This window comes from Clytia hemisphaerica, unplaced genomic scaffold (genome assembly GCF_902728285.1).
Source record: "Clytia hemisphaerica strain Z4C2 unplaced genomic scaffold, Clytia hemisphaerica genome assembly, whole genome shotgun sequence".
In the NCBI taxonomy this organism is placed as follows: Eukaryota; Metazoa; Cnidaria; class Hydrozoa; order Leptothecata; family Clytiidae; genus Clytia; species Clytia hemisphaerica.
Window position 1 is genome coordinate 262643 of NW_027104048.1, and position 72089 is coordinate 334731.

General features: G+C 35.9%; 4 protein-coding genes across 4 annotated transcripts in view; 2 read left to right on the forward strand and 2 right to left on the reverse strand.

Annotated features, from left to right (window-relative positions):
• Positions 1–25207: 25207 nt before the first annotated feature.
• LOC136811891 (uncharacterized) lies at positions 25208–43475 on the reverse strand. Its single transcript, XM_067068514.1, has 4 exons — positions 43409–43475; positions 37274–37609; positions 26018–26388; positions 25208–25811 (listed from the first exon to the last, which is right to left on the reverse strand). Exons 1-4 carry the CDS (start codon positions 43473–43475, stop codon positions 25389–25391), a joined length of 1197 nt encoding a protein of 398 aa, XP_066924615.1. The 3' UTR covers positions 25208–25388.
• A 5019-nt stretch (positions 43476–48494) lies between these two features.
• Positions 48495–50368, forward strand: LOC136811892 (probable ATP-dependent DNA helicase RecS). Its single transcript, XM_067068515.1, has 3 exons — positions 48495–48736; positions 49069–49694; positions 50241–50368. Exons 1-3 carry the CDS (start codon positions 48495–48497, stop codon positions 50366–50368), a joined length of 996 nt encoding a protein of 331 aa, XP_066924616.1.
• Positions 50369–51317: 949 nt separating this feature from the next.
• On the reverse strand, positions 51318–54344 carry LOC136811893 (uncharacterized). Its single transcript, XM_067068516.1, has 6 exons — positions 54267–54344; positions 52978–53189; positions 52642–52816; positions 52395–52481; positions 51877–51990; positions 51318–51617 (listed from the first exon to the last, which is right to left on the reverse strand). Exons 1-6 carry the CDS (start codon positions 54342–54344, stop codon positions 51318–51320), a joined length of 966 nt encoding a protein of 321 aa, XP_066924617.1.
• Positions 54345–70923: 16579 nt separating this feature from the next.
• LOC136811916 (uncharacterized) overlaps positions 70924–72089 on the forward strand; it is a 4630-nt gene continuing 3464 nt past the window's right edge. The window contains 2 exon segments of the mRNA XM_067068532.1: positions 70924–71742; positions 71745–72089. The exon segment at positions 71745–72089 is cut by the window's right edge and continues 3464 nt beyond it. Of these exon segments, the coding sequence (XP_066924633.1) occupies positions 70948–71742; positions 71745–72089 (1140 nt within the window). The 5' untranslated portion in view covers positions 70924–70947.

Genomic DNA, 72089 nt, shown 5'->3' on the forward strand with positions numbered 1-72089 from the left:
GTGGCTTTTCTCCTTCTGATAATATAGCAAATTCCAAAAACTCTACTCTGTCCTTGCTAAATTCACATTTGTCAGCATTTAAAGTAACTCTGTTGTCCTTCATTCGTCCTAAAAGTTTTTTCAATCTACTATCATTTTCATGATTTCTTTCACTTGCCTTAGACCCCCAAAATCTCTTTATAATATTTTACAAAGTCATTCTCACTGTTTATAATTTTATTTTTGTTCTACTTTTGGTCTTCCACCAAGTTGATTCCTGATATGATTGTAACAAGCTCCATAGCTTCAATTCCTGGTTGTCCCAGTAGTGGAGTGGGTACTTGGTCACAGACAATATCACTTCAAACATTGACTTTTTCCCAATTCAGGCTCGTAACGAAACACCCGTGTCATTTAAATCTATGCTTATCAGGTCCAACTAACTTTCGATCAAGTTTACTCAAATTTTTCAGCTGGATTCCAAATAAAGAAAAATTTTTTTTTTCCCAATAACTGAAACTCTGCGGCAGTGTCGATCTTCATTTTGATTTTGATCAAAGTAACTCTATTTACTTTGATTTTAGAATTTGTCTTCTCTATCTTCATTGCAACTTGATATCTGTTCTGATTGCTGTTCGTTGATCTTGTCACTTCCCCCAAGAAAGAAGCTCCTATCTCGCTTTCGTCCCCTTGAATATAAAGTCTGTATTATTACTATCCCTATTCCAGGTTTTATTTGATGGTCCTTTACACAGAACTTTTAGAGAAATGATTAGAACCTTCACATCGAAAACATTTCTTTTCCCTCGCCAGGCGATGCACTCAGTGGAAGGGTGTGGTTCTAAGGCGTTTTGGGTGCGAGGCGTATCAGTGGAAGGGTGTGGTTCTGAGGTGTTTTGGGTGCAAAGCGTATCAGTGAAGGGTCTAGGCTCTAACACGTTTTGGGTGCGAAGTGTATCAGTGGAAGGGTGAGGTTCTAAGATGTTTTGGGTGCGAAGCGTATCAGTGGAAGGGTGTGGTTCTAAGGTGTTTTGGGTGCGAAGCGTATCAGTGGAAGGGTGTGGTTCTGAGGTGTTTTGGGTGCAAAGCGTATAAGTGAAGGGTCTAGGTTCTAACGCGTTTTGGGTGCGAAGCGTATCAGTGGAAGGGTGTGGTTCTAAGATGTTTTGGGTGCGAAGCGTATCAGTGGAGGGTCTAGGTTCTAACGCGTTTTGGGTGCGAAGCGTATCAGTGGAAGGGTGTGGTTCTAAGATGTTTTGGGTGTGAATCGTATCAGTGGAAGGGTGTGGTTCTAAGGTGTTTTGGGTGCGAAGCGTATCAATGAAGGGTCTAGGTTCTAACGCGTTTTGGGTGCGAAGCGTATCAGTGGAAGGGTTTTGCTTAAGGTGTTTTGGTTGCGAAGCGTATCAGTGAAGGGTCTAGGTTCTAACGCGTTTTGGGTGCGAAGCGTATCAGTGGAAGGGTGTGGTTCTAAGATGTTTTGGGTGCGAAGCGTATCAGTGAAGGGTCTAGGTTCTAACGCGTTTTGGGTGCGAAGCGTATCAGTGGAAGGGTGTGGTTCTAAGGTGTTTTGAGTGCGAAGCGTATCAGTGAAGGGTCTAGGTTCTAACGCGTTTTGGGTGCGAAGCGTATCAGTGGAAGGGTGTGGTTCTAAGGTGTTTTGGGTGCGAAGCGTATCAGTGAAGGGTCTAGGTTCTAACGCGTTTTGGGTGCGAAGCGTATCAGTGGAAGGGTGTGGTTCTAAGGTGTTTTGGGTGCGAAGCGTATCAGTGAAGGGTCTAGGTTCTAACGCGTTTTGGGTGCGAAGCGTATTAGTGAAACTGGGTGGAGAATTAGGCGGGGTCTACTTTGGGTCAGTAAATTTACCTTTGGGCGCCAAGCGTATCAGTCACTCTCACTGATAGGCTTGGTGCCCATGGGCCCTGTAATGTCAACCTGATCCGAAAATGAAGACTTTTGCGAGGAAGAGTATTTCAACTTTGAAGAGCTTAGTTTCGGCGTTTTGAAACATTTTGAAAAAATTTTCGCAGTAGATGGTGTATCTTTTACCGAACAGTAAAAATTTTTGCGGAAAATTTTTGTAAATGCTTCTTTGTCTCGAAATCTTCAAAATAGTGGTTTTTCATCAATTTTTCATCTGGATTTTCCTTAAAAAAACAGTCATAACTTTTGACACATCTTTTTAGAAAAATTTTCCGCAAAAATTAAAATAGTTCAATTCTTTGAGCAAAGTTTGAAAAAAGTTCGAAACAAAAAGGTTAATTACCTATTAAAACTTAGCACTTTTTATAAAAGAAGGTGATGCAACATATTATTAACGTGTTTTTAAAGTTCATAACGTCATTTTTGCAATTAAGTTCTTAATTACTCTTGTGGGGTTTGATTAAAAAGCATTTTATAAAGGCAATTCTTTGTTAAAATTGTTAAAGAATCTAAAACATTACTTTTGCGTTCAGATACTAAAATCAATTTTCTGACTATGGTCAGAGCCCTTAATTTAGTATAATCCTAGACTGTCAAACATATGAAATACGGCTATAAGGCAAAAATACAAACAGAATATCAGTACAAATCTATAAGTAAATGAAATACTGAAAACATAGAAGATGAGAAATATTATAGTTCAAAGGCACAAGAATAGAAAACTATGCGAAATGGTACAAGAATAAATACTAATTTAGTAAAGAAATACAATGAAAAACAAATATCAAACTTACTAAAAACACTGTCCACAAACACCACATGAACACACTACAGCTTACATAACAACGCACTGACAAACATATTACATACTGAACTTTTTAATCATAACATAAAACTATCACGGGAATAACAATAATAAATAGACTAACAATACTAAAATACTTTACAATTCCCCCGGGGGGGGGCACTCCAGGTAAGGGACCTACCGGACGCGCGGCCGTTGAGGGTAGGTTTTTTGGACTTTGGAAAGTGCACTGTAAGGGTTTATTTGTGAGCAAGTGGGAAAAAGTGCACTGTAAGGGTGTAAAATTTGAGAAAATACCAAATTTTGAGGTAAAATTTGAGAAATTTCAAAAAATTTCGAAAAATTGTACTATGAGGGTTGATTTTCAGCCAAATTTTTGCTGCACTGTAAGGGTCCGACCTGATTTTTGGCCGAACGTACGGTCGTTTTCAAAATCGAGTGCCTGCCCCCCCCCCCCGGGACAGTTCCCAATACAATTGACATAAACTAATACACACGAGACATTAAGTAATAATAATTAAGTGACAGTTATAAACATTTTACATAAAAATACCTTTCAAAATGGATTTACAAACAAACGCTACAGAACAAAAGATAAATCAAGTAAACGTAAAATTAAGAGCCTGACTGGCAGTAACAACCTACGTAAAAGACTAATACCCTTCTTATCTATTCGGGGAAAGCTTAGCACACAACGGAGATAATTACGAATTCCTTGTTCTCCTACTTTGCTTTGGGGAAAACTTCTATCATGTACATCGTGTTTTCAAATTCGCTTTAAGGTTCAAGTTCAAATCAAGTGAAGTAAACAAATTTAGCTTGCTTTATGATGTATATAAATATTTCCAATTTTGCTTTCAAAAGCAAAACTGAATGAATTCGAGATGAAGTTGATTGACAGCCGGAAATATTGATTGACAGGTATAGATAGAAGACTTCCTTACTTTGTGGACCTACCTGGAGGTCCTTTAATTTGACCGTTGCCCGTTCGTCTGCTGCAAGCTTTTCTTCGGATTGGCACATTAGTTTATTTTTATTTTTTGCACAGTGATGCAAAGTGGTGATTCCCAAAAAGTGACGGAGCCCGATTTTCGAAAAATTTGGGCCAAAAAGTGTCTTAAAATGGGGTTTTTTAGACTTTGTGTAAAATTGCTTCATTACTTTTTTCTGACTTTATGCATAAAGATGTAGAGCAAGGTTCTCTAAAAAGTGGCCGAAACAGTTTTTTTCGGAAATTTTTTTTTGGCCGTAAAAATCGGATTTTCTTATTTGGGGAAAATGAGCATTTCTCGAGATTGGCTTGGTATTTTTTTCTTATTTTTTGCATAGTGATATAAAATAGTAATATTTAAAATCTTTTTTTGGACTTTGTGGACTACTTTGAGCTGTGATACTCACGGTAATCTATTCAAGTTGCTCATTACATTTTCTTACTCTCTTGCTATTTGTCTTATTTTGATCTGATTTTGATCACCAGGTAGGTCTGTTCAGCATGTTGCTTGTAGTGGAATTAACACTGTGCGTGTGTGTGTCTCTCTGTCACCTTTAGTGCGGTAAGCACGTTCGACAGTATTTCAAAACGAAAAAAGAACAACACCTACCTACCTAAAAAACTTGAAAAATGGAAAGAAAATTGTTACATATGATTATCTTGTATTTTTGAATGAAATGGTTGTTGGATATCCTGTATTTTTGAAGGAAAATGACTGTTGCATGTCTTGTATTTTTCATACATTTCGTTTATTTCGTAAATCCCTCGCATTTACACGGTTTCGTCACTTAGTTAACTAAATAGGAACCCGTTGAAAACTGCGTTAGTTTTCCATTTTTCCTTTTAATGAGAGCTTAGAAAATTTCTTTCTTCAGCTAAAATTCTTTCAACCTAAGGTAAAATGAAGTTCCATGGGGGTTTTGTCAAGTTAAAGAAATTTCCAGGGCATTAAGTAACAGCTCAATTTTCCTGGGGGTTCACGAAAATTGCTGATTTTCCAGGGGCTAAATTATTTATTTGGTTCGTCCACCCTTTTACAGTAATCTATCAAATAATTCCAAAGGGGAAAGAAAAGTTTTCCAAGGACTTTTGGAGATTGGGTTGAGCTCTATTTTAGAGAAAAAATTTGAAACAACCCATTTCACAGCCCGATATTGATCAGGGAAAACTATCATTGGTGACTTTTATCTAAAATACAACCTAAAAAAACCATCAAGAAAATTGCGGGCCTGCATAAGTGGCATTCATAAGCATGGACAATATTTTTCTCTCGTTAATAGTACGGCGAAATAATCATCAATTACTGAAGATATTGCAAGTTTTGGTATGACGTTTGGAATACGTATTTCCAGTACATGTATTTTGTTCATTTGCACAAACACAAAGGCATCACGTTCAAAAATATCGTGATAAATATGGGTTTATTCACATCATTTAAATCATTAAAATGTTTTGTTGTAGAACGAGAAAAGTCTAGAAAAGAAAATAATTTTTAGCCAAGAAAAAGAATTTCCCCTATTCTACCTTAAAAGAAGTAATTTACACGAAAAAAATTGGTATTGTTACGCCAATTTTAAATTAGGTGAGAACGTTGCAATTAAAAATAAAATTTGGTATATTTACATCGATACATATGTAAAATCTGTCTACTTGATATGCGATTACAACCCGCTTGACGAGATAAACATTTCGCACAACTGTTCGGTCTTCATCCCTGAAAAGAAATTTTTAACAAGACTGTTTGATTTTTTCGATGCTTCCGCACGTACATACTTATGACCATCACCATTGCAAACTTTTACGAGAATGAATTCAACCAATTGTCCGATTGCACCATCTGTAAAATGAACGTATTATCCTTTCTTCAGATGGCTATTTGAGCCTGGTAGGTAGCAAGACCGATATTGGGTGTATAGGTCGGCATTCAGACCGTCGGCCGCTATTGCGATTGAGATCTTTTCGTCAAGCTCATGCATGTTACTGCCACCACCAGCACCAATAAAAACCCTCATCGTATCTAGATCATCATTGAAACCTTGAACACTCATCCATGCATAAAGTTTAGCTCCCTCGAGACTCGAAACAACCTAAAAAGAAATCATGGTGCTGATTAAGCAATTGAAAAACCCGTATGCTAATTTCAAAGCTGCCAGCTTTATTATTTTCTTTTGACAAATCTTTGATACTTTATGATTTATTCATGGTATGTAGAAGATCAAAATTTGAGAGGTCAAGCCCGGTGTGACCACCCGTTCTCAAAGAAATTGGCTTCTTAGATGACTTTGACAACCAAAATGAAAAATCGCAAAATAGAGAAATTTTTGTTAGTTTTTGTTGTTCCATTCATAGGAGTATGAAAAACCTTTGACAAGATAATCTGAAAATTAACATGTCTTATAATAATAATGGCCATATTCAATTTATTGACCAAACTCGTACCCAGCGCCTGATTCTCACTGTTTTATACTTTTGATGGTCGTGAGAAATATTTCTTTTGCAAGGTTTTTTAGCACCATTCTGGATATCTTTTGGCTAAAAACCGCTTTAATCTCGAAATACCTTTGTTTACGGTAGTTTTTAATCCTGGTGATATACAACAACTTACAGCATATTTATTGTCCTGTTTGTGTGTCCAACCAGGCGTTTCTTTTCTGTCCAGCATTCTGGATTCTCGAGCAATCTCAGCCTTTGCATACGTTAGTTCGATATTTTTGAAATTCGTTGGAACAGCTTTGAATCTGAAAAAAACCCTTGTCTTTGTTATGACAGAATTCGAAAGATATCAACCATTTCAAACAAAGTAATTTAAGGGAAGAAATTCCTTTCCCGTTCTCCGCCAAATTAAATTCCCGCCAAATTTAAATTGCTGTATTTATTCCCCCAAATGTGTAATATGTGTACTATGAACAGGTTTTTTCTTATTTAATAGCGTTTCTTGAACAAAAATGTCCTTCATCCACCAAGTTGAATTCTCGCTAAAATTTCTTCCCTTAAGGTACTGCACTGGACCCTAGTTACATTATTGGTTACAATTTTCTCACCTCCCTGGTCCCTAGCAAGACTAGCAGAAGCAAGGTTTAATTTTGATCTTACATATGCATATTGAGGGGATAAAGGAATTACCGTTTGATGGATCATTCATTTTCCCAAACCCAAAAGTTGTCACAATGAGAAAACCGAAAAATATCTTCTGAAATGTGAACGCTATTGTGGCAGGTAATCACACATTGCTTTGGGCCAACTTGCTCCTCCAAGATAATTAACCGACGCCAGCAGATTTTCTCCAAATCTTTCACTTCTTCTTCAGTAAGACCGGAGCGTCTGTGAAACAGCAGCTCAACTATGCGAGCAGTTAGTCAGACAAGGTGATATTCATGCATTCAAGAAGAGCCTCAGCCATTGGGTAAGCAAATTATTCAGCCATTCTTCAGCAGTCCAAGAATTGCATTTTTCGACATGCTTTGGACAGTGACCATCTTGTAATTCAAATAATTAAACAACATAAAAATGTAAAAAATATATTAGCGTTGATAAAAAAACACAACATTGTCTTCACAAAATTTTAGAGAATGTATACTGATAATGTAAAGCTACGGGGACACGGAAACAATTTTTATGCGATTGCAACAAAAACATTTTTTTGTTGCAATCGCATAAATGTGTTTCACTGTGTCCCCACGTTAAATCTCTTTGATTGGCAACTTTTTTCGCTCAAAGTTTTTGTTGCTGAAACAAAAATAAAATTCAAATCGATTTGAATTTTATTTTTGTTTCTGCAACAAAATTTTCATGTTGCAAATGAGAATCATACAAAAACCCTCGTGCCCCCTCTCCTTGAGAAGATTCCTTGAAACATTTTTTTTCATTTAGCCAATCAAATTCTTTTATACAACTCAAAACAAATTATGACATAATCTTCTCATTTTTAACACGCAAGACATGAGTTCAAAATGGTGGAGTTGCTTTGATTTCATTTTTATGATTTTGTTTCGTGTGCTAGCCCTATACGACACGGTGTAAAATTTCATTGCGATTGCGACAATTTGTTTTTGTTGCAATTGCACAAAAATTGTTTCCGTGTCCCCTTAGCTTAAGTCTGTTTGATCCTCCCTTCTTTTAAACCCTATTGGCCCCAAGCTTTTTTGACTTTGGTATCCCCAGGGGGGGGGGTAGAATCTACCACCCTCGATTATTTTTTATTTAGAAGAGCTATGGTCATGAAATTTGGTACAGATGTTCTCCATCATGAAACAAATTTCCAGGAAGAAAAAAAAATTGATGACGTCATTCAAAAACCGATGACGTCATCACAAAATTTCCACCTGTCGGAAAAAAGCCCCAATATATGGTTTACTAAACTGTCTATTACAATCGAACCAATAAAGATATTTAGATTCTGTTTAAAGATTCAGAAAGATGAAAGGTTGTTCTTTAACATAATTGCCGGTTTTTAAATTTCTATAAAGACTTTTTCTTAAAATCTATGCTGAAGATGAGTAAAATTTTCAAAATGTGATGACGTCATAAATGATGACGTCATCATTTTCAATTTTTTTTTTCAATTTTTCAAATTTATATTTTCAATGCCTATCACGTGTGAAAATTTGAAAATGATTGAATAAATAGTTCAGAAGTTATCAGCACTTTAAAATTTTGAGTTTTAAGCGGTTTTAGCTGGGTTTTATGTCATGTTTCAGAATAAAGTCATAAAACCTGATCTGGACAACCTATGACCCTAAAATTTTGCACAAGTACTCTTAATAAGATTTTGTTAAAAGTCAGAAAGTTTCAAGTCGTTTGAAAAATTTTCCTCAGAGATATTTACAAAAGAACTCCAGCGTGGTAGATTCTACCCCCCTGGGGCTAATAGGGTTAATCCAAAAGTGGAAAGGTTAAAAAAAGTAAAATGCACACTTCAAAAATGTCACATATATAAGAGCAGTAACAAAATAAATGAAAAAGATCTCACCTGGTGTAAATGGAAAATTTTGCATTTTTTCATTGAACTGGTCTTGAATTTCTGGAATTATGTATGTTTGTATTGAAGATGCGTTTGAATAACTTTTTACAAAGATTTAGTTCGACAAGATGCATCACATCGCGGGTCGTGTCGGTCAGATAATTAAAGCCATAAAGTTTAAACGGCACATACAAAAGGGATAATCCGGTATACCCAGTTTTGGATACAGCTGCCAGCTTCCCATGAATAGAGATTTTCATTTCTATATCATAAATTTCCTTATACTCAGTTTCCAAGTCTCTCTTCTTCCAACGGTTCTCAAGGTCAAACTTTTCTCGATTGCCTGTGTAATATTTGGTACTTGATTGATCAACAGATACACCTTTAAGATCAAAGTCGAATATAAATATTATTGGGTATTAAAAAACATCTAACCAGAGGTAGCGTGTAAGAAAAGCACTAAGGCCAGTAGTCTTTCTTAGTCAACTGGAAACGGGTGCAGGGGGTCAACAAGTGACTCTAAATTGTCTTTAATCGCACCATGGGTTATTTTTTCTCATTTGGCACGCTTTCAAAGAAGAGCAGGGTAATTCCATGTCAAATCATCCAGAGGCTTGACACCACTACCTCTCAGATTTCCTTCAAATTTTGACCAGTGATAGTAATCCTTGAAAAATGACAATCCTGATAATTTCAGCTCCTAACTCAAAGCGGAACAGTTTTTATGCCCTTTTAAAATTTGGGCGGTTTAGGGGCGTGGGCGCGCCCGCGCCCGGTCGACATTTAGAATACCCCTTTTTATCATAATTCCTGTTCTAAACAAGCTATGGACTTTAAAATTTGCACAGGTAAGTATTTTGACCCAAGGAATCCAAAAAAAGCAGTGTTTTTAAGTTACAGTCAAAATTTAGAAATTTGGGCTGGGCGGTCTATTTGGTCCAAAAAATCCATGTGGCAAAATTGTTTAGGAAAAGTTTTTTTTTCAATGTGTTCTATATATAATAAACTCGAACTGGTCAAAAAATCAGCCAAAGTTCTATCTTAGTTTAGTCAGAATCATAAGTTGAAGTTTGCCTATTTTTTGCCTATTATTTGGGCTACCAGGGAGTATTAGGCCAGCAACAATTATTCTGAGCCATTATTGGTCATGAATGAAGTAAGTTTTCTAAGTTTAGAAGTTTTGAAATACTTTAAAGTTATTACATAGGCTGTAAATATGCTAATGATCTAAGAAATAACGTGAAAAGTGAGCTAGTTACATGTAATCAACAAATGCTAGAAAACTTCGATACCGTTTTTTCGTAATCACTTTTTGCTATCATATATGTCCGACCAGTTGCAATTGTAGGTGGTTCTATTTGAAGAATGATGTTTTTTAATGGTACAAAACAAGTATCAACATGTTCTGGCCATTTAAAGGTTTTTCTAGGTCCATGTGGATGCATAAAATCAACTTGCACATCACCTTCTTTTTGGTCGATCTTTTTTATGAGACCTACCCACCAAAAGGAGTTATATTTACAAGTTACGTAGGTTAAGGGAGTCAAGTCGGATGTCTTAAAAATGGTAGGCATGTTGAAGTCATGGACATCAACATACAACTCATCCTCACTTGTCAATTTATGACCAACTCTTGCTGAAGACAATGGAACAAAGTGATGACTTGCCCTTGTCCCAGGGACAGTATCTCCTTTTATATACCTCCGCTCAAGAGCTTCTCTGAAATCGACCATACTTTCTTTACTAATTTCAAAAAAAGTTATTGATGTCATTTCTTTCTTGTGTACAAAGTTCGAGCATTGTTTTATAATTAAGAATTTGCTCTTTTAATGGCCGTTGAAGACTTCGCTTTGCAGCATGTCTTTTAACAGCACCCCCTATACAATCACATGGTGACTTCCCATGACTTGTCGCAAAAAATACCCACTCAGCCTGAATATCAAAGTCATGTTAATGCATGCACAAATTCATGAAATTTTTGCAACCATCAGAAAAATAATATAATTTCTTGATATTAGGGTGGTTCACCTTTACATTATCAATGAAAATTGATTGAAGTTTGTAAACAAAACTAGTGTTGTGGGTATTATCATCAGAAATACAACAAAAAGAGTCATGCTGTAGGCTACCATCTGCAGCTTTGTAATATAGTACCAATGGATGCAAGGTACAATATTCTTTGCTCCAGTGGTATCTCTGAATTTCATCCTGGATTAAAAATTGGTAGTTTTCTGCAAAGTCGCCCAAAACTATCCCTTCATTAGGTAATAATTCCTCCTTTTTTATTTTAAGGAACTTTGCCTGGCATTTTGCAAGATAGGAGTGTTTAGTCAACTCATCAATAACATTGATTAGGGTCTCCTTATATTCCTCATAAGTGGTAGTAAAAGTTGACAAAGTTGCTCGATCAGTTGTATCCCATTGGGACTAATGGAATTCCTCTTCTTTTTCTTTATCCAAAAATTCATCATCCAAAAATTTCAACAGAGCATCTGTTCCTGGGCATGACTCACATCGATGCATCATGCATTCTTTCTCCTCGACACTACATACGATTTTACTCATCAAATCTTTGTAAGTCAGGTTCCAATCGATTGCTTCAACCAGAAGCGCAGCATTTTGGTATGCACTACACACACAAACCGAGTGTGTTCCCTTAGCACCAGCTAAGACACACCATTTTGGTCTCAAGCTACAGAACTTTGAAAACCCAATTCCTATGTTCGGATTTTTTCTTTGAACACGGCATGAAGTTCCTTCAAATTGCATAAAATCAATCTCTTTTGTTTATACTCTCCTTTACCAACACTCACACAGTCCTTTTTGCCTGGCATTTGTCGGCTGTACTCGTCATCTTCATAAAAACACCTTACTAAGTTTAAAGTTTCATTGGATAATGTCTTGCCAAGTTTTTTATCAGGCTTACTCAATATACCTCTGTTTTTCTTTAGCTCTCTTGCTTTTCTAATTAGGTAGTATTCTGAAACACCAAAATACTCTGCACAATGTTTTCTGGACCATTTATCAGGAACCAAAGTCAATATTTGAACTTTTTCTGGGTCTTTCATGAGGTAATGAAGTCTGTCCAACTCATCAGCTTTAACTTTAACTTCATCCTTTTCATCCTTGTTCTGTTCATTAGGATTTGTGATTTGGTCAATCTCTATAGAATATGCACCACATAAGTTACTTCTCAAGTTGTCAACTACTCTGTCCAACTTATTTTTTTGCTTGATTTACTCTGCTATGTTGAGCAACTGCATGTAAAGGGTCAGTAGGCGAAACTCCCATAGACTCAAGACTACTATTAAGTTTTTTCTTTGGTGTTTCACATTCATCAGACTCTTGATCAGTAGTGGCTTGTTGACTATTGTCACTATCTTTGTTTTCCTTCTCATAATATTTCTTCTTACATTGACGACACAACTTAGTTCCTGGTATCACATCAAAGTTTTTTGATTTCAAATACTTTGCCATTTCTAAAGTTATTATTTGTTAACCTTTAATTGTTTTCTTTGTATGATTGGTTAGAGCTTGACAACTATATTTCTCTCTTCTTTCAAATGCATTTCCAAAAAACTGTTCATGATGTTTACATATAGTGAACACATCATTTCTCTTGTCTAACAGTCCAGCTCTCCATAAATAAATCTCAATTTGGTCTTCTTCTAATAATTGATCTAACTGTTGTAAACCACTCGTTCTTGAAAAATGGTCCAAGTTGCATTTCTGATTCAAAATTCTTCCAAAATCACATTTCTCATTCATTTTGATTATTCAACTTTACTCAACGCATGTGTGGAAGAAACTGAAGTCTTATATGTAAAAGACAATTTTTTGGTGAACTTGTACATAATGTGAGTAGCCATGTGGAAATAGGAACACATTTAAGTAGCAAAAGGTCAAAGTTTATTCAATTCCTCAAGTGGGTGAAATTGTGCTCAAAATGATGTTTTAAAGATATGTTTCCATCATAGATTCACATTCTCACCATGTGACATGCAGAAGAAGTGAGAAATGAGAGTGAAAGATTATTCACATAATCAAAAGCACATGTTTTTGGTCTTCTCTGTCCTGATAGATTGATGTTTTGTTAAAAAAATGGGCAAACTTTAACTTATGATTCTGACTAAACTAAGATAGAACTTTGGCTGATTTTTTGACCAGTTCAAGTTTATTAAATGTAGAACACATTGAAAAATAATTTTTTTCCCAAAAAATTTTGCCACATGGATTATTTGGACCAAATAGACCGCCCAGCCTAAATTCCCAATTTTGACTGTAACTTAAAAACACTGCCTTTGTGTGTGTTTCTGATGCTTTTTTTGGATTCCTTGGGTCAAAATACTTACCTGTGCAAATTTTCAAGTCCATAGCTTGTTTAGAACAGGAATTATGATAAAAAAGGGTTATTCTAAATGTCGGCTGGGCGCACCCACGCCCCTAAACCGCCCACATTTTAAAAGGGCATAAAAACTGTTCCGCTTTGAGTTAGGAGCTGAAATTTTCAGGATTGTCATTTTTCAAGGATTACTATCACTGGTCAAAATTTGAAGGAAATCTGAGAGGTAGTGGTGTCAAGATTTTTTTAATTTTGGATGATTTGATATGGAATTACCCAGCAATTAATCGTTAAATGCATTCTGTGGAGGGCAATTAATGGTTAATCACACTCTTCAATACAGAGCCAAATTTTACAAAGTAGAGTTAAATGTTTTTTTCGTTTTTTCATCAAACATTTCAATTTCATTTGAAATTGTGTGGTTTGTTAAGGTTGGTGCCATCAAGATTGATGCCCCTTAGTCGGGATTCATATCAAGGAACCTAATAAAATTCAAATCACAATTATCCAAATCACAATTCTCCAAACGACAGCCAAAAGTTCCTCTAGTGGAAAACTTTCCCATCTGGCACTGTCCGGGATAGTCTCCTGTCCAACAAAGCAGCATGCATCTAACAGTGAACTTTCCTTCCTCAAGCTCTTCAACTACATCAGCTGGATAATCGACTTCTAAACATAAAATTATTTTTTCTTACTTAGATGTCCAGCTTACATGGCCCCTTGCTTCTCATATCCTGTAGTTTTATTAGGGGGTACCCTCCATTTGCCTAAGTACCCCCCCCCCCGGGTTGCAGGTTCACCGGTACTCATTGAAAAGTTTTGGTATCTTTGGGATCTCTCTTTTTTTTCCATGTTGGCAATTGTTACCTCAATAGAGCCTGAATAAACCAATGGATAAAATTTTTCAGTTAAATGCAATCATCTTTTTTAGGGAAATCAACTATTATTTTTATAAATCTAAAAAGAAATCTGTAAAAAAGCTTTATTTTCTAACGAGTCCCTGGAGATGGGGTCCACGGGCACACAAATTAAACATGATAAAAAAATTAAAATTCATGGTTAAAGGGTAGATGTAGCGCTTTCATAGTCTATTTTTTAATTTGCCTAAACCCCAAGGAGAAAGAGAAAACTTTGAAGGACAAGAGGCAAATACTAAAAATTCCTCAATTCTCAAAAATTAATACACTTAGGGTAGCCATAACTTATTGAAAAGTTAAAACAGAACCCAACTTTGAGTGGGACTACATAATCTAAAACGGTTTAGCGTTTATTGAAATATAAACTAAGGTTCTTACCAGATCCCTTCGAATAACCACGGCCAAAACCAGGTTGCCAACCGTCCCGGTGTCCAATCAACGCAATATTTCTTGGGTCACCTTTGACTCACAGTGATCACAAGCAACAGATATCCTCTGACCAGGGTTAGGGTCTAGTTTTTGCATATTAATGATACTATCACACTTATAACATTGATGTGGAAGCGCCCATGATGAAGCAGGGTCCCAGAACCACTGGACTTCTTTAAACCTTGAGCCGTCCCATATTTCATTCAATGGGAAGGTAAAACCAGTTTTGTTAAGCCACCTGTCTTTCTTTTTCAAATGCCCAAGCATGAGAGCACACATCCTCTCTGAGGAAAACCAACAAAGTAATTTTCCTTTCAGAGAAAGGTATAACCTGTGAACGTTTGGATTTGTTAGACAATCTGGGCATGGCTCACCAACATCTAGCTCATACCAGTGCAGGGGGTGTTCTTCTTTATTAAAACAAATTGACTTTGCTTCTGGAACAGAATACAGCTGCCCTGATTTTAATATAGACTGTGCTCTTGCATAGCTTTTAGGCCAGTGATCATTTATATCAGCCCATGAAATTTCCAAAAGTTCTCCTGTGTACCGTAGCAATTTTTCAGTCAACTTGTGAGAGGCATTCATTTCAGCGGCAACATCCATTGTCTTTCCAACGTGATGGGCAACACGTAGCCTGGATATCCAGCCTGTAAACTTTTTTTTGATTTTGATATTTCTTATGTTTACGGTCTGGTTTACCTAGATCGTCTGCATTCTGATCTGAGGATGATTATGCAGATATTCTTATTGGTTGGGTCTGACCGAATCAGAGATCTGAATGGTGGAGCGCGTATAAGTATTTGAATGGATCGCGCGGGCGATCAGCAAGGCGCGTACGCGAATTTCCCTCGAAGCAGATAATAATAGAATCACTAATTATCTCCCTTGGGTGTTTGACCACACATCCAAATAAAAATAACAGTAATGATAGGGAAGAAGTGGGAAGATCAAAACATAGGAATTTTTAGATGTTCTTTCTTTTCATACTTGCTTTAGGATATCTTGTTTTAATTTTCTTAATGACATGGTTGCACCGTGTAAAGAACTAAAGGTATATCTTCATTTTGCTTCAATTCTTCTTTTTGTTTGCCAATTTTGTAGTGCTTGGAAGTTTTGTTTTGATAATTCTTTTCTTCAAAATTCACTTTGTACTTTCTGTCTATACAGACTTTCCACCACACTGTCTATATTTTATGGTCAAAGCTGCTATTTTAAATTGATTTATCACTGCTGGGGTACCATCTTGAAATTATGCATGTCATTATATGCATATATTTATTTGCAGCCATGGGATTCATGCAGGAAAATCTGTCAACAGGGGTTCACCTGATTTCTAGGTGAACCAAGCTCTATAATTTTAGAACTTTGTCTGGCTGAGGTAAAACTTATTTTTTCTAAAATTTTGAGCTTGGATATCCAGGCTAGGCAACTAGCTGCTCACTGAAAAGAAGGTTTCAATGTATACCATAACTTCCGCTAATGCCGACATACATTGTCTTATTCTGTTGTAGCAACTATCTGGTCTTTTAAATGTTTATAAATAAAACCCTCTGTTTCACCCATCCCTTCAACAATCACGATCTGATCTCAGATTAGGATATAGATACTGATCCGTCCCTAAAAACCCGCGCTTCACAGGCCTCACACGCTAAAAAGCACTTCAAACAATACCAGGCAATTTCGATGAGGAGAGATAGATCATCATTTCACTTCCGGCGCAGCGTGCGCAAAGCTTTCATCTCATGTGGATCATTTTCTTTTGGTTCTTCACGTGGGTCTGTCACAAACAAGACTAGCCTGGATATCCAGGCTGTAAACTATTTCACAGTCTAGTTTTTGATATTTTATGTTCTGGTTTACAGCCTGGTCTCCCTAGAGCGATTTGCATTCTCTTTAAGAGAATGCAGTCCGCTTGCTTGCGCTCACTTCGCTAAAACCGTAAGGGCTAATCTACACGGCGTTGCGCAATTCTAAAGCATAAATAGGATAGTCCTCCAGTTGCTAGTGAAGATAGGGCTTTCTGTTACATGAAAACATGAAAAAGAAGAAAACAGAGGCAAGTTCATTTTCCAAGAAAACATGGTTGGTCATGATTATGCATGCAAACTTTTTTATGGACTTTGGTGTAATCTTTGGATGTTTTAAATAGTAGATCTTGTTAGACTGTTTTTTATTAATTTCTGTTTTGCTGCCCTGGGTTGGCTAGGAAACATGGATTTTCACTTTCATTCTCTAGGGAGACCAAGCTCTATAATTTTAGAACTTTGTATGTTCAGGTAAATTTTGTTTTTTCTAAAATTTTGAGCTTGGATATCCAGGCTAAAACAAGACAAGAGATGGAGTCGACTATGACATTTGAAAATATGTCGAAAAATGAACTGTTTGAAAATTTAAATAATAAATACAACTCTACATTGGCAAAAAAGATTAAAGGTAACATTTTTTATATTACTTTTTCAGAGGTCTTTGCCCATAGGATTTTAATTTCTTGTATTTATAGTTTACAAAGTGTCAGTGGCTTACTTGTAGCTGCTATTTGCATTGCCCAAAATGGTATTAGAAAGCCAGTTCCTGGACAATTTTTCAATGGAAATATCTAATTTTGCTTAAGATTTAGATTTTGAAGGTGAATTTCACATCAAACCTTTTAACAGATGCTGATTTAAATGGTCAGCATTTCAAGGCGCTTGTCAAAAGTACACAAAATGTGTTCTATTTTGAAAGGTTGGAGCTCACGCTCCAGGAAATGCTGAACCTAGAACATGATTTCCGACTGAATTGTACATTTCAAGATGCTGCATCTGCCATCATGACACCTTCAAAAGAACTCGAATCCGAAACCCGTAAAATGCGGTAATAATGTTTCTGGGGAGAGGAACCTGCTTGAAGACTTTAATTCTAAACTTTATTTCAGATGTCCTACTCTACAACAACTTTTGATCTATATTTTGATGTATGTATTTCATAATACAGCTTTTTTCATAGATTTTATCTGAAATTGATAAGTAAAGAAACTTATTGTATACATAGATTTTTCAACCTTTTCTACCGCTATTCAGATTTTGCCTGGAAAAAATATCAAAATTGTTTTTTTTAAGGTTAAAAACAGTCAGAAAAGCTGTTGGTGAAAAGTGGCCAGAGATTTCCGACTTACCTACATTTGGAAAGGACAAACCTGAAAATAACAAGGAGTTAATTGCAGTAGTTGGTCAATTAAAATCCAAGAAATCGAATGGCTGAAAGAAGAAGAGGATCAAGGAAGAGAAAGATTGATTTTGGCATGTTTGGTTTGAAAGTGATTTGTTAGTTACATTTCTATCCTTGACTGGTTTCAAGACGGGGTTAATTACGGGGAATATTTACTTTATAAGGATTACTTTTTGCAAGTAGCCATTTGACAGAATGTAACGATCTTTTGAACAACTTACTACTCAGGCATAAATTTTGTTAATGATAACATTTTTATTCCAAAATTTTGCAAGGACTTAATTTTGCAACAATTAACCCACTTAAAGTACATTAGATATATCTCTTTCATTACAGAAAAAACCAGAAGTTCAAAACCAAGGTTTGGAGGAAAAGTAAAAAAAATCCATCAAGACCATCAGCAAGGTAAATACTAATTATGCTAGCATAGTATTGATGTTTAAGTCTCATATCTGGCTGATTGTTGTGACTCCCCTTGCCTTTCGACTCACAAGACTACTACTTCTGCAGAAGCAGTGCAGGGTTTCTTACAACAAAAATAATCTGATTTCAACCATTGAAAATTGTAGGCTCCACCAATGCAGTCTACACCAAATACAAACGATACACTGCCTAATATGTCACCACTGCCACAAGTAAGATTTGAAGTTCTGTATCAAGTCATTGGTTTACTTTACTGTGTGATTATCTTGTCCTGTTCCATTATGCAAGGATAAATTTTGAAGGGGTAAAAGGTTTCTATTACAATAGGCTTACTTCGGAAACACAGAAAAAATTTCTCATTTCACCTCAATTGCCTAGATTTGCCCAACAAACAACTTTTCTGGCAAAAATGCCAAAATTTTGGAATAAAAACAATTATGTAGTGAATTTTTAGTGAATTTTAACTGGGACAAAATTTTGGTTCTTGTCAAAACAAGTTTCAGTTATTAGCAAAAGATTCATTCAAATCTTTCTTTATCCTATTTTTTATCAGAGCGCTGATTCAACATTGGTAAATAAAAGTCCTGGTAGATCACAAGATGATAGTGAATAGTTTCACTTTGAGTCACCTAAACCATGCAAGGTATTGCATTTTGTTGTTTACAAGCAAAAATAACTCAGTATCTACTTCGGGAGTTTTGCCCTTTGAACAACCACCGGAGCTTTGCGCCCCCAGACCTCGGCTTCATCAATGCATGGTTTTTCGGGCATATTGGGATTCAGGAAACTAAAACAGCCCCAGCTCAAAGTGTTAAGAAACTCCCTGCTTTATTCTATATACAAATGTACCATGTTTTGCTTAATTTTGTATAAGTGATTTGGAAAGACATTTTCATTACAACGGTGGTAGCCTGCTACCACTCAATTATTTGAGCAAGGAAAAATTTTGTAATTAATGATTTTCAAACCTTATTATTTAGAAAAAAACGACCGTTCAAACAGACAATCTCAGTCAAGAAGACAGTGCTTCCGATAGTAAGTTTATTGTTATCAGATTGTTACATCTAGCCCTCTGATTCAAGGAATTTATTATAAATTTCCCTCCTGCGCATGTTCAAATTATTTTGGTATTAATTATGGTGTAATGTCAATGCGTTTGTTGATGATGAAATGCATGTTTTTAGACAAGAAAAGGGAGAGCTGATGCATATCTCCTAATTTTTTCTAACGGATCTGTTTTTCGATTTTAGTTCAACACGCTTAATTTGACAATTTGGACAGGTGTGCTGAAGTTGATCTATCCGGTGAGTAATCAAAATGTTTATTCCAGTTTTACTATAAGAAGGATATTTCAAGTCAAGCTCTCACTTTTGTGGTATTGGTGTTGTTGTTGTTGTTTTTTTTTTGTTTTTTTTCAACATATGCTATATATAATGAGTATTCTTTTCTTTTCCTAGAACTATCCCCGAATGACTACCAACAAATTACACGTATTTTCACAGACAAAAAACAATAGATAGAAGAGCAATCTTTAGGGAGTTCGGGGGTTTTCAACAGCTCTCCATTGATCCAAGGCGTTCATTAACCGTTGAACAAATGGCAAAACATGTTGGTCACCAACTGGTTGAGAATAAGATGGTGGTCGTGACCAAAATACCAATTGAACACAATGATGAAGTTATTGTAATAGCTAAATAACTCCATTTTTTATATTTTATTGCGTCTTTTTCATGCTATATAAGATCAAATTCTCAAGATGAAAGTCTCCACGTATTAACAAGATAACTTAGTGAAGAGCCGCCTAATGTTTGTAGAAATTTAATTAAAGATCGATCTCTTTGGTTTTCATATCACATTTTAGGTGAAATTTTAATAGAAATATTATTATTTTCATATTTAAAAGGTTTAAACTTCATTGTAAAAGTATTTTTATCTTATTTTATTATTTGACATTTTAAGATTTTTAAAGAGAAAAACGAGGCATATTTTGTTGGCATATTCTATTTGAAATGAAACTTCATGTGATGTATATTATTTTCATTTTTACCATGTTTAAATTTCATTGTAAAAGTATTTTTATCTTATTTTATTATTTGACATTTTAAAATTTTTAAAGAGAAAAACCGAGGCATATTTTTACTTTTTACACCCCAAAATTTGGAAAATCCAGGCCTCGGAAATCGCCATTTTACAACCCGAAATTCGGAAAACCCAGGCCTGGAAAATGGCCAGTTCATGTGATGTATATTATTTTCATTTTTACCAGGTTTATATTTTATTATTTGACATTTCAAAATTTTTAAAGAGAAAAACCGAGGCATATTTTTACTCTTTACACCCCGAAATTTGGAAAATTCCCATCATCCAGATTTGATAAAATACAATTCGATACCTTGAAAACGGCCCTGGTCGAAACATGTTGGAAATTTGTAGCATATAATGGTATTTTTTTCTCGATCCTCGTCCAATATATACAATTTCGATAAACAATAATGTACGTATAATGCTACACAAGAAAGGGGTAAATTGTGAATGTTTGAATACAATGATTGCTGCCTTACTACAATCTAATAATGTTTCAAGAGGTTTATACGCAAGAGATGGGTAAAAGTCATTGCAAGATTTGTTTTGTATGAAAACTAGAAAATGTACTGAATTATAAACTATTGATATTTTTGTGAAAATGGAATCCACTTTTTACTGTTACCTTAAGGGACTTATTTTTATCAAAAGCTCTATTTTCTTGATCACTATTTCACCTTGAATATTCAAAAACTACAACATCAAAACAATGAAAAGAAAGACTACACTTTCAATAACACATCAGTGTATTATTGTTTTTATGCTGCAGTTTTTCATTAATAATTCAACATGACCTCGTGATTAAGGGGAGGGGGGGCGTACGGGACTTCCAAAAACCAATAAACTGCGCAAAAATAGCTCTTTCACCGAAAAACCGACAAAGTTTATCCTCTTCACCGACACCGTCTTTTTACTCTTACTTCAAAAGATCTGTGACTCTTAAAAGTAGACAGAATGTATCCCCGAATTTGTTTTAACAAAACTAACCCGTAATCCCCTATGCATGCAGGCATGAATTCAAATTGTTGTTGAGGGGCAGCAGGAGGCGCAACCATGGTTTGCGCCGACGGAAAACTTTTCAGCTTTCTAGCTTTCGTTTAGGCTAAAAACGACCTATTTTAGACACTTTTTTCCGAAAATAAGCTGCCTTAGTAAGTCAATACTATTCAATACGGGTTTCTGCATTTATTATGTACTTAAAGGAGGGACAATTCTAAAGAAAGCATTTTTGTTGTGTGGTAGGCCTCGATGGAGAAAACTTTTGTATTTTCTCAACCCTCCATGAGAGCAAAGTGAGCGAAAAAAAAAAACTGATGGACTTATTTGTACAAATTACTTGTCCACGATTTTAAATTCAAGAATTATAATCAATAAAATTGTGTGTCTGGAAAAAGCAACTTTTGAGGCCCAAAAAGTATTACTGGGCTGGAGTATTTTATTTTCTGCTGGTCATATATACACAGTAGAGTGGTGGGTAGGTCAAGGCTGGGGAGGCAAAAGTAGAATTTTGGCTTAAGGCACCCCTTGTAGGCTCATTCAGGCGCCCCCTTTTTGGTCGCAATTGTATACTAATATTTGTTTAACTCAAATTTTTGGTTATTGTAGGAACATTTTTGGAAATGCGAGGGAAGCGAGCAAGAAAAATTTGCGACATGGATTGCGTAAAGCCAATTAATATTAGTAAAATGATATTGAAATGTTAGTGAAGCAAGCACAAAATTTTCGACTAGAAAAGGAACAAAATACAACCACGTTAAATTATTATAATAACTTTATAAAATTATAAAAACTTTAAAAAAATCAGGCATGTAATATATGACAAATCTTATGTAAAATAATAGAAATTCCACATACGATCATTGAGGAACTATTATTGGTCATTCTGTGCTATAGTCAGTGCAAAAAATTTACGATGAAAGAAAGAAAATTCGCGAGCGAAGCGAGCGAAAATCTTTTCCAAAATAGAGCTCAAATTTGACCAAAATTTTAGTAAAAGGGCGCCTTAAAGGGAAAGGGGCGCTAAAGTTACATACTAAAGAGCAAATACGAAAGAAAACTTCCTTCTTTTGGCGCCCCTTCAAAAAGCCTCTGCTGGGAGGGGGGCAGTTGCCCCCAGCCACCACGCTACTGTATATAAACAGTTTTTCCATCAGAGCTTTTACAAATGGGCTCGAGAATGTTATTTGACTAGGGGCACTCCTGGTGTTTTCTGCAAGCGAAGCAAGCAAAGAAAATTTTACTTCTTGATTTTGATTATTTATGCACAATGATAGTCAATTCTCAGAAACCGACGTATTTAATAATCACCGTAAAACCGCTCGCTTTTGATTCTTTCACCGATAAACCAAACAAAAACAGCTCAATCACCGACACCGTGATGTTTTCCCTTCACCGATAAACCGACATAATTCGAGCTCTTCACCGATAAACCGACAAACCGCTCAAAACCGACAAACTGCTCAAAACCGCTTTTCCGTACGCCCCCCACGATTAAGAGAGGGTCTTTTTTCACAGGATACGTAGAATCTTGTTGAAGATGCTTTTTTTAAGACACATCAAATTATTTTTAGTTCAAAAGCCTTGTATAGAATACTCTCTGTAACACCCCTAAGTCCAATATGAGCCATGATGCTATTTTTAGAGTTTTATTTTTTATTTTTGATATTATACCCTGTGGAAAGTTGTATTGAGCAGATATTTTTGTAATTATGATCAGCAAGATTTTTTAAAAGCTGTTACAAAAGTATCACAAAATCGAGTACAAATGACTTTTCAAATACTCCCAGGTGCTTTTGGAACACCTCTGTCTTCATATATTTCTAATTTTTCAAACATTCTCACTGGCAATAAATTCAACGTGAATACACCGTTTAGGAGTCTCGCCTCCTCCACCGTGTTCCACCGTGAAAACGGTAGGTTAAAATGCGCACTTCAGTACCGTGGAAGGTTAGAGGAATGTAAACATTGTCAATTTTTTTCTTTCCTTTAAAACGAATGACTTATATATTTGAACATGATATCAATGATAATTTTATGGGTCTCTCCTGAATATTTCACAAAAATTCATCAAGAGGAAAAGAAGTTATGATTAAAAGGAGTTCTTTACCTACCGTTTTTCTGCTGAGTTTCCTCATGAAAACCAAATTTTTATCTACCGTTTTTTTACACTCTCCCCCGTAGTTTCCCGCGATCACTAAAATCAAAACAATGGAAAATTGTTTGGACGCATGCGCATTCGACACTACTAAACGGTGTATTGTAAGGTCCTATTAGTTTTTCTTTTTTTGTAATTCTCCATTAATAATGGAGTAGCCTGGATATCCAAGCTCAAAATTTTAGAAAAAACAATATTTACCTCAACATACAAAGTTCTAAAATTATAGAGCTTGGTCTCCCTAGAGAATGAAAGTGCAAACCCATGTTTCCAAAACTTTCCCCAGGGCAGCAAAACAGAACTTAATAAAAGCAGCCTTACAAGATCTAAAACCATTTAAAACATCCAAAGATTACACCAGAGTCCACGAACAAGTTTGCATGCATTATCATGACCAACCATCTGACCATGTTATCTTGGAAAATGAACTTGCCTCTGTTTTCTTCTTTTTCATGTTTTCATGTAACAGAAAGCTCTATCTTCACTAGCTTCACTGCTTCAGAATTGCTCCGCGCCGTGTAGATTGGTCCTTACGGCTTTAGCGAAGTGAGCGCAAGCAAGCGGACTGCATTCTCATATGGGAGGGCGGTCAATGAAAAATCTCGTATAGTAAAGATTACATCATTAATAGCATAATTAGTATAATTATGCTATTGTTTGGGGCTCCAACCCTAACCCTAACTGGGGTTACGACATAAGTTGGCGCCCCAAAATGGCGCCCCAAAATGGCACCCCAAATGGTATACCAAATGGCACACCAAATGGCATAGCGAATTACGCCCGGCGGGCGTTTATTAGGGGCGTTTTGGAGAAAAACCCGTGGTCATTATGTGGTTTTAAGATTTTGAGGTGCTTAATTACTGATTTATTTCATGGTAATTAATTACTTTAAATTACGTTTTTCGCGATTTTGACCCTTTTTCGCGAAAGTAAGAATTCAAAACTGAAGAATCTTTTTGCTGTTCGCAAAGCTTAAATCCGCGAAACTTTCTGGTTCGCCAAAATTCTTATAAAATTGTTCTTATTAAAAAACGTGTGAATTTCTGCGTTCTTGATGCCTACCTACCGCGAAAATTTGTTCCCCGAAATGCAAATTTTACAAATCAATTAATACCTTGATACCCCTAGAAGAATGAAAATAATCTTGGCAAAAAGTGGGTGACTGACTACAGCAGAAATTAGTCCCGCAAAAAGACCAACTTAGTTCCCTCGCACCACAAAAATGTGTTCTGCGAAAATGAGTTCCCTTAAGGTAAATATGTTTCGAAATGACCATTTTCTCTTAAATGGTGATAGGGGAGGGTTAGAAAAAAAGTTAACAAACTACAGTACATCATGTAAAGCGAAAAATAAATGTTTCTTTTTTAACAAACTTCGTAAGTAAAAATAACAAAAGAAAATGACAACGTCATAATCAAACTAAATTTTGAAGGAAATAGCTAGCTCAAAATATCGTAAAATTATCCTAAAATATACTTTCCCTTGTGAATGATTCTAGGAAGGGGGCGAGTTGTCTAAGTTTAAATAACAAAAATAAAAATAGTGGAAGGTTCATTGGTCATGAAGTAAAATGGTGTCAAAATGTACATAAAAATGGTTTTATATCTACGATAAAATCATCTAAATAATATAAATATTAAATTTGTACCCTCTAAGGGATCTTAAAATGTGTAAATATACGGTTACATCTTTTCAAATATTAAAAGTTTTATACTTCTGTGTTATAAATGTATCTACTTTAGGCGCACAAACTTTGAGGACTGACTATGAGGAAAAATGTTTTTACGAACATTATTATTAACTTCCACGAAATGGCTGATCAAAATGAAAATTCTCACACGAAAAAAGGCTAAAAAGTGACAACTGTTTCTTGAATTCAATCAATGAGGCATGGAAATGATAAAATTACTAATCCTGATTTCGACGCTTGACAGATTTTCAAACTTTTAAAAGGACTTTTCACGAGCATAAACTACAAAGCATAAACGCGAATCGTCCATTTTCCAATGCACTTTCGCGGGAAAAGCCAAAATCCGCGAAAGTCGCAAGTTTTTGTACGCAAAAGCTTGTACACCTAAAGCACATCAAATCTGTATCAAATATATACAGTATAGAACATGTTTAAAAAATTTCTTTTTTCTCTTAAAATCATAAATGTTTTTCTTTTCTGTTTTCAAGATTGAAACCGACGTCTAAGAGTGTTTTTCATCGCCTCGTTGGCGGGATTTACAATGAGGAATTCGTATCTCAGGTTGTCGAACTGAAAATGTGGATTTCTAGCTTCAAGACATTCTTTACTGAGATGGTAATACTTGTTGCTCTTTGTTGGGAACCACTTTCTGACTTGCTTGTTATAGTAATAGTCGCTTTCTTCATGCCTAATACAAACCTGCGAATCTAGAGGGTGGTATCTATCATCAGGGCCATCAACTAAGTTCTCTCTGCATGCAGCACATTTCGAAATATTCCCGCGGATATCCCAGACCATAAATGGTGTTGACCTGGTCGGAATCAAATTGGGTTTTTTTGAGCCATCTTTCTTGATAACCATTTTTGACCCAGCTGTATTCACGATGGCATAAGGGGCTGCTGGCACCTTAATCAGAAAGAAAGATTCATTATGTAGTTGAAAAAGACAAACAGTAATACGGAACTAATTTTGGCGTTTCGGGAAAACGGGATTTCAGCAAAAAGTGGATGTCAACCGCGAAAATTAGTCAGGGCACCAGATAAAAGTACAATTGCTTTTACAAAACATGTACACACAAGAACCTTTCTTGATATATAAGCCTTTCACCTTACCTCTTCGTCAGGTTTAATTTCTTCAAGCATGTTGGCCAACGGGATACGTTCAGAAACTTCTGGTGGTTGCCAATGATTCCTTTTACGCTTCTTCTTGGCCTTTTTCTTGCCCGCAGAAGGACAGGCACCAGATGTAGCAGAGGGTGTAAGCCTTTTCTGTTTACTGACAACACAGTCCAAAAAGCTGTCGAAAATATCGTCCCCATTATCAAACGCTGAAGCCAAAGTGTGCTCACAAACATGATACGTCGTGTAAGTTTGGCACCGACAAGTAAAATTGGTTCCGATTTTGTCGACAGTGTACAGTTCCTTCGAATTCTCAGCGTACACAATACGGGATTCTTTGCCGGTGAAGCCTTCTCTCAATTTACCTAAAAAAATATTTTTAACGTTTCACAACTCATTCATGACAAGTACTAAGTCCGTTCTACTAAAAACTTATATTTTTTTAAATCTAAGAAGACATTTTTCTTTCTGCACTTGGCCAACCCTGAAAATTTTCTATTGGTCTTTAGGCTCCAGGCAAAGATTCAAAAAAATTTTGGTAGCCCTAAAAGCGTTTTACCCTCGACACCAAAAATTTGTTCCAGGAAATAAGAGTGAGTAATTAAAATATAAATTTTTTATATTTGTGGGCCAAATTAAACTCAAAAAGCACAGTCTAGAAGTACACAAGATAATTATAAGGCAATTAGGAATTCAATCAAGGAATTTGGCGACTGTTTTCATTGAAGTTACCTTGCAGCCTTTTAACTTTGGTTTTCAAGATATATGGAAATAAAATCCCTGCTAAAATGCAATATTTTTGCTTGAAATGTTGCAATTTAGCCAGTTTTAGCACAGATTTCAATTCCATAATGGCAGATATACCCAAATCTTAAACCCAAATGATTTTGATTTTCCTGGAGTATTTCCAGAAGACTATCACTGCAAAAAAGAATTTAGGTTCATGTCTATTGCCATTTTTAAGATTTTTCCAGTCAAAAATTGGAATTTTGATTGAAATATTGCATTTTAGCAAGAATTTCAATTCCAAAATGGTGGATATACCCAAATCCCAAGCCCAGATGACTTTGATTTTCCTGCAGGATTACCAGAATACTATCACTGCAAGAAAATTCAGGCCCATGCCTATTGTCATTTTAGAGATTTTTTCAGTCAAAATTTGGATTTTTGCCTGAAAAATGGCTCTTAGCAGGGATTTTATTTCCATAATGGCGGACATAGACGCATCCCAGACCCAAATGATTTTGATTTCCCTGGAGTATCTCCAGAGTACTATCATTGCAAAAAAAAATTTCAATTAGCATTTAAACTCAATTTGTAGAAGCTTGCCTTAAAAAATGCTTTTTTTTGATAAGTATGATTTTTTTTTGCTAAAAAGCAATTTTTGAAGACGCCATTATGATTTTTTGAAAAAAGTGAAAATATTGAAATTCATTTTGCTTAAAGACTTTATTGAAGACTTCCATCTCTAAAAATTTCAGAGGTGTGAATCAATTAGTTTAAAGTTTATGAACTTACAAAATTGGCCTTAAAAAGCATTTTCTACCCAAGATTGGCTTAAAACAGGTCGTTTAGGGCTCCAACGGGCACAAATTTCAATCCAATATGATTATTTTGTTGTTTCTTCATAAAATTTAGTACAGCAAGTGAAAAAAATAAGATTTCCAATAGTTTTGACATATTTACAAGCCTGAAAAGGCCAGAAAATGCCATTTTTTCCAATTTTTGCCTGTAGTGCGAATCAGTACCCCCAGGGGGGTTTGGCCAATTTTGGACTTCTGACCTTAAAAATTGCGCAGAATGCCTCACAATAGGTTAAATTTTCATAAAAAACACTACATCTTGAATTTGAGCAAGTTTTGGAAGAGATATGAAGAATAAAACTCAAAAGAGCTGATTTTTCGGTAAAAAAGCCCCCCAGGCAGTTTTTTGGGCTGGAATTCGTCAAAAATGCATAAAATTGAAAAAAAAAATTTTTAAATGTCTTCTATCATTATATGGAACAGAAAAAACACCAGGCGAAGAAGATCTGAAGATACCGACTTTTACCCCCTACCCCTACTAAAAAGTGTAGAAAGAAGTGTAATGAGGAGTCTGAATTTTACAAGACAATTTTAGCTAGGGATTTTTGTTTATTTAGATTTATTTCTCCTGAGCCCATTGATTGAGTCTTCCAGGTTCAGAAAATTAGAAGGTGCACAAAATAGGAATCAATCTCAGCATCTCAACAAACATCATTTTAGCATTTTCTTTTTTACTAACTGACCTTTTGTTTTGGGTCTTTTGGGTTGCAGATTCTTATAGACAATGAAGCACCATTACTCGATTGGGATACGTATCCCGATTGGGAAACAAAATTAATGTTTTCATGAAAGCGTATTTCCCCATTGGGAAACGCTTATCCATTGAAAGTGAAAGTGTATCCCTAACTGCTGTGTTGATAGAAGATAAGAAAGTGTTTTTTGACCCAAATTTTTTAGGGAAAACTTTTTTCCAAAAACCTGGTAACCCAAACTCAAGGGTGTACAGTTATGCATCTATTGTGCAAAATATCAAAAAATTTGAATGAACCAATCCCAAGAAAAGCCAATAGTTAGGTAATTGGCAATGTGCTAATAAAAAGAGATCGAATTCAGGCTATTTTCTTATAAAAACATGGTCTAGGAACCAAAATTTCATGCCTGATCACAGATATTCTTTTAACTTATGACTTCACGCAAAGAAAACAGCTATCTTGTCAAAAGATTGAATAATGTAGTGAAAGAACATTGATCTATGCTTATAAAATAATGATTTTTATAGCTTAACCCTATTCCTGTCAGGGGGTGGAATTCACCACGCTGGTGTTTTTTTGCCTATAGCTCAGCGAAAAATACTCTGAATGCCCTGAAATTTTCTTATTTTTAACAAAAACATATCAGAAACATTTTTGCAAAACTTTAAGATTTTGGATCTACCAGATCTGGTTTTATGACTTTTTCTGACAATATACCGTAAAATGTTATACAATTATTCAAATGATTTCAAATTTTGACAGGTTTTCGGTACTGTAATCATTAAATGTTTTTTTAAATTAAAAAAAAAATTTCTAAAATGATAAGTCACGATTAATGACAATTTTCTCAGATTTTACTCATCTTCAGCATTGATTTTATGAGTCAAATCAATTATGTGACAGATTGGCCAATTAGCTTTGAGAAAATCAAAAGATAATTTTTTTGACTGGTCAGCGGCAGGCAAAAATTTTGTGATGATGTCATCACTGGTATGATGACGTCATAATATCGAAATTTTTCCTGTGTTCTTTTCATGGTAAGGCTGGGTAATGAACATTCCCTGAAAGTTTTATGATCACAGGAAATCTAGATCAAAAGTTATTCAAGGGTGGTGGATTCCACCCCCTTCCTTGATGTTACTACACTCAAAAAAGCTTGACGTTAGTATGGTTCAGACCAGTTTTTAGCGCCGAAAGTTTTTCTGATTGAGCCATCTTGAAAACTTATGATGGTAGCCTCCTTTCATGCAAAAAATCAGAAAGAAATAATGATTCAACTTTTCACAAAGTCCAAAAAACCCCTTCAGCCTTTTTTTGTCTTAAAAAAGTCAGTCTCCTCACATTAGAGGGTTTATTGTAACGCACCTTTCTGCAAAAAAATAAAACCAGACGGTGTCAATCGACCAACTTCGAACAAAAATTGCAATCGAACCAATCAAATGTAATTGAACGCAATGGAACAATGGGCCATTCCAGAAAAAAAACATTACCCCTAACCCAATACTCCTACCACGGAGTTCCAGGCAAACTTTAAAGAGAAAATATCGGAATTCCATGAATTTTACTTAATTTTGCATTAAAGTATCGGAATTCCATGAATTTTACTTAATTTTGCATTAAAGTATTAGAATTCCATGATATTTTTTTAGGTTACAGTAACGGAATTCCACGGTTTTGATAGGTATTTTGTAAATTTGTTACGGAAATTCCGGAATTTCTTGAAAGACAAATTCCTAGCCAATCTGATACGTAACCACACCCAAACCACACCCATACCCAACCCTACCAGGTCGCCTGCAGGTCCTGACACTATTCCCGCATGCCGGATCCGAAAAATAGATACATGTCTTTCGCTTTTACGAAGAAGACTTCACCAACTGGAAGAGCCCAATACAAATTCAACTGAAGTTGAGAATCGGTCGATTCGATATCGATATCCAATCCATCTTCAGACTCCCCTTTCAAACAATCACAACTATAGATATCCTCAACAGCTCTCCCAGTGCAAGGCCCAAGGGGTTATTTTTAATTATGTTGTGGAAGGACAACATGTCCAGAACATTCAATTTTTTGGATGTCTAGTTTAGTAGTAGGGGTTTTTGCAGAGTGAATAAAAAGGTGAGATAAGAATAGAAGCAAAGACTTACCCTATCGTTTGGTAAAAAACGCAATATAGTTTCCATATCCATTTACATGCTGTTACATTTGCTCCCCCCCCCCTCGCCAGCTGATGACAACCAAGTCTGCAAGAAACTCTCTCACATGCGTGAGATCTTTGATTTTTTCATTTCCATAAAAATGGCCTCACTTACAAGATATAAAAGTAGAAAAAACTAAACAGATGAAATATGACCACGGGTTTTTCTCCAAAACGCCCCTAATAAACGCCCGCCGGGCGTAATTCGCTTTGCCATTTGGTGTTCCATTTGGTATACCATTTGGTGTGCCATTTTGGTATGCCATTTTGGGGCGCCAACTTATGTCGTAACCCCCCTAACTGGGATGATCGATATTCTTATAAAAAATGTTTCTTATAAAACATCGATATTTATAAGCAGTGTTTCTTATAAAACAGCAATATTCCTATAAAAATTGTTTCTTATAAGGAACCTCCGAATCCCCGACCGTTAATCGTAAGGACCGCGTTCATCTAAAAGGACTAGGAACGACAACAAAGTTGCGCGATTGTTTTTCTGAATAGGGCGCCGTATCAGTTTTTAACTTTCCAGCGCACAACAAGATTGTTGTAGAATTTTCCGCGGGAGGACTATTTTCCTCAGATATTTAATTTTCAAGCGCCTTCAGAGGTTTACCGTGCGCGTCAGAAAATTATGAACAGCTGTTATCAGGTTACTCTAGGGAGACCAGGCTGTAAACCAGAACATAAAATATAAAAAACTAGACTGTGAAATAGTTAACAGCCTGGATATCCAGGCTAATAATGGAGTAGTACATTTTGAGATTTATTCGCTTTGCGAAAACAGAACGCTCGTTCCGCAAGCCCTTTTATGTTGATAGTCCCTTTTCATGTTTCATCTTTATTTTATTCACTATTTTCAACACTTGCTCTCCTTGAGGTCAGATCTCTGATCGTCACCATATATGTCTATAAGGAATTAGCATCGGAGTTATTCATTTTCTGCTTTCCTTTTCCCAGTGCGGTCGTCCCATCGTGGCTAGACAGGAGACCCGTCGTGTGTTTTTTTATAATTTGATGTACACAAGACGGGTTCGAGCTGTGAGTCCAATATTGGACTCACATTTTTTACAGTGGGAAATTCGAATTTAGCGCTGTCCTCACTTACTAAAATAAGAACCAAATTTCGAAAGTTGCGCTTTCTCTAAGAAAGTGTGACCAGTAAAAGAATAACAAAATTTGATTGGCTTTTTTTTCAACCGTTATTAGGATCTGCGAAATTCAAACTCTCAGCCCATGCTATACATTTCGCCATTAGTTTATCAAAGAAGAAATCATAGCATGGATTCCCAGGCTACATCGCGGCACGCCGAACCGGGTTCTTGTCCAACTTCTGATTCTGTATTTGACAGTTTTTTGTGTTTTTTTTTCAATTTTATTTCATAAAATAGAATTAGATCGAATACTGAATTCTCCCAACCTTAACGACGAGGTTAAAAATGGTAACCAAAGTTGTTACAACCTCTTTCAACTTTTGTAAGCGAAGAAAGGTGGTCGAGTAGATTTTGTATAAGTCAATTAAATCTCTCTCGACCCTATAATGGCTGGAGAATTCTCAGAAATGGAAGATGGAGAGATCTCTGATGGTTCTTCATCATCTCACTCCAGCCCATATTCCAGCGTTTCTTCAGGCAAAGAAATTCCCAAAAGAAGAAAACGACAGTATGAAATAGAAGATACTGCTTCTGCTGCTGATGAGAACTCCAGAATAGATGAGGAGTCTGAAATAGATTATATCTCAATCAACTGGGATCCCTATTCGACAGGTTTGACTTGGATCCTAACACATGCTTCAATATTTTCAATGATAAGATGAAGGTACTTGTAGATCGACACGTTCCCACAGTCAGACTTACCAAGAGAGAGGTTGAATCTAAACTTAAGCCTTGGATTACACCTGGCATAGTTTAATCAATGTCAAAGAGGGACTTTTTTCAGAGGAAATCTCTCAAATAAAGAAATCAAGTACCTGCATCCTCGTCCAGACGACTTGTAGCTTTCTAGTTTTTTATTACACATTTTTTTTTTCCTTTCTCTTTTTTTCTCTCTACTCTTTTTATTCTTAAAACCTGTCTTTTAAATGCCTAGGAAGCCCAAAATATATAATCAAAAACGTAATATCAAGAACCCCTGTGGTATCTGCTCTAACCCTGTTGCCAAAACTCATAAAGCAGTCTGGTGTGATATATGCAATCTCTGGATACATATAAAATGCAACAACATATCTCCAGGTAATTATGAACAACTACAGTTTGACGAGAACCAGTGGTTCTGTCAGAAATGCTTCAACCAAACGGTACCCTTTGGTAACATTACACATGAAGACTTGAAACTTACTCTTCAAGGTAAGAATTGTGATTTTTTTATGGACCCTGATAATGACATTAATGTGCAATTCTATAGAGATATAGAGGAGGCTCTTGAACAGGATGATACATCAAATCTAGATTGCCCTTACTTAGCTATAAGTATAAGTGAAGTAAATGATAGACACAACAAACTTAAAGCTAGTATTTCTGTACTCCATCTTTATAACATTGCCTCTCTAAAACTTCACTTTGGAGAACTTACATTCATGCTTGAAAACTGTTCTACCAATTTTAACTTTATGGGTATTACTGAGACTGGTTTCAAAGACAAAATTAAAGCTAAGGGCTCCTCCATCTTAAATAATTATGAACACTTTGACTGTTGCACTACTTCAAACCGTGGGGGTGCCAGACTCTATATCTCTAAAGGATTCCACTCAACTCCAAGAGATGATTTAACCTTATACAAAAATAATGAAATTGAGTCAGTTATCAGAGAGGTTGTGTATGAGAATGATAAAAATTTCATTGCTGCGTGCATTTATAAACACCCAAATGCTGACTCAGAAAATTTCATTTCTCTTTACGCGGATCTGCTTGACAAAATCGCTTCTGAGCATAAAAAAGCAATTATTATGGGTGATTTCAACTATGACCTTTTAATGACTGAATCTAAACAGGCTGCTGATGATTTTCTTAGCTCAAACTTAACACATTTTTTTATTCCAACTATCACCAGGCCTACTAGAGTAACTCCAACCTCAGAAACCCTGATTGATAACATATTCACAAATTTTATCACTGCAAAACCTCAGGCCTGTAATCTCATATGCAGCATCTCTGATCATCTTCCTCAGTTACTCAACCTAGATTTAAAACCGTCAAAACCATCTCAAGTTAAATCAAGTAAAAGATACCCTAGAAACTTTGTAACAGATGATTTTCTCATGGACTTTCTTTCTATAGACTGGTCTGCCACCCTACAATAAAAATCTCCCTCTGAAAAACTCTCACAAATTAATTCAACAATAGATACTCATGCTCCAATAAAAACTACCTGGAAAAGGACCCAAATATCAAAAAATCCTTGGATAACTAAAGGACTTCTCAAATCTATTTCCACCAAAAACAACTTATATAAGAAATTTATGAAGGCCAAAGATTCTCATCTGAAAAAAAAAAAAAATGACAACTTAAAAAAACACAGAAATCTGCTTTCCAAACTCTCGAGATTAAGCAAAAACTCCTACTATAAAACCTTCTTTTCTGAGAATAGACATGACTTGAAACAAAAATGGATTGCAGTAAATGAAATAATTGGTATTAAATCAAACACTGACCTTTCCCCTAAACTAATTTTCCATAACAGACTTCAAATTACGAATGATAAATAGATGGGTGAAGTATTTAATGACTTCTATGGCTCAATAGCAGAAAAAAACAAAACAGCAAATTCCTAGGACAAACAAAAACTTTACTGACTTTCTTAATGACCAGGCTCTTAACTACATCTACTTCAACAAAATTACGCCTACTGCGGTCTTAAAACTTATTAATGAGCTTGACATCAGTAAAGCTTCAGGTCCTGCTAGTATACCAACCTCTTTTCTAAAACTAATCGCTCCAACAGCAAGCACTGTCATAGCTCACATTTTCAACAGCTGTGTTAGCGATGGCATCTATCCAGAATGTTTGAAAAAGGCAACGGTCAAACCGTTGCACAAGAAAGACTCTAAACTTGAAGTAGGAAACTACAGACCAATCTCTTTACTGTCTAACATTAACAAAATTTTTGAAAAGCTTATACATCACAGACTAGTTCGCTTCTTTGATCATAATAATACCCTTGCTGACAAACAATTTGGTTTCAGGAAAGGTCACAGCACAAACCATGCTGTGATTGCTGTAACAGAACGTGTGAGAAATACCTTAGACACTGGACAGTTTGCTGCTGGAGTTTTTATCGATCTTAAAAAAGCCTTTGACACTGTAGATCATGAAATTCTTCTCCATAAACTAGAACACTATGGTATTAGAGGTCCTAGACTTACTGTGCTCAAATCATACCTTGTTAACAGATCTCAATGCGTTGAGATAAGAAATTCTCATTCCAAATTCATACCAATAAGACCATTCACTTTGCAGATGACACAAGTCTTATTTGCTGTGATAGTTCAAGTTTGAACCTATTTAACAAAAACTTGACTCGTTTTTTAAAAATTGGCCACAGTTTTGTCATTACAGAATTTAACCATCTGTACATAGGTCCCTGGGCTTTATCAGGAAAAGATGTTGAAAGTAAAAGTTGCGCATATGATCTTACAGAAGTCGCATTTCTCTACTTTTTTTCTTTGTATTGCTCTTTATGTCTTACATTTCGGTCCGGACCATGATGACAATCCATCAGAATGAATGGCATCATGAATGGCATCCCCGTGTCTTCGATTCCGTCACATTCCCAATATACCTTGTGTTTTTTGAAGTGTAGGTCTCTAAAATCAATAGTAGATGGACTTTTTACAATTTGTAAAAAATTGTTGGTTATCAAAAGTCAAAATTGGTTGAAGTTAAAATCAGATAAAAAGACACGTCTGAAAAATAATGTTTTTACTGACACGCAACAACCTTTTTATACAGTAGAACAAAATTTCATAGATTTATTACTCGCAAAATTTTTACTGAACATATTTCACCTGTATTCCCGAAATCCTGTCGTTCTTAATTCGTACTCTGTTAATCGAGTTGCTGCTTCCTGTACATCGGCGCATAATGAGTGTAATTTTCCACTTCTTTGGTCTATGAAAATAAATTTTTTTAGTCTCATCACAAATGTTTAATTTTGCCAGGATCCCATCAAGATTTACTCAAAATTATTCATCAACTAATGAATTTGATTTGTTAAAACATCGATTATTCCATCGCAGTAATAATAAAGGCAAAATATACATTTTTTTAAGCATATGTTTTTTGGGAAACACGATAAGTTATGCTTAGAGATATTTTAGACTCAGGCTCAAATTATGTTTATCATATGCTTATTAATTTCCAAAAATATCAGTCTCCAATTTTTCCAAATTCTGTCGTTGCTATACACGAGGATAGGGAAATAAGTAATGACACAAAGATTTTTCAGGATTATTAAATTGCACTACAACGACTTCCTTTCAGACACAAAAAAAAACAATAATTTTATTTACAATGACTATTCTATTATTAGAAGAAATTATTCTTCCACTTACACACCTCAAAGGCAAGCTCAGTTATATGCTTGTAACATACTTATTTTAAGGTCTCGATATGCTTATAAAAAACATGTAGCTGAAACTGTAGCTGGGGAACAGATCTTTAAAAAAAGGGTGCTTTCGGATTTATTAGATGGCTTAGGAGAATCAGTGACTTTATTTACCTCCACACAAATGAAGAGGTGAACTTTCCTATAACGATGTATTTGGTATGGTATTCCTTTGTTATCTCTGCTCCTCTATTTGGATACACGACAAAATAATAATAATAATCATAATAATGATAAACAATTGGTTAAAAGGTTCATGGATTGTATGAAAAACATGCATATCATCCGGGTTAAAATTTACACGCTTACCTGGTGTTGGTTGCTTATTCTTTTCCTCACTATTAATTTTAATTTCATCTTCAACTCCTTCTTTTTGAATAATTTATGTTTCACTGCTTTTTTCGTCCTGGTAGTCTTCGCCATCGTTTTCTCCATCAACACTTTCGTCTGATTCAGAAATATAACATTCATCATCATCTCCAAAAAAATTTTCATCATCTAGGTCTAATTCCATCTTGCTTCACTGGGGGAATTTTATTTTGGTACCTTAAGGGAAGAACTTTTCGCGAGAAGAAATTTTCGCGGAATTTAATTTCGCGAATCAGAGTTTGAAAATGGCAAATTTCGCGGAATTTAATTTCGCGAATGAGCCGATTTTAAAAGTTTCACGGAATTTAATTTCGCGATTGAGAAGAATTTATCAACTTAGATTAACTTTGAAGCATCACGGAGGTGTTTATATTTGATAAAAAATACACGTTATAATGCTTAAAAATCAATCGCGTCCATCTTTTTTGGTAATACCTGGTCAAAAACAACAAAATAAAAGAAGAAGAAAAAAAACCAAATTTCGCGGAATTTAATTTCGCGATTTAACAATTTTGGTGTGTTTTGCGGAATTTAATTTCGCGAATTACACCCAAATTCGCGAAATTAAATTCCGCGAAAATTTCTTCTGCGAAAATTTCTTCCCTTAAGGTACCATGTTGATTATTTCTCACGCGCTTTCAATTTTTTTTCGCGCGAAAAACTTTTACGGCAGCCGGGAGTATTTTTGAAAAGTACCGAACCGAAATGACGTCACACGATTTACTTCCGCGCGATTGTATTTTTGAGTATAATATCGTTTGCCAGTTTAGTTTTGTAGATTTGGAATTTCCGAAGAGAAGTTTCATACCCTCCTCTTTGGTCTTGACCACCATATTGAACAAATAGAGTGTCATTTTGGTGTCAAGATCTGTGAGACGTCTTTCGAGGTGAGGGATATTAGTATTACGTTTTGTGATGTCTGCGTCACTTAGCTTTGGAAGTTTGTCTGAGAGTTCATTCTCCAGTGATGATTTGAGGGAGGTTATGCTTGAGCTGATGTCTTTGATCAAACGAGTCTCTTGATTCGTTTCCTTTTCTCTTTTTGCTTTTATCGTCTTGATGATTTTAGCTAGTAGAAGTTTGGCACCTTGCTTCACTTGAAGAAAATCATTTCGAAATTCTTCTTCGATCGGGGACAACTCTTCTAGACGAATGAAGAAATCTCGATGGGTGCTCCTTAGTTTCTCTAGTTTCTCTAATCTTTATCCAGGGATTTGATACTTGCTGATGGATCAACTTGATGCTCGTCTATGAAGTCTGCAAGCTCAGCGTGAACGATCTTGTAATCGATAGCTATAACGATGCAATTTCAGCAGGCATTGCGGGTGGGGTAGCTACTTCTGATGTAGGAGGCTGTTCTTTCACGATTTTACGAAAGGTCTTGTAATTGATTTGGTCTTTTTTGGTCTTTAAACGATCAAATTTGATTGAAATGTACTTAAGAAAAATTGAGTTGACAAAGCCTTGATATAAAAAAATAAAGTATAAAAAATATTAGCTCACCAGCCTGCCAAATGTGAAGTGATGTGTACAAAATAATTCCAAATGTTCGATGTTCAAAAGTTGAAAATGAATGTAGATAAATTGATTTTAAATTGTTCGATAATTTCAAAGTTCTCTTGAAAACATGTTTGATCTCTTCATACCATACTTACGCCTTATGATATGTGATTGAATGAGAGTGCAACAGCTCAACCCTGTATGTAGCTCAGAATAAGCTTAACTAAGGCTCCAGTAAAGCCCTGTAAAAAGCTGAAAACTGAGATCTCATATGCGAGGTCTCGAATATTCACGGGAGACATTAATTGATAAATATAAGAAAAATTTATTATGACCTATGCGTATAATAATTTTTTTAAATTGCTTTTCTTATAAATAAAATGATATCTTTTGCACGTTTGTGCTACAGGAATCTCTTTTGCCTCGATTTTCAATAGGGTTATCTCCTTGAACTTAGAATCCTTGTTCGCGGGTGGAAGTTTAAACGAGGTTTGTGCAACGTAAGAAACCTGTACCAGCTTCAAAAAATTGCGACGAGTCAACTTGTAAATTTGCGACGACTCGACTTGATATGCGATTAGTAAACTTGGTTTGGTATTTGCGACAACTCGACTGGAAGAAGTGTCGAATTATGGCAGCGATTTAACTTCCTTTTTTAGTGGTAATGTGTATACATTTTTGGAAGCATATTTGGATGTAGAATACCGTCATTATTTGGATGTAGAATACATCATTATTTATGACGTCATAATTTTTAAAAGTTGAATATCTCAAGAACTAATACTCGAAACTTTATGAAATTTAGACCAATGATAGAACTCATCAAGAGGAGGAGAACTGTTGTTTAAAAATTTGAAAATTTGCTGATGTCAGCATTTTATGGCAAAAATTCGAATTCTTGCAATTTCTGCTGACGTCATTAATTTTGGGAAATACTTTCAAAAACTTTTCAAACATCTCAATGTACTTTATCACTGGTCCAAATTTCATAAAGTTTTGATTTATATTTCTCGAGATATTTAACTTTTTGTATTTATGACGTCCTCAATCATGACGTCATATTCAGGTTTTCTTAAGATATCTCCAATTATGCTGAGAATGGTTTGACGGTTAAAGATGGCGGAAGGTCACGCTGCAAAATCAGAATCCGGTAAACAGAAACCTACGAAGGTAGGCTTCTGCTCATCCTCTAGCGAAAAAAGTTTCTTATAGAGGCTGCTTAATACTCGGTAGATCCTCTTTCCCAGATTATGCCGCTTTTCGCCGAAATTCGGCGATTAACCTTTTTTTGCTGGCGAGGTGTTTAAAACCTTATGTTTTAATTTATTATAATTTATGTGAAAAGAGACGCTCTCAGATATGATCTAACTTTTGGAATCAGAAAATAAAAAAACATGGCCGCTTTAGCGAGATGTGAAGAAAATGCATAAAGAAGATTTCTTTCCAGTTTGGTATTAATGAACTCAAGGAAGCACAGCTGAACATATTGAGAGAATTTAGGAATGTAAACACATATTTTTCTGTGCACCAACAGGTGAGAGTTTTTTGTTCTTGATGGTCATTTGATATATGGTACAACATACAAACATATCCAATATAAATATATATCATATTTTTAAGTATCAAGTTGGGCTATTCCAATTCCTATTCTAAAAAACTTGAAACAAGCTGCACATTATACAGCAGTACAGTATACTGGTATGATGGAACTTTTTTACAAAAAAAGAAGAAGAAGAGTTGGAGACTGTTAATTTGTTCCTCCAAAAACTTGTTACATTCCCAGTACTTATAGTCTTTATACAAAAATTTCCACATTAAAATTGTTGTGATTTTAAAAGGTTGCAGAAAAACTCTGAGATCTGAAGATTTGGTTCAAAACTGTCAGACTGTGAGCCTCACAAGAAGCTTAAAAATGAAAATATGGAAATATGGAAGATTTCTATTGCCAAAAACTGATAGTTTGATATCTCTGATAATACAGTAATCCATTCGGTTGGCAAACGATATCATACTCCAGGATGCATCGTCTCTTATGTTCCCCCTATTTTCTACTTTCTGATTTTCTGTCTTTCTCAAGTGTTTCTAACTGTTTTCTAAGTATTTTTCTGAAATTTGCCTGTACCGGTGAAACAGGGCTCTCACCCCGGCTCGAACCACCAAATGCAAGCAACTATGGTTTGCAATCCCAATGCTTAACCGCTTGTGCCAATGAGACACGACAGAAATCTGTCATTCACAAATACTTATAGCGTGTAATTTACAGACCATAATTAAGAAAGCTCCCAACCCTACTTATGCCCCTTCAAGGATCCCTACGAGATCCTAAGTTAAATCTTAGGGTACAAATGCCCCTAAGAAGGCCTTCGGCCTTATATTGTGACTCTCGAGCTCCAACCCTAACCCTAACTGATAATAACCAAACCCCCGTCTAGGTCCGCGGATTGGAAAATTTCACTTGCATCCTGTATGATTTTGTTTGCCAACCAATCCATTCTTGGTTTTTTTCTTGCAACTATGTTGCTTGACCAAATCCACGTGTATTTCTTTTGAAATCATGAAAAAGTACCAGAGTTTGTTTGGCAATTGTTTGCATCAATTTATCTAAAAATTATCAAGACAAGGTGAAGCGTGATGCTACAGATCAAATCTGAGTTTAGACTGGACTCACCAACCTTTATGATAGACGTTAGGTGATCAAGATGGTCCATTGAATAACTAATCACTACAGCATAAATAACAACTGTTGCCTTAAGATGAAACAATTTATCCTGTTTTGACTGAGGACAACTTGTGAATATATGCGGAAGTAATTTCCCTTATTCAATAGAATAAAGGTCTATCATAAGGGTACAGTCTGTTTACTGAAAATCTATTTTGATCCAAAAGGCGCATCAACGTGTAAGTGTATTTTACAAAAAGGCTTACAAATTTTGTGTCTTGACACTTAATTGTGCTGTTAATTCTAGTGACTAATTTTCAAAATATTCTTTATACGAGGTTTAATCTTTTTTCACTTCATCCTATATTATATTACAAAAGGATATGATGTTGGTAATTGGGCATATAAATTCTTTCTGGTGCTATAAAGGGTCTTTTGGATAGAATCAGGCAGGTTATTTTGGAATATTTTTGAGTCAAATTATTTCTACAGTAGGAGAGAACTTAGCGAATCAAGCACATGCATATGTCAACAAGCTCTTTTCTGATCTATGAGTTATCTAAAGATTTTCACTGTTTTCATTTAGAAAAATCTCTATACTTCTCCAATTCTCAGAATTCTAGGAAATTATAACACACTATAAACTAAAAGATCCCATATATTATGGATAAATAAATCACTCTGATCAAGAACAAGTTTAATAGCAATATTTTTCGCAGGAACTAATTTTTGCGTTCTTGCGTGTCTACTCTTGTGTTCAATTGTAGGAGTGGGTGGAATAAGCAGGGGAGTTGGTACTTTGCGAGAAAATCCATAAAATGGGGAGGTTAATATTAAGTGATTTTGGGGTGATTTTCCCAAAACCCCTAGGAGAATGAAGGTTTTGGCTTGGGATTTTTTCAGGAAAATTTCATAAAATTGAGGGGAAAATTGGTTTTTATAAAATGATTTTGGGGGGATTTTTTTCCCGAAAAATTGCAAAGTGACCCCCTTTACAATTAAGCACAAAAGAGTACTGTGAAGATTAGTTCCACGGAATGCAATCTTTATACTAAAAATCCTCAAAAGCCTCAGGAATATGAAAGAGTTTGATCAAAAAATGGGTGGCAACTTTGAAAATCATTTCCGCAAAATGTGCCAAGTAAAACCTCAAAGTTTTTTTGTGTAACAATTTTCCGAAATTGAGGTATCAAAATTTGAAATTATTAAAAATGGGTTATGACTAGAAGGATCCCACATGCCAAATATTACAAACCATCTGATTATCCCTTTAGTAGTACACTTATTATGGAAAAGATTCTTCCAAATAGGCTAGAATTTTGTCTGCAAAGTAGTTATTTTTTCTGACAAAGAGTTATTGCTTTTTTTTTTAAATGCTTACATACGCTTGTTATGCTTTTATCAAAGAATTATTGCAATACAGACTGTATCTTTATAAAGTTGATTATAAAGACTGGTGCGTCCAGCCAAACACAGATTCGATCTGTAGCTCTCACTGCACCATATTAAAATTATCCCCACCACATCTTGTTAGCTTTTTGAATTATATAATATTAGTCTGTTAGTGAAACGGAGACTCGGTCAGAATTCTGTTGTTTGGACCCCAGGTTTATTTCACCCCCTATATATATACCGTGAGATCGGGTAACTTGCATCAGTGGACCCTAATAGGCATAGCCCTCAAATGAATGACCTGGCTGGTCATTAAAATACAAAGTTAAATCAAAACTAAAATGGTAGAAATGCGAGCGGAGTTGCATAGTTTTTTTTGTTTTGAAATTTTGCTGCTTTGATTAGTCAGTCATTTGATGGCTATGCAAGTTTCCCCCCACTGATGCAAGTTACCAGACTTCACGGTACCCATCCCCCTTTCTATGATGGAATTTTACGTCCCCCCCTTTCTTACAGAACATCTGTTTTTAAAGAAACTTGCTCTATACACCACCAAAATTATTTAAAAAGTACAAAGCAGTGTGACTCAAATCCTTCAGCTCCTTGGTTAGAAAAAGCTATACCTGTTTACTTTTTTCTTGCCAGATTCAACAAGCCATCAACCCAGATCAAGCAACAAAATTAATACTGACCTCAAAAAATTCACTTGACCTTTCCATTAGAAACTTCTAAATTATCTGCCATTATGTAACCTGATCGTGGTTGTTTTCTGCCCACCACGCAGAAGCTCTAAAGGGATGGGTGAAAACATACAATCTGACGAATATGCAATCTTGAAATCGTAAGCACTGTGTTCGTTTAAAAGGACCCGAGGGAGGACTATTTTCCTCAGATGTAGTGCCTTCAGAGGTTTACCATGCACGTAAGAAAATTATGAACAGCTGTTATCAGGTTACCATTATGAAGATGTTCCAAAATTAACCAATCAAATAACCAAAATTATAGCACAAGTCTATACAAATTACAATTTGGCTCTTCGCTGCAGCCGCCATGTTGTTGTTCCTTCTCGTAGGCCACGCATCTTCATCAAAAGAAAATCATACTTTTATCTTGCACGTCTCGAGAAAATAGAAAAGTGACGTCATTTGCATAACTAACAATTTGAGAGAGTTCCTTCTTATTTCAAATTCCTTGCATACATTACCTTTAAGATGTTATGGAATCTTTTCTAATAGGCTCTTTTCAAAATCATAATTCTTTTCCCTGCAGCATCGTTGACACAGGTTTAGCTTGTTTAAGGAGCTTGCTACCAGGTGAAAATATTTGTTTTGATTAATAATATTGATCGTTTTTCATTGAGAATGGTTCTTGTCAATGTTGGTTCTTTAATACTTTTGAAAGGGTAACATTTATCTTCACAATGTGCCCCACAATTTTTACTTCCACTCTCATCCGCCATTTTGCATATTTTTTCAAAAGTGAAAGTTCATACACATCACATCCATCTCCGTTCCCCATGCAAACTCGATAATTCGAGTGAACTCGCCAAAAAAGGTAAAATCGGCCACCATAAGAGCCACCATAGCGGGAAGGCAAGCCGTACACTATTAAGCAAACCTATATAGGAGATATATCTATAGAGGTTTGCGAATCAAACTACTACGAAGGAGGTGTTACTTCTTGACTAACGGAAAGAAGATCTATTCAAAAGTATCGTGCTTCATCCAAGTCAACGCCGTATCAAAAGTAATTTGCTATACTTCTTTGCATACAAGAAATTTTCCGTCAAGAAGGTCAAGGTGCTAGACAGGGTCGAAAAATCCCGAAGAAAAGACTACTGCAGTCAAGGTAGCCGGAGCGTGAGGGCGAACAAGTACCTCGAAGAAAAGACGCCTGTAGTCAAGGGTGCAGAAGATCAGTTGAAATAGACTGATTGGCTCGAATATATAGCCAGAAGAAAATTCCTCTGCAGTCAGGAGGTAGACGCGCCTCGCCGAACGAGTGAAGAGTCTAGGTTGCACCTTATTGACCTTTTAAAAGCCCCCACTGCCAGCGAGATCATGGCAGATGGATGCGCAAAAGACGAGTTAAGAATTTCCAACTCTCCTGAAGAAGAAAAATTGAACTTTACACACAATCGAGTACCAATGTTCACCTTCAACACGATCAGGAAGGGGGAATCATTTCTTCATTTAAAACCATACAAGCAGCAGATAAGGGGAACTCTAACAAACGAGCTGAAGATCGCTATTCCTGATTCGCAATCTGCACAAGAAAAGGGTTTTCAAAGTCAATATTGCTCAAGGAGCTTTTCTACTAAAACTGGTCGAACAAATAATGAAAATGCCCACGCACGAAAAAATCGAGAAGAATCTCCTGCAGTGGTGCCAACCGCAGAGGTTACGTCAATTAATGTTGAACGAAACCTGACGTCACATACTCCAATCGAACAAGAAGAAGTTCCTGTCTGGGGCAAGCAGCCAAAACAAGATCTCTGTCAAATTGATAATTCGATGTACGAAGAAATCGTGTACTTTCGTAAAAATCTATTCCTTGTACCATCTGGAAAAGCGGGGAAAGGCTACATAGAAGAAATGACGAGACTGATCAACTTCTGACAATCAATCTGATGATTTCTCAGCATCATCAATGAAACTCCTGATGTGTATGCCATCAATGCTCTTCCAAAAGACTCACGCCCGATCCAAAGCTAGAGAACACTCAGAAACGCTAGCTAGGAGATTGAACGTCTGGAAAGACAGAAACGTCTTCCCCGAGTTGATGCTTTAAAGACTAAGGACAAAAACATGCCAATCACACTCTTCACGAAGCACATTTTAAAGGGCAACATCTCCGCGGCAATTAGAACTCTTGAAGACACAGCTTCGAGTGGTGTCCTGCAACCAACTGGGGATGTAATAAACACTCTTAAATCACTTCATCCAAATGCAAACGAACACACTGACGATCGTATCATCTCCAAGAAAGAAGTAGTTCAAGTCGACCCAATTATCTTTGAGTCAATTGATGGGACGATGATTCGAGAGGCAGCCATTAAGACGAAGGGTGCTGCTGGACCATCAGGACAAGATGCTGACCAATGGAGACGTATCCTTGCCTCCAATAACTATGGCAAATACAGCTCTGATTAGAGGGAAGCTATGGCACGCATGCTGAAAATCTTATGCCGACAAGAAGTTGATGTTAAAAGAAGATCAATTGAAGCTGTACTTGCTTGCAGATTGATACCTCTAGACAAAAACCCAGGGGTACGTCCAATTGGAATTGTAGAAGTAATGAGACGTATCTTCGACAAAGTTCTGATCAACACCATCAAGCCAGATATCCTTAAAGCAACTGGTAGTGTTCAAGTGTGCGCTGGACAGCAGGCTGGCTGTGAAGTGGCAGTTCACGCAATCAACCAACTCTTCCAAGAAGATGAGACCGACGGAGTGATACTAGCGAATGCTTTCAACAGCTCAAGCTAAAGGTGCATCCAATTGGTTGACCACTGTACCCCTGAAATCTGAAAATTTAAACTTATCAAAAAGAGAGTTCTTCGACGCAATTGCCGTCCGATACAGATGGAACATGAAGCACTTACCATCGACATGTGCGTGTGGCAAGTCATTTTCTGTCGATCATGCACTTTCCTGCCCTGAAGGAGGGTTCGTCTACCAGCGGCACAACACTTTGAGGGATACAATTGCTCAAATGTTGAATCAAGTGACACATGATGTCGCCATCGAACCAATGTTGGAGCCGATCACTGGCGAACGTTTAAACAAAGGTGCGATCATGACTGACAACGCGAGAGCTGATATCAGTGCTGGAGGCTTTTGGGTTCGTGGACAACGAGCATTTTTTGATGTAAAGGTATTCAACGCCTATGCTCTGAGATACACAGCCCAAAGTCTCAAAAGCGCTTTTGCGTCAAAAGAACGGGAAAAGAAGAGAAACTACAACGAACGAATTATCAAAGTTGATCATGGATCATTCACTCCATTAATATTTTCCATGAATGGTGGAATTGGCGTAGAAGCTGAGCACTTCCTTGGAGCGTTAGCAAATCTACTAGCGGATAAGACTGATGCTCACACGTCTCGAACAAAAAATTGGATTCGAACAAAAATCAGTCGTACGAGATCAGTCGTAACATGTATTTGCGGTACACGAACACTAAAACTAAACCTTAGGTTTGATGAAATCGATTTGTTAAATAACAATATTTTGAAAGCTTAGCTTTTCATAGATTTTAGTACTTAATTTTTTCACCATTTTTCCATTGCTTTTGCTTATGCTTTTGAGTTTGGCATGACCCGCTAGGTTGTGCTATTTCGACAGTATTGCAATTCAGTTTTCAGTTTTGTTTGTGTCGTGATTTCAATTTTTTATTTAACTTTGAATTCTATTTCCTAGCTCTACGTATTTTAAGCAATTTATATATTGTAACGTTTTAATTTAATACTTAATTATTATTAATAACAAAATCCAAAAAATAAAAAATTATAATGAGAAAGAATTTAAGTTACGCCGAATACGGTAATCTACATCCAAATACGCTTCCAAAAATGTATAGTTTGTTATGGTTTAGGGACTGGAACTGGGGCGGAAAAATTAATGCAATTCTGGGACATGCATTAAGTTACCCGAGTATTGGTCTACTCCTTTAGAGCTTTAGCGTGGGCGGCCGCCAATCCGCCATCGAAATCTCAGATAAAGCTTTAACCCTGGCCTTTAGGGGTGGTTCAAAACTAGGGGTGCTTTTTCTGTACGACCCTTTAACTTTTGATCTAGTGGGTCTTTTTGGATGAAATTTGGCACATAAGATCCTTGTCATATAAGGTAACTTTGACAAAAGCTTTTTTTGATGACGTCACTCATCATGCTCAAATAAAGTGAGCAAAAAAATTTCCTTTGTTCTTATGAATAACTGTTGTATTCTAACAAAAGCTAAAATGCTTATTTTATCCTAAATTTTCAATAAATTACGGTTTAAACGATATATTTGACATAAAAAATAATTTTGTATTGGAAATGTGTCAATTTTTGTGACACCTTACTGTCAGAAATGTCATCATGCTCAGGTGTGAAAATTTTTAGGTGTCAATTTTAATTTTATTTTGAAGCTAAATAAAATTTACAGAAAATTTTATGCCAAAAGCTCTATTATTTCTGGAGCTATTAACATTAGTTTGACCCCGAACAAAAAAGGCCCCCTCTATATGAATAGGGTTAAAGGTTTTCTACGGGAATAAAAGGAGCTTATTTTAAGCAGTGTCTTCATGCTGAGTCAGATAAATTAAAGCTACTTTTTTACGCAACGATATCCTTCAAACAAGTGAAAGATCGAAAGTTGTTTCGAGATGTGACCTCGCATTCTATGCTTTTGTAAACAAAAAATTAGCAAAATTGATATCGAGCGAATTTACAATCGAATGTTTAGATTATAAGATAGAAAACGTTCTATTTATTATAAACATAAAAACATTCGAAAGGGCAGTAAAAGTCCCTTTGTTTGATAAATGTTTTTTTATTCAATGTATTTTCAATTTTTTTCAAAACCTTTTTCTAATCTTGTCGCACTTGTTTTTACTACATCAGCATCATCTTTTGAAAAAATGAAAATACATTTTACTATGCTCGATTAAGGGACTTTTACTGATACTCTTTCGAATGTTTTTATGTTTATAATAAATAGAACGTTTTGGTCACATCTCGAAGCAGCTTCATAGGTTAACAATCACAAATTTTGAATCCAAAGATGCAAAGAATTTTCAAGGAGTTATATAAAGGAAATGTGAAAATTTACTTATGGACAAACTACTACACTATTTTTCTCACTTTGTTATGAATGGCCCTCAAAATCTTTCCTGGAAGGTAGAATACTTTAAGTGTCATACTTTCGACTTAAAATATCTGTAAAAATTATAATTTTTCTCTAATTCGATCATTCATGTCAAAAAACTTCAAAATTCGAATTATCGTGATTTTCTATCGTTAGAACTTTCTGTAATTCGATCAAAATTTTTTCCCGTTTGAAGATTTGAATCCATTAGCAGATTCACCTGGATTCACCAGAACTAGGTTCGTCATATCTCCCTCACTCCGTGCGTTAAACCTTCTTTTCTTCGGGATATGCGCTTTTGTTACAACTCCAATATTTCGAGAAATCTTTTCCCGCACATGCGCACTGAGTACAGGCATAATCAAGAAAACATAACAAACAAGATGGCTACTTTTACTCGTGATGAAACTGTTAAATTTTTGGAAAAATATGTGTTTGGAATTGAGAAGTTTCACCCAAAACAAATCGAATTGATAGAGGAATTTTGTTTGGGTAAAAATATATCTTAGTGCACACACAGGCTTTGGAAAGTCCATAATTTATCAAGGCATCCCTTGGTTTTTTGATTGTGTCAATGAGCAATGTCTTGGGGCCTCGACACTCATTGTTGTTTCCCCATTAATTTCCTTAATGGAAGACCAGGTCAAATACCTTAAAGAGAAAACCCCTATAACAGCTGTAGCCATCCACCAGAAAACCGAGAATCTTGACTCTGTCCTTGATGATGTTGAACAAGGATTTTATTCTTTAGTCTTCACCTCGCCAGAAAGTATGCTATCGAAGGTAAAACTGAGACAGCTACTTTCCTCGTCTTCTTTCCAAGAACACCGCATTGGTGTTGCAATAGACGAGGACCATGTAATGGTAGAGTGGTTAGTTTCAAGTATTAATTAAATTCATTGATTCAAATTTGTGCTGGCAATTTTCTCTTGAAAGTTTTCCATTATTTATGTGTTTGCTGTACTCTTGAGTATAGACCTTTTGCAGATCACGATGTCATGTTGAATTAATTAAAAACTCCAGAATCAAAACAATGACAAGAAGAAATTTCTCATGATATTTTGTTAACTTGTTGCTGTTTTGTCAATGTTTTTAAAAGTGAAAAGATTGTTGATAGTATATATTTTCAAAAAAAGTTATATATAACTCATGTTTAACAAAATCATCTTCCATTTTCCTACCTTTTTGTCTTTGTTCTCTTCAGGGGATATGCTGATTTCAAAAAGAAAGTTTTCCGGAATCATTATTCCAATCTTGTTCAATTGAGGACCTTGCTAGGTGACAACATTTCGTTTGCGCTTTTCACTGCAACTGCTTCTCGGTTAATGGAATTGAAAATCTTTGAGTCACTCGGGCTGACACCATATGATTTTACAAGAGTGCTTCTTGATCCTGACCGAAAGAACATTTATTATCAGGTACAAATGGTCCCTAAAGTTAGTCTGTCCATCATTTTCGCCTTCGTAATTGAAGATTTTGTGAACAATGGCGATTCCTCCAAACGTCGCTTGATCTACTGTCAAACACGTAAACGTTGTGCACTTTTGTTCAACATGTTTACCTTAAATCTTGGCCAAAATTTGTACAGTGGTGCTGTTCCAGATCCAAGATTGAGAAGGGTAGACATGTTCCATGGGGGGACACCTGATTCATTGAAGAGTCATATTCTTGATCAGGTGACAAAGCAGGATACACACCTGCGTGTTGTGAGCTGCACCATAGCTTTTGGTATGGGTGTGAATTGCAGAGGTGTGAATGAGTCTATCCATTTTGGTCCTTCAAAGTCAATTACCTTATTTGTGCAGGAAAGTGGGCGTATTGGTAGAAATGGTGAGCCAAGTATAAGTCGCCTATTTTATACCAGTGCGCTTACAAGCAAAGCTGATGCTAAAATGAGAGACTTTGTACAAGAATCATCTAAATGCCGAAGAAATATGATCTTATCAAATTTTTCAGCATCCAATCAGTCTGAGTTTGCATGTGGTTGTGAGTGCTGCGATGTCTGTGCCCTTAAGTGTGAATGTCCTGAAAAGAAGTGGAACCCTATTGAATTTGCACTACAGAGCCAGAATAGCAGCCCAACCAAACAACGTGTGATTTTAGATTCTAACCTCGATCTATTAAGGGAGAGACTTACGACTTAAAAAAACAGAGGTTGATATCAAACCTGTTGGTATTCCCCCCCCCCATACACGGAATTTGATGATTTCCAAATTAGGTCAATCATTAAGAATACCACTAAAGTTTCTACTGTTGCCAATGTGTATTTTTTTGGATTTGTTTGGACAAGAGAACAAGCCATTCAAATATTAAAAATTTTTGGGGAATTATTTGAGGACATTGAGATGGACTCATTGTTTTTAAACAATACAACAGATTTTTATACTTCAACAAGTGTCATCGGTGATGAGTGGTATGAAATTGGAAACGATCCATCATTGGCTGACACACTTAGTGACTCTATCATGTTAAAGCAACTAGATGATTCACAAGATTCTGATTGACCCTTTTTTTAATTTTTCTACAATATATATAAATACATTGACAAAACAAAGTATAACAAAATTAAATTGAAATTTAATGAGTTATTTTTTTTGTAAACTGGGAAATTTACTCAATTGCTAACAAAAGTAGTCGGAAGAAATGCTCTTAAGATGTGTTACAAAATTAGTTTAAAAAATATTTTCAACATTAAGAATGTTTCTACTAACGTACAGTTTTTTGAGTTACAATCTGGTTTTTATGGTCACTTATCCATTTGTAGTAGTCACTGATATCAAAGTTTTTCAGGAGACTGTCTTGGCATTTGCAATATTTTCTCTCTTTTTTTTCTCGAGTGCTTCTTGTCTCAATAGTTCGTCTACAATTTTGAGCTTGTCCTTTAAGTTCGAAGCTTTCTTGTGCTCTCCAGACCTTTTATAAATTCCTGACTGTTTATCAAAGTTTTCCAACAGCGCTTTGTTGTAGGGTAGTGCTTTGAGATATTTGTCCAATATTTTCTCGTCCTTTTGATGGGGTCCAAGCCTTTCAGCATTTTCACAACTTTAATCAGGTGTTCTAGGCCCATGTCTAATGCAACATTACCACCTGAAGTAACAAAAGAAATTATATTAAATCTTTCAGTTGCCTTTAGGGGTCATCCATATAGTACGTACATCTGTACGCAAGAATTTTACAAATATTTGATACCCCTCCTCCCTTGTACGTAGAGAACAATAGAAATGACGTCATTCAAACAATAGAAGTACGCTTTTGCTAAACCTCATCTCCCCCTACACTGCGTACGTACTATATGGACGGCCGCTTATTATATCTTAATAGGCCTGTATCTTAAGTTAACAAGATCTTGTTATTTCTTATTGGGTTAAATTTTTGAAGTTTTTGCTTCCAATATAATTTTATCATCAATAATAGTTTCCTACCGTGTCCATCTTTCTTCTTGAGGGTTCGGTTTCAAATCAGTCTGTAAGCATCTTGTTCGGACAGCAAACAAGTCACCAGGCAAAGTAGGTGAAATCCTTCCACTGCATACTTCCTGCTTCCTGCCTCGTCATCCTTCAAATAGGGAAGCATGAATTTCCATGTACGAATGGTACGATCACCATCACCTTCACTTATTGCATCTTTGAAGTTTCTAATGAGCATCATAAACTCCATAACGTTGCATTGATAATTAAACATGTCATCATCAGTTTTGTTGTCACTTATTTTTGACTTTGTGCATTTTGATTCAATTGGCTCTAAACCATGTCTCTTAAAATGAGAAAAAGGCATTGTTTGATAAACAATGCTGTTTAAAGTTGTTTAATTCGCGATTTTATCCATTCGATAGCAAAAATTGACTTGTAAAGATCTTCATTTGTGATTCATGAGTCACAACTCATTTAAAAATTCAACCCCTGTTACGATTATCAAACTTTGATTAAAATTTCAAAAGAACAACCAAGCCATGAATTCAAAATTTTTCCTATTTCAAAAAGAAATAAAAGTAACATTCTCTGGCACTCCTTACCTTCAACTCATGGTCCCTCTTGAATTTTCCGTTATGCTGGTAAGTCTGTTTGCATCCGGGAAAACGACACTTGAAACGTCCATTCTCTGTTTGCTCGTCTGATGTGTCACTTTGCTGAAAAATGTGGAGATATTTTTTATTTTATAGAATTTCTCAATATTTAGTTTTGCAAGTTTTTACTTCACTCTACTTTTCAAAAATGTTATGCTCTTAAAATAATAAATTTATCACTTAAGCAATAATACAGTTTTGAAATTATTACTTGTGATTGATTGTGATTGTGATTGTGAATTTTTCATCTTCAGAAATTCAGCCAACTGGTCCGACTTAAGAAAATATTTATACACAATTCTTTCTGACATGACTGGTTTGACTCCAAGACATCAGGTGGAAGGTTTTTATCATCAGGAATATCAGTTACGCTTTTGATTGACAATTCAACCAGTGCAGCTGCTATTATTCTTGCCTCTAATTCAACATTGACGACAAGCAGCATAATTTCTCTTGACTTCAGTCACAACGTTTCTCCGATTTATGAGGACTTTATCACTTCCAAGAGTACACTTGTCAGAAGTGTCAGTAAGGAAGAAGTTGTTGAAGCATAGCTTAAATGACAAAATAAAATATTTCTATTTGCAAGTGTTCTGCAACAGAATATTTCCTCAATTATTTAGGTTCATTGAAAGAAAGTTTTGCTCTTACTTTCACATCTGATTTTTCAGGATTTTTCAAAATTAAAACTTTTAGAAGAAAAGTAAAAATTACCTGCATGAATTTCATCTCAGTATGGAAATCAGCAATTTCAAAATGCATTCCATCCAGCCTTTCTTCTGGAGTGAAACCATTAGCTGATTGGAACTGAGAATTGATAGCACGTTCAACAGACAATTGGTCCCCAACAACAGCTAGCGTACCAAGGTATGTTTCGTTATTTATGACACTTTTTGGTTGATACTGTTGAAAGTCTTCTAATATTCGTGCAACTCCATCATTATCATTCTCATTTTCTCATTATGTGGAATATGCTGAACAACGCAATCCTTCATTTTTGTTAAGCATCGGGTATCTTCAACAATGACTCGTTGGACCAAAGTGATATACTCAGATCGTTGTTTCTTGTGATCATCTTTATCAAAAAGGAACTCTCCATTTGGAACATCATTCAGCTTTCTTCTTGGAGAATCAGTGCTCAAATCATTACCACCAACTCTATTCATCACATACGCCTTAAGACAATTATGTGACTCAACATTTTGATTTTCTTCAGTCATATCACTGACTTTGATGACAACATCAACATTGTCATACTTTATCTAAATATCAAGCTAGGTATATTTTGAATGTTTTAGTTCAGGATAAATACTATTCAACATTGAAAATGTAATTTACAGACCAGACCAGACAGACATTCTAAATTTTTATCAAAAATAACTATTTAGCATAAAGCATTCATAGTTGTCTTAATAGTAAGCTTTGCCAAAGATTTCTTGGTAAAAAGGGAATCAGAAAAGGTGGTGATATAATGTCACATAACACCCCTGTCTCGACATTTTAAAACTTACAAGGATGTCTAAATTAGGCGTCGTTGTATGGAACTTTGAAAAAGACTGAAGGTACAAGATAATGACAGTAAAATGTTAAATGCAACCCCAAATTTCTCAAGATTTAGGGAGGTAGAGAATAAGGTTTAGGGTTATTAATATTAAGTATGACGGGAGGGATTTTTCTGGAGTTTTGGGGCAAACCAAGGGGGAATTTCAGCCAGTGATTGGTGGATGGAAAGAGATCAGTTCTAGAGCCATGAGGACTACGAGGGGAGTTTTCTTTTTAGGTTTTAAGTAACATACATTAGAACGTGTCCAAAATTAACATGATATAAAAGGCATTTCAACTCTAACTTGTTAAACAGGAAAAAATCTACAAAATGTAAGCAACACCCATTACACTAAAAACAAGGGTAACTCAGAAGGCCTGGTGACACACTCTTGCTTGTTACAGTAAACTCCCGGTTATTCAGAGTTCCAAGGGTTACTTTACGAGAAAGTGAAAAAGAAAATTGGCAAATTTGAGGCCTCGAGTCTTGGCAACCTGGTTGCATATAAATGTGTACCACCCCAGTCCCAATCTGGTTGGAATTCCTACAGAAATATCTTGATACTTCGCTTTTAAAACAATTTTTGCTAGGGTTTTCAAGTGTCAAGTACAAGGATGCGAGTATGTTAAGTGTTTAGATAAAAATGACGAAAGTTTTGGCAATTTTGGGAGCTCATCCCTGGATATGTTAACAACAACCAATTTGGTTTTTAATAGTGAAGATAAAAGGAAGACATGGTAAGTTTTGCCTAAAAAGTTTTTCAAATTTAGTTTTACATAATATTTGAAAGGCTTACAGTTTTAGGACCAGGTTGCTCTTCATGATAAATGGCAATTTCTGATAAAGTGTTAAACTTCTGGTCTGTAAAATACATTTTGAATGTTGAATAGTATTTTTCCTGAACCAAAGCATTCAAAATATACCTTATACCTGATATAGCTTGATATTTAGATAAAGCGTACTGGGCTTATATTGTAACAAGCTATAAGCTTATACTGAATGTCTAATACTGATGAAAATATTTTTTGTAATTTCATGAATAATATGATTATGGTCTGTAAAATACCAAAGACATAAGCAAAATGATTGGTTTATAATACCAGATTTATAAATGGGGTTACATCACTTAAAAAATCCTCAATAAGTTAAGTATATGAGGATCAGAGTTAACCTGGGAATAAAATACCTCACCTCACAAAGTTCTAAGATTGTAGAGCTTGGTGCAGGTAGATTAGTCTGACACAGAATGTTATAAACAGTCTGTGTGTGAACGCTTGTTGACAGACTTTCTGAACTTTGGAAACCCAGGCAAACACACATAATCAACTTACCATAAAAACTTTTTCACAAGCTCTGAAAGACTTTCAAAACTACTAAAAACAACATCAAAACATCAGCCACATGTATTTAGACTTCCAGTCAACAGCCATTTTGTTTATAATGAATTGGTGTTTTCATTTTCATTTGTTTTCCTTTTTTCTGCAGAGTCAGCTTTTACCATAAATTATGCGCGCGCAGCGAAATTATCAAAATGCGCGCGAAAGTACTGCTAAATAATACGCCGAAAGCTGGCAAATCAGGCCGAGCCTGCATTGCAGGGAAAAATCTCCCTGCAGGCGAGCTACCTGCGCCAAGCGTTAAACAAGCAGCAAAAATATCATAAACTAGACTGTGAACAAAGTTTAACGCTTGGATTCCCAGGCTAGATCAGAGTATACGTGAACTGTCAAAAACTGGGGAAGTATTGCGTTTCTTAAGAAACAATCCAAATATTCTGGTCTGTAAAATTGGAAGTGATAAAACGCGGATTCCCTCCGGATTGCCCCGCATTGCCTCCGGATTGCCACGGATTGCCTCCGGATTGCCACGGATTGCCTCCGGATTACCTATAGAAACACGAGATTGCCTCTAGAAACGCCGGATTCCCTCTTTTAAGCCCCGGATTGCCTCTAGAAACGCTGGATTGCCTCTCGGAACGTCGGATTCCCTTATTTAAGCCCCGGATTGCCTCTAGAAACGCTGGATTCCCTTATTTAAGCCCCGGATTGCCTCTAGAAACGCTGGATTGCCTCTCGGAATGCCGGATTCCCCGTTTAAGCCCCGGATTGCCTCTAGAAACGCTGGATTGCCTCTCGGAACGTCGGATTCCCTCTTATAAGCCCCGGATTACCTCTAGAAACGCTGGATTGCCTCTCGGAACGCCGGATTCCCTCTTATAAGACCCGGATTGCCTCTCAAAACGCTGGATTGCCTCTCGGAACGCCGGATTCCCTCTTTTTAGCCCCGGATTGCCTGTATGTTTGATTGTTTGGAATATGTTGTATGTGTTTTTCCTTAAAATGTGCTTTTATAATTATGTTGAAGCATTTTGGCCGGCCAAAATCAATTTTTTTTCGAAATATTTCAGTTTTTATAAAGTTCTACGTAATTTTACGTAAATTCAAAAACGCAAAAATTTAAAGAGGTTTTGCCTTTTTTTCGAATTTTACCTCTTCAAATTCATGAAAATGAATTTCGGGACAGAATATTCTCTTAAAAGTTTAAATTAGACCCGCGCAGAGTAAAATTCTACCATCATGGTCGAGAATATATTGATATTTTAGTGTATTTTAACGTTGATTAAATATTTCATGCTCTTTCAGATGGTATCAATCATTTTCCTTTATTTTGACTTTTGAAAATAAGCTATTTCTCTACCCCTTATTTTCCCTTGCAGTTTTGCCTATGGCGTCACTATTTTGGTCATAAAAAGTTTTCCCAGGCCTAATCCGCGTCCTCCCTCTCAAAAATATCTTGTAATATATATACTGTTCTTTGGAATAGACTAAAAATGGCTAGGTCGTAGAAAAGATGTCACGGAACCCCAGGCTTGGCCCCCTACTATTAAGAGTAATTAAGAATTTAATTGCAAAAATGACGTTATGAACTTTAAGAATACGTTAATAATATGTTGCCAAAGTGCTAAGTTTTAATGAGTAATTAACGTTTTTGTTTCAAAGTTTTTTCAAACTGTCCGCAAAGAATTGAACTGTTTTAAATTTTTCGGAAAATTTTTCTAAATCAATGCATTAAAAGTTATGGCTGAAATGGATGGAAAATTGGTCAAAAAGCACTATTTTCAAGATTTTGAAGCAAATAAGCTTTTAGAAAAATTTTCCGAAAAAATAATTTTAGTTCGATAAAAGATACACCATCTACCGCAGAAAAATTTTCAAAATGTTTTTTCTTTGCCAAAACTAAGCTCTTCAAAGTTGAAATACTCTTCCTCTTCATTTTCTTTTTCATTAAATTTTTTCATTGCGATTCTTAAATTTTCAGACTCACGGATAATTGGCCTGACAGAAAATGTATAACATGCCACAGTTTTGTGGGCTACATCAAGTAGAACTTGTACGAATTTTTTCTGGAAGAGCCCATTGTGATAACGATTCACTTTGTTTGTGTTAAAATGTACTTGGTCCGGTAAAATGATCAAATGAAAAGAAACGTTAATTTAGAAAAAAAGCGACATTTTGTCCTTTTACAAGCATAACTTGCATAAATTAGACTGGATTGTCAGCCTAGATATGTATAAAATATTAACAAAAACAAACCTTATGATTTATTCGATCGTTAAGATTGATTTCTGTCTAAAGATTCTTAATATTCCATAGCTCCCTTAAGTGGGAGTCACATGAAGTTTTGAGATTTGGTGAAAAAATTATCGATTTCGGGATTTTGCGCGTTCTATGACCCTATACCCTTTCTGAACACACTCTGAAAATTTTAAGGCCGTAGCATTTATATTTCCTGAGATATAAGGTTTTTTCTAGACCCTGATCTAAAGTATTTTCCTTTGCAACGAAAAATCATACCCGTTGCTAGGGCCCGATTTCTTTATGGCTGATCTAAACATAGGATCATGACATACCAAACGAAAGATATTTTTACGCCCTTTTTCGGGCGTCTAAATCAATACCGCCTTTTTTTCGCGGGATTTCCTAATATGACGTATTCAAAGATGGTAACCAAGAAATGATATTTTTAAAAACATATAAATTTTGGAGGCTGTCAGCCAGTCAGCAGTGATTTTGACTATGAAAACTGCTTTAATTTGTAAATGTTGGATTGACTGATGACATTATTAGCTCTTTAATGTCATTCTTCTCAACTAAGAAAGCTTGAGCTAGGTGAAACCAAAGACTTGATTCTCAAACTCAACGTTTCCGATATGAACTTAGTTTGACGACACCGTCACCGAAAAACTTATTGAAACGAAGACCAAAGGCATATTCAATGATGTGTCTATTTAAAGATCCAAGTGTTAAAGGAATTGAAAGCCTGGAGGCTGGTTTAACAATTGTGTGTGATGAATTATTGAAGGTCTGGGGCGCTCCCTCCGCCCTCTGGCTGGATTATTTACATTCACATCCACGAAGAAATCGTGCACGGCTAGATGTCCAAGTGGATTCTTGTATCACAACAGATCAACTTTAGATTAACCTATAATTGGCAGAATCAGTGAGGAAAATATACTAGGATGATCGGTTACATTGAAAATATGGTTTTTGTTGTGAAAACACATTTAAATTGACTCAAAACAATGTTGACGTGGAGTTTGGCGCAAAGTTTTAAGGATTGGCGCACATCACGTGAAAGTGATAATTTGGAATTTCTGGACTATTTTGATATTTCAAAGCCTTTTTTAAAGTATATAAAGTAGAACTATAGTCCATCTTAGTCAAACAGCGAAAGAATTTTGTAAAAAGGTCGATTTATTACAGAGAAATAGAAATATATACATACTTCTGACTTTACGGACCGTTTTCTCAAAATAGATTTCAGGGGGTTTTCGCACACCTTGGCAACGTTTTCTCAGGATTGACAAGTGCTATGAACTTGAAATTTTCAGGAGAAATTCAATTTATGGTCTAGAGTGTTATGAATGAATTACATTTTTGAAAAAATACTTTTTTGATTTCTAAATTCAAAAAATGCATTTTTTAGTTTCCAGACCCCCTGGAATGAAATTTCAAAAAAAAATTCCATTCAGAACACTCCTTAACCAAATATTAACAAGCTGCAAAAAAAACTTTTGTGATAGGTTTTGTAGATTTTTCTAAAACGTTGACACAATATTTTCACAGTACATTACCCCCTGGCTGATTTTACCCCCGTCTTGGCTATTTTTAGACTTTTTTTTACATTTTTGAAATCATCTATTGTTAAGTTACCTCTGTAGAAAATTTCATTTAAAAATCTCTTCAAGTTCAAAAGTTATACAGGAAAATGTAAAAAATCAACTTTCTCAATTTTTCATGTGACGCCCACCTTAAGAAATGAGTTTATTCGTGATTCTACAACGAGTTCAACTTTGACTCAAAATTAATTTTTCAGTGGGATATATAATTTTTAACTCGAAAAATTCATCAAAAAGGCATGTATGCAGAAAAATAGAACTGAAATGCAGAAAAAAACTTCAACACACTTGAAGAGAACTGTCACAAAATCGGATACACCAAGGGAACTAATTTTTGCAAAAGCAAATGGGAAAATGCAGGAACTTGAGAAAAAATCAGTTACCGCGAAAACTAGGTAGAAACTAAATATTAAAAAACATCAATTTACAACGAGAAAAGAAGGTCTTCAGAAATAGAGGCACAACTTCAATCTTTGTATAATCAAAATTCTCACCAGAAGTATCTTCTGGAATCGAATGATTTTAAACAATCGTCATTAAAATGAATATAGACCCCACTTTCCACTTCCCTTTCTTTACCACGCGAATCGAAAAACCTTGCTCCGAACGATTGGACAACCAATTCATCACTTGGCTGGATTCTTCTCCTGCAGTTTGCTTGGCATTTAGAGATTTTGCTGGATCGAAGTCTTAGGAGATGTAGTCTATATGCCTTTTCACTAAAAAAAAGAAGATTTTAAGGAACTCGTCTTTCAACTATCTCAAACTTACAAATTAAAATTTCAAACCACATCCTACCATCCTACCACCTAACCTCTTCATGGAATTTTAGTAGCAAGTAGAGCTAAAATTAGACATTTTCTTCTTCTAACACTGGGCGAAATAAGAGATTTCCAATGAGGAAATATACATTTGTAAATATTGCCTTGACTTTTCTATATTTCTAAAGTTGATGAAATATTATATTTCATGATATTTAAAATGACCATAGGCCTTACCGTGGGTCTTTGAATAAGGGTGACAATGCTATTGTTGACTGAGAAGTCGGTTGTGTTTCAACTGATGCAGCGCTACTTAACTGATAGCTTCTTTTCGTTGTTTCGGTAAGTGTAGGTTTCGGCCTCTTTTTGGTCAGCCCAGGTGACCCTTCAAATCCCTTTCGCGATTTTTTTCCCGTCGACGCTGGTTCAGACTTGTTTTTTAAATCTGATTTCGGATTATAATCGGAAAACAAGTTATCGGTAAAACTTTGGCGTGAAAATATTTTCTATTGGAAGAGAAAACACTGGGCGAAATTATAAATTTCCTAAATCGGAAATATATAGGAAATATTATATTTCAAGGGTTTTCCAGCGATTCGAAAGATCATATTTCCCATGAAATTGTAAATGTGGTAAGATGACATTCCACATATTTACAATCTTGATAGAAGTCCATATTTACCAAATTTACATGGAATTGAAATATCATATTTACTAAATTTACAGGGAATGTAAATATCCCGGGGGGGGTACTACCCTTGTCGACCGACGGGGGTGCTCCGCTGAGGTTCGAAAAATGGACCCTACTTGGGACTCGAAATTTGCGAAAAAAGTGACCCTGAATGGGACTGAAATTCCAAAATTTTCTAAAATTTTCTACTTTTTCTCTAAATTTTCCAAAAAAACTGATTTTTCTATTTTGGTGTTTTTGCGACCCTACCTGGGACTCGTGGAGGTTAGAAAAGGTACCCTGACCAGCGGAGCATCCCCGTAACCCATCTTGCCCTAGTACCCCCCCCCCCCCGGGTAAATATCATATTTACCAAATTTACAGAGAATGTAAATATCATATTTCCTATGAAATTGTAAATGTGGTAAGATGACATTCCACATATTTACAATTTTGATAAAAGTCCATATTTACCAAATTTACATGGAATTGAAATATCATATTTACCAAATTTACAGAGAATGTAAATATCATATTTCCTATGAAATTGTAAATGTGGTAAGATGACATTCCGGATTTTTATGACTTCGACAGAGTTAAAATATATAGTAGGGGCTTTGTAATAATAACACCAACAATAAAGGCTCTTGTCTTTTCTTTAAAATTATATAAAGTTAAGAAAAGAAAATACTTACCGTGAGATCGGGTAACTTGCATCAGTGGAGGCTAACATACATGCATAGCCCTCAAATGAAAGACTTGGCTGGTCATTAAAATTTCTTGTCTTGACCAGACAGGTCATTCATTTGAAGGCTATGCATGTTTGCCTCCGCTGATGCAAGTTACCTGATCTCACGGTATAAAATGTCTATCAGTTACATCAACATGCCAAAAACATTTTGTTCAACCACCTTCACTTCAAGATAGGCCACCATAGAATGAACTTCCTTTTATAGGATGAACCATATTCATGTGGCTTTCAGCCTTGCACTCCATCGCAGAGCCTATTTGAGATATTTTTATTCCTCCTATAAAAGGAAGTTTATTCTATGGTGGCCTATCTTGAAGTGAAGGTGGTTGAACAAAATGTTTTTGGCATATTGATGTAACTGTCTATAGATGTCTTTGACAGGTTTTGACACTTTTTGACGAAACATATGGAAACCTCAAAAAAATGCACTTTCTTGGACAACCTATCACATAAACACAAATTAATTGATAAAAAATAAAATTGAAATAACCTATCTACATTGGGAGCACTAAAAGATAACACTACAACAATCCAAACAAGAAATGATGTAGCCGTTAAAACATCAAAAAACATACTCCAAGCCAAAATGCAATGTTTATCAAATACAAGTTCACAGTATCTCGTCAGGAAAACAACCAAAACAATCACACAAGTTTCAAAAGTTTATAAAATCCACAGAACCTCTGCTCTGACCTCATGAATGTAAGAACCAAGCATTAACTTGTTCCAGAGGTATTGTCCATATAAGAGTTTGTATTCCAAAGCAAATATTTCTTGTACTGCCCATTCGTCTCAACAATTCTTCAACTTGACCCAGTTTCACATCTCAATAGAATAGAATGTTTATAATACCATTTTGCCAATCATTTAATGTCCAAAAAGTTATGGGGATGTAGCGTTTTATTCATGTCAAGCAAATGTCTCTCAAATCTTTAAGTTGGTTGGTTTGATATACGTATACGTTCAACAGGTAGAGGGCAAAGTGATTGTTTGTCCTTCTCTCGTACCCATGTTGGGTTTTTAGCTTGTCAACCACTTTCGAAAGGTTGTCTGAGTCATCCAAATATTTTTATCTTTCATTTTAGATTTGCTTTTTCTCAATATTGCTAACTGAAAATAATAAGTGGTAGATCGATTCATAAAAGAAAATAAAGATAAGGCACAAAAATTGAGATTTCCAACTTTGCATCATTCTAGCTCATTACATCAAATTTGACTCTCTAATGTATATCCAGCAATATCTTGACAATCCCATCGAAATATACTCTCAAACTTGGTGAAAAAGTCCAATATATATTGCTGATTCGATTCACATAAATATCCAATCCCATATCGAAAGGTAATGATATGTTATTTCCAAAAGAAATGTACTCTTTTTTGAAGACACTCTAGCAGAATTTTGTCCGCCATTTGCAATGTTTTGATTCTGAGATTTTTGACTCGATATCCCGCGCCTTGCTAACCGAGTGCGAAAATCTCATCTTGGATTATCGAAGCAAAAAAAAAAACATTAGAAAACATACTAAACGTCGTACTTCAAGTTGTTCGAAAAATGTTGAAATATCATATTTCGAGACGGCAGGTACAAAATGCATAAAACATAATGCATATTGCATAATGCATAATAGTATTGTGTAATTTACAGAACGATTTTATATTTTCTAAAACTCTCCTTTGTAGAGGCTAAAACCGTGAAACCCTGTTTAGAAGAGTTTCCTAAGTAAACATTCCAATCAGAGGGATTTCCCCAGACATGATATTTACTTTTCGAATTCGAACAAAAGAGAAAACATTCGAATCATAACAACAAAGGGTTTTCCGCCAGCATAAATAATAAGAAGATGCAACAGATCAGAAAGGTTTCCCCCTTCTTCTTTCTCAAAAAAGGTAAACACATTTAAACATTCGAATGTAAAATGATTCGAAGTCTATTTTCTTTGATCTAGCTTTCGCATTAAGCTCTTTACTTCATATTGGCTGGATATTGGTTTATCTAACAAAAAGCATTCACATGGTTAATGCTTTGTAAGAGGGAAAACCCGTTGAAATTTGTTAGAAATTGTTCGAAAAGATCTCCGAGAAAACCCAGAATAAAGATCTTGCTATAAAATTTATGTTTTCGAGTTTTCGCTTTCGAAAAGTAATATACGGAGGAGATATTTTCGTGTTTTTTCTACACTATACTACATTCTGTAAAATACAACTATGAAAATCAAAATGGCGACAAGCATTTTCAGTGGATCATGGATTTTCTTCATCATCTAAAATACAGATTTACAGCTTTCTACCCTTTATTTTCTGGTAGAAAATGGTATATTTGTTTTGTTGAAAGTAACATCTTTCAAATTCTCCTTATTGTAGACTCTAAAATTGACATTTTTCAAATATTATGCATTATGCATTATGCAATATGCATTATGTTTTATGCATTTTGAGCCTGCCGTATTTCGAGACATTTTCATTCAATGTAAAGGCTGTAAAGTTCGTATTTACAAATTTTGAAAATATAGTAAACACCATATTTCGAGCTCTTTCGAAATATGTTGAAATCTCATATTTCGATACATTTTCATTAAATGTAAAGTTCAAATTTACAAATTTTGAAAATATAGTAAATATCATATTTCAAGTTCGTCAAAAAATGTTGAAACATAAAATTTCCAACATATTTCCCAAATTGAAAATTGGACTTTCCAAATCCATTTGAAATATAGTGTAAAGTTCGAGTTTACACTATATTTACAAGTTAGGAAATCTATGATTTCGCCCAGTGAAAGAAACACGTCACTTCATTTATTAAGATTTGCGCATAATATAAGAATATTAAAAGAACACTAAATAAAAGAAGAAAGTAGTAAAAATGAAAATTTTTTCTTTATTCAATAAATTGAAAGAAGCTAATGCATTGTAAATAAATAGAGACTATAAAAGAAAGTTTTTTATGATTGGTTTTGAGACTTTCTTGTCTGGAGAGAGTTTTTGTGTGTAAGAAAGCAGAGAAATGAACGTCAAAGTGTGGCGTAACATTAACAGAAACTTGGAATCATCATAACTTAGTTATGATGATTAGTTAACTGAGTTATCGAAACTGGACGGAATTTTCGACGCAGCTTCCTCAATATAAAATGCCCCTACTCATTCACATTATACTAGGGGCCTACTTGGTTCAACACGTCATTTAAATCAATCTGACAAATGTGACGAAAGCTGCAGTGAACAGTGAGCATCTAAAGCGACCGCCTCGGATATACTTTCTCAGAGAATAACGAACAGGTTTAAGACATTCTAACGAACAAATTTAGGTGAAATTTCCCGGGTGGTTTACTTAGGCAAAATGGATGCGAACCATAAGGGTAACTTTTTTCAGGCCTCAAAAGTCTCTCAGAGGGGTAAAAATTCATAAGTTAGTCTCTAAAAGGGTCTCAAAATCACGAAAATCGAAAATTGTTCTCTAAAAAGGTCACGATTTCCAGAAATTTGACCAAAATTTGGTGAAAACCAAACCGAAATTTGGAAAAAATCTACCAAAATTTTAGGAAAGTCTCTCAAAGGGTCCCAAAATCATCAAAATTTTGTCTCTCAAAGGGTCGATTTTCGGCTCGGACACCCGTCACCTCGTAAACCTAGTACCCCCCCCAGGTGAAATTTCAACCTCTTTGACTTTAACAACGAATTAGGTTTCTTGATTGTATTTCCTTCTAATCGCTTTAAGCTTATTGGGCTGACCTTCCAGCGCAGCTGGTTTATTCCTATTTGTTCCAGCTCCTGTTTTTTTTCCCGCGGAAAGGGGCATGTCGGTCTTGACCGTACGTGTGACGTTAAATTTCCCGGATTTAAAGGCTGACTGCTGTAAGAAGAACCTAAGCTCACCATTGATACCCGCACAGACAACAGTGTGTGCACAGACTTTCAACCAATTGTAATTTGGACACGAACGGTCGCACTTGTATCCACCAGCTTTAACAGCGGTCACACGGTGACATTTTCCTCGAACAGAGCTTGCAACAAATCTATCTTTAGGATTACCTCCCGGGACAATTTTAAGAAATCTCTCGTTTTCCAGCATAGCGTCTAGCGATACGCCGAGTGAGCTGGTGGGAATTGACGTTGCTATCGGTACTGAACTTTATGAGTGCGACTGGAGTGTTACGAACGATGTTTGTATCGGTACTGAACTTGATGAGTGCGACTGGTGCGTCGCGAACGATGTTGGTATCGGTACTGAACTTGATGAGTGCGACTGGAGCGTCGCGAACGATGTTGCTATCGGTACTGAACTTGATGAGTGCGACTGGAGCGTCGCGAACGATGTTGCTATCGGTACTGAACTTGATGAGTGCGACTGGAGTGTCGCGAACAATGCTGGTATCGGTACTGAACTTGATGAGTGCGACTGGAGTGTCGCGAACGATGTTGGTATCGGTACTGAACTTGATGAGTGCGACTGAAACGTGTCCGCGTTGCTGCTCTTACTGCTGCTGCAGCAAGGATATCCAGCGAAGAGTTTTGTTGTTCTGGTTGTTGTGGTTCTTTTGGGAGAAGTTTTGCCCGGTAAAACTTTTTCAAATGTGCATTTCTGGACTCCTAATAATTATAGAAAATATTTTGAATAGTTTTATTTTCGCGACCTTATGTGGATTAATTTTCGCGTGGACAAAACTTCGCGACTCAATCTATTTTTCTCCTAATTTCTTTCTTTTACCTAAAGTGTTTTGGCAAAAATTCCGATTACAAATTTTTTGCAAGGAACAATTTTCGCAAACGAAAATTAATCAACGTGAAATTTAATCCACTATTTTGAAATGAAGTTGTAATTATGATTGGTAAAAACTATCAACGTACGTCAGGTGCAAGTTAATCATTTATATTTAAAGGTAATGTGAATATTGGAAGACCCTGCATTCGGTTCAACTTCAGTATTTTTCAAATATTTTGGAGGCGAAACTGTAGCAAAAAAGTTCAACGGCTTCATTCGTTGAAAAACTTTCGGTAATTATAGCCCGCTCATTCTCATATGTAATGGTTTTCCGCCAGCATTTTTTAAATTTGTTTCCAGAATTGAGTGGAAGGAGAAGTTTTTAACAAATTAAATAAAAGGATGATTTAATACCTCTGACATCGGCCAAAACTCATGTGCTTTGCTTCTCAGTGATTTATAATTCTCATGTAGACGATACTAGCTGTAGCCGGTTCCGGTGATGGCCCATTCGATGTGCGTTCTTTGTCGTTTCGCACGAAAGCTCGAATATTTTGGACGCATTCATTAATCGGTCTCGCTGTGCCGTTCTCCCTCTTTAAGCAACGGTTCAAAGACTCGACACGGTCGTGGTAAATATGCCTGGCAACCTTGCATCCTTCCGCACTTTTTGAATCATTTTCTTTAAGACATAGTGGTACTTATAGGTCATAAAGCACTGGTAGAAGTCTTCTCCCTTCTTTCCCAAACGTTGTGCCCAAACGAGCTTCAGAGTTGCCAATGTTTCGTTAAGCTCCTTTTCATCAGCAGAGTCCACAAGACCCTCTTCGAACCGTGAACCTAAAAGAAAAACAAAGTGGATGTTGATTGAACTTACCCGAGACCGACAAGATAAAAAGAGGAGAGAAAAATGCTCAAATGAAGTGTGAAAAGAACAAAAAAACTAATTAAGAATTAGCCTCCTTTAACCCTTCGAGCATCTTCCTAAACTACATTCCAGCCAGAGCATAGCAGCAACTATAGCTTTTGAATTAAACTTTCACAAATAGTAGATACTGATCATCTAAGACAGTGCGCAAAATTTCAGTTTTCAGTTGGCCCATTTTCCACCAAAAATATCTACTTTCAGCATAATCGCTGGTCCCCTGAGTTTGCTAAAATTTTGGATATAAATTAATATAGTTTTTCTTTGCTTTGAAAAAATAGATAGATGTCCTCCGATGCATCGGAATGGGTCCTACCCACGATGAATCACAGCGCAAGCAAACACTGAAACCATGCAGATGCGAGCTGCCGAGCCATGGTGTATACCACGACACTCGAACTACACGGGAGAACGGATGTCCTCGCAGGTGTAGATCCTCCTAAGTGTGTCAGCACACCACAATGTCTGCTCTGTCAAAACAGGATACTTTATTTACTACTTAGAGTCTGGTAGAATCAGTTGGAATTTCACTGAAACCTGGATGAAATTGAAATATGGAGCAAGCTGAAATATGGCATAGCTTTCTCTGATAGGGCGGGAGTTTCAGTTGAAACTATTTTGTAAACTTAAGTTTCTTATGCGTTAACCTAGGTTTACATATCTAAACCTAGGTTTACAAGTTGTAAACCAATTAGAGCTGTAGACCTAGGTTTAGAACTGTAAACCTAGGTTTACAGTTATTTTTGTGCTAAACGGCATTTATAAATCCGGGGCTTAAAAGAGGGAATCCGGCGTTCCGAGAGGCAATCCGGCGTTCCGAGAGGCAATCCGGCGTTTCTAGAGGCGTAATCCGGGGCTTAAGAGGGAATCCGGTGTTCCAAGAGGCAATCCGGCCTTCCGAGAGGCAATCCGCGGCTTAAAAGAGGCAATCCAGCGTTTCTAGAGGCAATCCGTGGCAACCTCGTTCCCAGGGCCTGATTCTCACTTTTTTATAATTTTGATTGTCGTTTCGAATCGCCCTGGCAAAAAAGGATTGAGATTCGCTGACGTCAGCGAAAAAAAGTTGAATTTCAACTATTTTTTCGCAAAGCTTTCATTTTCTGGAAGATAATTTTTTAGGCATACTTTAAAAGTCGGACCCGGACCTTGGACCCTGACCCCAGACCCTATTTCGGACCCAAGATCGGATCTCAAATCGGACCCTAATTCGGACCCCAAATCGGACCCCTATCTACAAAAGTCGGACCCCCATCTACAAAAGTCAGACCCCCATCTACAAAAGTTGGACCCCCATCTACAAAAGTTAGACCCTTATGGCGCGCTAAAGCGGAAATAAATACTATTTATAAATACATCTACGGTTGAAAAAAACTCTTGTATATTGCTCATTCCGAATTTCATTGCGAAATTTTCCGGGGAATTTGTTTGGAATTGCTTAGGTCAGGGTTGCTAGTAACGGCTTGTCACTGTGCCGGGTGCATACTCGGCGCCTTGGGCCCCCGCAGGGTTGCTAGTAAAGGTTTGAAGTTCAGTTAGGTTAAAAAAGGGACAATTTTACCCATATTATAATAACATTACCCCCGTCTTTTTTGTTATTGTATAAGTATTTCCAAATTTTGATTTCTGCTGTGCAAGTGTGGCTCCACGGGATAGCGCGCTGGGTTTCTGATCAGAAACTCTTTCATTTAGGGGTCCAACTTTTGTAGATGGGGGTCCGACTTTTGTAGATGGGGGTCCGACTTTTGTAGATAGGGGTCCGATTTTGGGTCCGAATTAGGGTCTGATTTGAGGTCCGATCTTGGGTCCGAAATAGGGTCCGGGGTCAGGGTCCAAAGTCCGGGTCCAACTTTTACAGTATGCCAATTTTTTACTGATGTTGCCGTGGTTGCATTGGCGTCATAGCTACTAAGAACCAATCACATACCTTAATCATTCAAAACATTAGCTCATCGATGGAAAATGTGTATAAGTTTCCGTTCATGCATTTTTGACCCTTCTCTAAAAAGTTGAAAAAATAGCTCTTGATGATGCCAATGGTAATGGAAAAATTGATAAGCCAGGCATTGGCACATGCTGATAGAAATGGGAAGAAGGAAGCATACAGATGATAGATGGTTTATATAAGAAGGTAAATCCTTTTTTTTTAAGGGATCCATTCATATATACTTGAAGTCGACAGTTTTCATTTTCCATGTATCGAAGGTGGTAAAACCAGAACTTTTGTACAAAGAAAAAAAGAACAAGAGTTGGAGACTGTTAATTTGTTTCTCTAAAAACTTGGAGATTTCCTGTGAAAGCCATGTGATTTTTATTTTAGAGGAAATCGTTAAAAAAATTCCTAAAAACTTGTAGAAAATGGTCTGTTTAGTTTAGTAGTACCTCCCTCCCCCATAAAATTCTGAACTTTCTTGCAACTGACAAAGGCTATGATATCTATAAAAGGTAAAATTTTGGGAATTCCTAGTACTTATCCCTGTAGGTTTGTTTTTATACAAAAAATTTCACATTGAATTTGTTGCAATCTTAACCCTATTATTATCAGGCTTTTTCGGATTTTGTATTATCAAGGGGGGGGTGTTTTCCACCAGCCCTGCATAACTTTTGATCTAGAAAAGATATGGACTTGAAATTTGGCAGAAATGTTCTCTACCATAAAAGAAATTCATAGAAAAAAATTTGGGTTGATGACGTCATCATAAAGGTGATGACGTCATCACAAATTTTCAGAATTATCGCTGACCAATGAAAAAGTACTATTCAATAAAAGAAGAATTAAAGTTGAACGAATGGAGATTTTTCAATTCTGTTTTGAATTTCTAAAAGTCAAAATAAATATCTTTAACATATTTGCCGGTTTTTAACATACTAAAAAAATTGACGTTTAAAATCCATGCAGAAAATGAGTAATTTTTTTCAAAAAACAATGACGTAATTTTTGATGACATCAGCAGATTATGAAAATTTTTAAATATTTTTTAAAATTTATTATTGATACCTAAAACCTGTCAAAATTTGAAGTCAGTTGGATGCATAGATCAAAAGTTATGCTAAATTTAAGATTTTGGGATTTTACAGGGTTTTAGCTGGATTTTATGATATGCCTGCACAAAAAAGTCATAAAACCTGATCTGGTCGGTGTATAATTGTAAAATTTGGTATACATGCTGCTAATAGGATTATATTAAAAGTCAAAAACTTTCAGAGTGTTAAAAAAAATTTTCAGTGAGCTATTAGCCAAAGAGTGCCAGCCTGGTGGAAAACACCCCCCCCCTGATAAAAATAGGGTTAAGGTGGCAGAAAAACTCTGAGATCTGGAGATTTGGTTCAAAACTGTGAGCCTTACAAGAAGTTTAGATTTAATTAGTTAAGAAAAATGAACAAGAGATTACTCGTAAAGATTTTGGGAGCTGATTTCTGATTTTTTCACTTTTATCTCAATTCAAATTGTTTTGACTTGGGAATATGGAAGACTTTTATTGCCAAAAACTGATAGTTTGATATCTCTGATGATACAGTAATCCATTCTTGATTTTCTTGTAACTATATTGCTTGACCCAATCTAGGTGTATTTCTTCTGAAATGAAGAAAAAGTACCAGAGTTAGTTTGGCCATTGTTTGTTTCAATTTATCTGAAAATTATCAAGACAAGGTGAAGCGTGATGCTACAGATCAAATCTGTGTTTAGACTGGAGTCACCAACCTTTATGATAGACGTTCAGGATGGTCCATTGAATAACTAATTACTACAGCATAAATTACAGCTGTTGCCTTTAAGATGAAATAATTTATCCTGTTTTGACTAAGGACAACTCATGTATATATGCTGAAGTAATTTCCCTTATTCAATAGAACATATTGTTAGCCTAAAGGTCTATCATAAGGGTACAGCCTGTTTATTCTGTTATTGAAAATCTATTTTGATCCAAAAGACACATCAACGTGTAAGTGTATTTTACAAGAGGCTTACAAATTTTGTGTCGTGACACTTAATTGTGTTGTTAATTCTAGTGACAGAAAGAAATAATTTTCAAAATATTCTTGATACGAGGTTTAATCTTTTTTCACTTTTCATCCTATAATATATTACAAAAGGACATGATGTTCGTAATTGGGCATATAAATTCTTTCTGGTGCTATAAAGGGCCTTTTAGAAAAAAATCAGGCAGGTTATTTTGGAACATTTTTGAGTCAAATTATTTCTATAGTAGGAGAGAACTTAGCAAATCAAGCACATGCATATGTCAACAAGCTCTTTTATGATCTTTGAAATATCTTATTACACTGTTTTTAGAGAACTATCAGAGACATTACATTTGTGATTTATCATTTCTTTTGTTTTGTTTTATATCCTTTAGTTCCAATATTGTGTGTTGGACGGTGAAAAAGAATGCGGCTATTATATTTTGATTTTTCTTTAGTTCCAACATTGAAATATTTACAAAAAGTATATACAAATGATCTCGGATCTATTTATGTTGGAACTTTTGGTTTAAATATGCCGTCTGTTAACTGCCCCGTCCCTGGGTGCAACTATGCCACCCCAGACACAGAGGCAGTCATTGTTGCAGCCCTTATCACCGCCCACGCCAATTCGACACATAACGGTCCAGCCCAAGCAGGTCAAGGCACAACCAAGGTGGAGAAAGTCAAGCGCCCAACAATCGTATCATCCAGCACATCTGAAGACTGGACGTACTTCCTGACCCGATGGAATGAGTATAAACAAGCCACACGTGTCGCTGGAAGAGAAATTATCATTCAATTGCTTGAGTGTTGCGAGGAACAATTACGTAAAGATTTAACGAGATCCTCTGTCGGACCACTAACCGAAAAGACAGAGGACGACATCTTAGCAGCTATCAAATCACTTGCCGTCCGAGAGGAAAATATTATGGTTGCCCGAGTCACTCTAAACAACATGCATCAGGACCAAGATGAATCTATTCGTGCTTTCGGTGCCCGCCTCCGGGGACAAGCTGCAGTATGCAGATACGTTATCGATTGCCCAGGAGATGAGTGTAACATTGTAGTAGACTATACCGAACAAATTTTACGTGATGTTTTGTGCCGTGGGATTGTTGATCCTGACATTCAATTAGAACTTTTAGGTCATACAAATCAGGACATGACCTTAGAGGAAGTCTTTCATTTTGTTGAAGCCAAAGAGGCAGGCAAGAGATCAGCGAATCGTTTATTAGACAATCAAGCTGCTGCCATCAGAAGTAACTACTCAAAATCTAAAAGAGACACTTTGAAACAATCCTCACAAACTGATAAGACTGACAAAGTTGATAAAAACTCCAATGTTCGTATTGTGGCACGTTTGGTCACGGTACAAACTCCACGTCTCATTCTAGGAGAAACTCTTGCCCTGCGTTCAACCACACTTGCGGATATTGCCACAGACCTCACCATTTTGACCACGTGTGCAGAAGCAAGGATAAACCTAAACGTGTGGAAAAGAAATCTGACAATGCTTCGATCCAAGAAGAATCCAACAGTATTTTCAATACCCTATGTGCTGTTTCTTCCAACGCTTCTACAGAGTCGCCAATTGCTCACCATTGTTACGATCCGTCGACCAATGCCTGGAAAAAGCGATCGTCAAAATCGCAGCCCTTCATTCCGTTGTCCATC

Excerpts from the sequence above, each read along its gene's own strand:
- LOC136811892 (XM_067068515.1), top strand. The coding sequence starts at position 48,495 with ATGGAAGACCAGGTCAAATACCTTAAAGAGAAAACCCCTATAACAGCT. Across the intron at positions 48,737-49,068 it reads GACCATGTAATGGTAGAGTG|GGGATATGCTGATTTCAAAA; the intron begins GTTAGTTTCAAG and ends TGTTCTCTTCAG. Across the intron at positions 49,695-50,240 it reads TGGGCGTATTGGTAGAAATG|ATTTTTATACTTCAACAAGT; the intron begins GTGAGCCAAGTA and ends ACAATACAACAG.
- LOC136811891 (XM_067068514.1), bottom strand. The coding sequence starts at position 43,475 with ATGGCGGATGAGAGTGGAAGTAAAAATTGTGGGGCACATTGTGAAGAT. Across the intron at positions 37,610-43,408 it reads TAAATGTTACCCTTTCAAAA|AAGAGTTGTCCCCGATCGAA; the intron begins GTATTAAAGAAC and ends TCATTCGTCTAG. Across the intron at positions 25,812-26,017 it reads AAATTAAACCTGACGAAGAG|GTGCCAGCAGCCCCTTATGC; the intron begins GTAAGGTGAAAG and ends TTTCTGATTAAG.
- LOC136811893 (XM_067068516.1), bottom strand. The coding sequence starts at position 54,344 with ATGTATTTTACAGACCAGAAGTTTAACACTTTATCAGAAATTGCCATT. Across the intron at positions 52,817-52,977 it reads CACAAGAAACAACGATCTGA|TGTCATAAATAACGAAACAT; the intron begins GTATATCACTTT and ends TCAACCAAAAAG. Across the intron at positions 51,618-51,876 it reads AGAGGGACCATGAGTTGAAG|AGACATGGTTTAGAGCCAAT; the intron begins GTAAGGAGTGCC and ends TCTCATTTTAAG.